At 41.2% G+C, this 71,517-nt stretch overlaps 1 protein-coding gene across 3 annotated transcripts; it reads left to right on the forward strand.

The window, feature by feature from the left end:
• Positions 1 to 17,343: 17,343 nt before the first annotated feature.
• Positions 17,344 to 48,917, forward strand: SLC9A6 (solute carrier family 9 member A6). 3 transcript variants are annotated; one of them, XM_044682486.1, is made up of 16 exons: positions 17,344 to 17,527; positions 21,209 to 21,408; positions 22,717 to 22,794; positions 23,159 to 23,235; positions 23,604 to 23,716; positions 26,103 to 26,208; positions 30,130 to 30,271; positions 32,046 to 32,151; positions 32,491 to 32,579; positions 34,747 to 34,860; positions 37,870 to 37,981; positions 38,937 to 39,090; positions 41,646 to 41,676; positions 42,748 to 42,827; positions 46,584 to 46,689; positions 48,199 to 48,917. In XM_044682486.1, exons 1-16 carry the CDS (start codon positions 17,359 to 17,361, stop codon positions 48,469 to 48,471), a joined length of 1,950 nt encoding a protein of 649 aa, XP_044538421.1. In that variant the 5' UTR covers positions 17,344 to 17,358; the 3' UTR covers positions 48,472 to 48,917. The 3 variants fall into 3 exon arrangements, with proteins under 3 accessions (XP_044538421.1, XP_044538424.1, XP_044538423.1); XM_044682489.1 differs by having other exon boundaries at positions 21,209 to 21,312; XM_044682488.1 differs by having other exon boundaries at positions 17,359 to 17,527; positions 48,205 to 48,917.
• Positions 48,918 to 71,517: the final 22,600 nt, after the last annotated feature.

A 71,517-nucleotide genomic window follows, 5' to 3' on the forward strand; every position in this document is an offset into this window, starting at 1 on the left:
GGCTGAGGCCGGGTTTGAACCTAGGACCTCCTGTCTCTAGGCCTGGCTCTCAATCCACTGAGCTACCCAGCTGCCCCCACTCTCCCTCCAGTTTTGGAAACATGAACTAGGAGTAAATCAACTCTGCCACTGTTCCTAGAGAGACTGGATTAATCTTCCCCTTATGGTGAAACTCACCATTCATTCTGGTACTTTCTAGACCAAAGGACTCTTCCCTACTCACGTGTTTTGCTTCCCCTGTTGAAATGGAAAGTCCAGCTGAGCTTGGAGATGTGTTCCTGTAATTTCTGCTACTGGGAAGTGAAGGCTGGTGGATCTGCTATGCTGAAGAGTTCTGAGCTACAGAGAGGTAAGCTCATCAGGTTTCTATAGCTAAGTTTTGTATTACTTTGGCGAACCACCAGAAGCCAGGGCTACCAGAAGGCTTAACAGAAGAAGGAGCAAGTCAAAGAATGGGACAAAGCCCCTCTTCCAGGCTGGGATAAAGTCAGTCTAAAACAATATCTATTTAGATGCTCCTTGAGGGCTGAGATTGTCTTTGCCTGTGTTTGTGTCACTAGCCTTAGCATACCTTTTGGCACATAGTAAGTGTTTTCCTTCATTCCAGAGTTTTGTTTGTCCGTGTCAGAGAGTAGAACTAGAAAGAGTAGATAGATATTGCAAAGACACAAATTTAGGCATTCCTTAATGATTAAATAAATGGAGGATGCTCATTTTTGGGGTGGTTAGTCAGTCTCATCTGGATCCTACCAAATGCTTAGACACAGGGTAGTCTCTGTAATGAGATCCTAAGAGACATTTTTAAGTACTTGTACTTAAAATATCGCTTCTGAGGAAAGAAAAAGAAAAGTCAAGTCAGGTACATAGTACCAAAGTAGGCTGTTCTGCTTCAGGTGGTAATAACTCTCCTCACCAGATGTCTTCTGGCAGAGGTTGGATGCCCACTTGTCTGGGATATTTGCCAGGGGGATTCGTAGTCAGGTTTGGGTTTGACTAGATCAATGGTGGGCAACCTTTTTGGCCGTGAGAGCCATAAAGGCCTGTGGAAGGAGGAGGATGGAGGCGGAAGGCGCTGGAATATGGGGCAGGGGCTGAAGGGCCCCCTGGGGCACATCCTGGGGCTCTGCCGGGACTGGCTGGTTGGGAGGTGGAGCCAGATACGGCTTGAGAGCCATACGTTGTCGATCCCTGGACTAGATGTTCATTGAGAGTCCTCACAACACTGAAATTCTAGGATTCTGTGAATTATCATGACCTGAAGTCATTTAAGAGTTTTAGAGGCTAAATTTGGGGATTGGTGAAAAACTATCATTATTGTAAATACCCTCAGTGATCTTAAACATAAAATACTGTCAGGGTAAGCCTGATAGGGAAAAGCAATATTTTTGGGCATTTAGCCTTAGCCTCAAATTAACTTAGCTACCTGCTCTTCTCACCCCTAAGTTTATACAAGCTGCCCCAGGCTAGGATAGCCATTCTTCTTTCCTCCACCTCTTAGAGCATTTACCTTTCTTTCAAGGTCTCAGCTCAGGTATCATCTACTCCAGGCCTTTCCTGACCCCTCAGGTGATGATGCCATGTAGGCCGAGCTTACTTTGCATTTATTTTTTATGTATTTTCTATTGGACTTCTTTGTGTAGCTATTGTTTTCCCTCTGTGTTAATGTGGGCTCTTTGAGGGTCAAGTCTGTTTGTTTCTTCATCTTTGAATATCATGGGAACCCATTATAGGGCTTTGCAGATATTGTTTGACCTTCATTTTTGAAAAGGACCAATGCCATCACAGAATGATGTCTTGATATGTGCATGAATTGGACTGAAATGAGGCAGAGTTGCACAAAGTTATCAGCTTCATTCTCTTCCAGATTCAATGAAGTCCAGTGGAAGGACAAAAGCCAGGATGACTGGCCTAGATGAAATGCCCTAGATGAAATGGGTGACCTTGGCATCTTTGATGTCTGACAAAGCTCTCAGCTCTCTATAGCACCTGTTTCAGACACCTTCATGGCCACTGGAACAAATTGTTTCCACTAACTCATTCCCCTGGGGGGGAAGTTTTAATATGCTTAGGGTCGTCGACATCTCCTTAATTCATCTCCAGGTTTGAGGCCTACCAGTTTCTAACCCTCACCTGGTTTAGCCCTTTGAGACAGTTTTGCCAGAGTGTGGTCCCTGTGCATGTTATAGCTTCTTGGAGCCACAGTTGAGAGTGGGTGAAAGGTGGACACCAGAGGTGGATGAGCAGCTCTGAAACGGGCTCAGCAATATAGTAGGTACTTAATAAATGTTTATTGAAGAAATTCATCCCAGGATGACTGGATGTTTGATTGTAGTACAGTGAGACTATAGAAGAAGATGTGAACTGACTAGGTTGGTGACAGCATGAAGGATCATAGATGTTGAGATGAAAGGGACCTTTGAGGTCATCTAGTTCAATCTTTCATTTTGAAGATGTGAAAACTGAGACCTAGAGCATCGTTACTCTTTGAATGTGGCCATAGTCACGTCTGTCTCCTCCTTCTTCTATTCTGTTACTAAGTGCTATGATTTGCTCCTTCAGTATGCCCCATCCTGTAGGCTTCAGAGACTATGGTGACCCCCAGAGAGGATATATGGGCCATCTGTGATATGAAGGCAGCAGGGTCCCTGACACAGGGAAGCACAGCTGAGATTCTGGGATTTTCTCCAGACAGTGTACCATCAGTGGAAGTCATATACAAAACTTTAAGCCAACTCTCCCTACCACCGCTGAACACGGACAAGTAGAGGTAAGCCCAGCTGCAGGATGCAGTTTTATGTTGAATAATAAATGCTTGTTCAGTGAATGAATGAGCAATAATACTGGCTAAGAGAGAACAGCACGATATCAAGAATCAAGGGGAATCAAGCGTAGCTCCCCTGAAGGCAAACCACTGTTTCAAGAATGACAGGAGTTGGAACTCCATCAAGAGAAATCCTACTGAATCCATAAGAAAGTAATGAAATGCTATGCAAAGCATATGGATTCAAGGCTGTGAAAGCCCTCTGTGATGATTTTGGACACCTGAACCAAGGAACAACTCTGCATCTGATGTAAAATAAATTCCATTGGCCATGAATAACAACAAATACATACATCAAGTGTGAGAACTGTGCCCAGAGGATTCCAAGGCAAGTACTGCCAACACAAACTGCTTATCCAGAGAGCAGAAGCAGTGGCAAAGCCTTGAAGCTCTGAATAAACTTGTATATTTCTTGATTTCTTTAAAAAATTATCTTTATTCTGAACTTAACGAATACCAAATAAGATGAGTGTTTCCATATATATACATAGTAGAACAGAAGAAGATAGTTGCACATGAAATCTCATGTCTCTAATGCTTGCAATTTGCTCTTCTTTATAATAAATTTAGCCCGCAGTATTCAGAACTGACCCATTTGTTGGTCCTTTTTTCTGACCTTCCATCTGTTTTCTCCGAATTTTTGAAAAAAGATGTCCCTCTTTTCCTTCTTTTCTGTTTTTTTTCCTACTCCATTCCTATATCCCTTCACACTTCTGACCCAACTCCCAACTGAGGGAGGAGAAAAGGAAAAACAAAGCCTTTGTAACAAATACAAAATCAAGCAAAACAAATTTCCACTTTGATGGTGTCTAAAAACGTACATCATATTCTGCACCCTAAATTCATTATCTCTCTGTTAAAAGGTAGGTAGCATGCTTTCTCATTGGTCCTCTGAAATTGTGGTTGATTATTGCATTGATCAGAGTTCTCAAGGCATTTCAAAGTAATTTTTCTCTGTAATAATGTTGTCATTGTATAAAATTATTCTCCTTCACTGCATTAATTCACATAGTTCTTTCCAGGTTTCTCTGAATTCATCTATTTTGTCATTCCTTCTGACATAATATTGTTGTTTAATTTGTGTTCAACTCTTTGCAATCCCATTTTGGGACTTTCTTGGTAAAGATACTGGAGTATCTTTCCTTCTCCAGGGAATTAAGTTGGAGGCTAAGTGGCTTGCCCAATGTCACACAGCTAGTGTCTGAGGCCAGATTTAAGCTCAGGTCTTCCTCACTTTGGGCCTGGTGCTCTATCCATTGAGCCATCTAGCTGCCTCCTATGACACAATAGTATTCATTATTTTCAGATACCATAATTTGTTCAACTGTTCTTCAATAGATGGATACTCCCTTAGTTTCCATTTGTTGTTTTTTGTCACCATGAAAAGATCTACTATAAATATATTTAGATATCTGAATCCTTTCTCTTTCTTTTATCGCTTTAAAATATTGGCCTAGTAGTGGAGTTGCTGGGTCAAAAAGTATGCATAGTTTAATTTAAGGTTTTCTTGACCTAGTATCTTTGACTTCCTCCTCCCATTCGACCAGATTGGTCTCAGCTTCCCTGATGCAGCTTCCTGACTGGAGGGCATAAAAGGACCACCTGCTCTCCACTCCTGTAAACCATTTTTAATAATTGCCATTTTCCTTTTTTTGTCATCTTTGCCAATCTAATGGATGTCAAATAGAACTTGAATTTGTCTAACCATTAATGATTTGGGATGTTTTTTTCATATGTTTATTGATAGTTTGAATTTTTTCTGTTGAAAACTGATCACATCTTTTAACCATTTTTCTGCTTGGGGAATGGTTCTTATTCTTACAAATTTTAATCAGTTCCTTGGGTATCTTGGATATGAGACTTTATCAGACTTAGTTGCTGTAAATATTTTTCTTTTTCCTCAGCTACTTGTTTTCCTTATAATTTTAACTGCATTTTTGTTTGTTCAAAACTTTTCAACTATGTACAATCAAATCAAATTTTTCCTTCAGTTATCCTTCCTGTTTCTTGTTTGATTATGAATTTTTCTCCCATCCATAGATTTAAAAGATAATTTCTTTCTTGCTCTTCTGACTTGTTTATGGTGTTCCTATCTATGTCTAAGTTGTTTTCAGCTTATCTTGATATAGAGTGTAGATGTATACCAAGTCCATATCTAATTTCTCTCAAAACTGCTTTCTAGTTCACCATTTTTTTTTGTTGAATGGCAAGTCCTTACCCAAGGAGCTGAGTTCTTTGAGCTTATTAAACGCTATTCTACAATGTTCCTTTGCTTCTGTATGTAATGTACCCAATCTGTTCCAATGAATGGTCTCATTTTTCTTTTTTCCTTTCTTTTTCTTAACCCTTACCTCGGTCTTAGAACTAATAAGGCAGAAGAGTGGTAAGGGCTAGGCAGTAGGAGTTAAGTGACTTGTGCAGGGTCACACAGCTAGGAAGTATCTGAGTCCAGATTTGAACTCAGGACCCCATGTCTCTGGACCTCAAATTCAATCTACTAAGCCACCTAGCTGTCTGTTCTTTTTATTTTTTAACCACTACAAAATCTTATCAAGTCTGTTTTTACTGTAGTCTTACCTAAAATCAGGCATATGCTTTTTTGCTGTTACTGCTTCTTTTTTGTTGTTGTTCACTTGAAGCCCAATACATTCTCTTCTGGTCCCTTATTTTAATTGTATGTAAATCTCAGTATTTCAGGTATATTTCTTGTAAACAACATATTGTTGGATTCTGCTTTCTCATCCATTCTGCTGTCCTCTTCTGTTTTATGGGTGAATTAATTTCATTCACATTTAATTATGTCTTTACCTTTATTATGGTTTTTTTTGGTGCCTTTTTTCTCTTTTTATCCTCATCTTCTTTGCAAAGATGATGGTAGAAAGAAAAAATTACCTAACATCTGTGTCTATAAATGATGTGATCTATTTCTTTTTTTTTTTGCCCTTCTCTTCCTCTTGCTGTATCCTGGTGATAAGTTTCTTTCTTTCTTTCTTTTAATTCCTCATTCATGCTCCCCTCTCTGATATTAGGGTTTATTTCACTGATGATTAGTCTCACTGCTCCCACCTATTCATTTGTTGAGTTTAACATATTTCTACAACCTAATCTTTTATATGCAGGTTTATGCATTCTACATTCCTTTGTCCAGTTCCTATGAAAGTGAGGTTCATGTGATGTCAATCCCCCTTTCCTCCTTTTTGCCTACTCTTTGTCTCATGTACCCTTATTATGTGAGACAGTGACTTACCTTCCCTATCCTCTTCCTTTCTTCACCAATCTAGTCCCGTATACTTTCCTAATACCATCAAAACAGAACAAAACTACCCCTAAACTCTCTGCCTAACCTATTTAACTTACCCTATGACCCTTAAAGACATTAGGGCTCCAAGAGGAAATTAGTTTCTTTTCCCCTATTAAAAACAAAAACAAAAATGGCAAAGAGAATTAATACCTTAGGTAAACCTTATCCAAGAATTGAACTCTCTGAAAATTCGAATGGGCCAAATACAAAGGACTCTATGAGACACTGAAAAATATTAAAATGAAATCAAAAGATAAAAAAAAGAAAATGTAAGGTATATATTATCAAAATATATACCTAGAAAACTGATCATAGAGAGAAAATCCAAGAATCATCAGACTCCCTGAAAACGAATGTCCCTCTAAAAGCTTGGATGCAATATTTCAATATGCAAATGTAAATTGCCTCCATCTCTTAGAATTAGAGGGCAAAGTAAACAGTTTGTCACCACCTAGTACCTTCCAACTGATTAAATTGTACATTTTTCTAAGTTTCTCTTGTCTCCTGAATTTCCATTTCAAAGTGTCTATTAGTTTCTGGCCTTTTCATTAGGAATTCCCAAGAGTCTTTCATTAAAGATCCATTTCCCCCCCTGTAGGATTACACTCCGTTTTTCTGAGTAGGTTATTCTTAGTTGTAAGCTATTATCTTTTACTTCTTTATGTATTGTATTCCAAGATCTCTTCTTTATACTGATAGTTTCCAAATCTTGTGTGATTTTGACTGTGGCTCCTCAGTACTTCTGTTATTTCTTTTTGACTGCTGATAGCATTTTCCCTTTGATCTGGAAGCTCAGGATTTGAGTTATGTTATTTCTGGGAGTTTTGGGTTTAGGGTTTCTTTTGTTCAGTAGATTATTTCTATTTTCATTGCTCTCGAATGCTAAGATATTGGGGCAGTTTACCTTTGTGTCTTGAAATGTTGCATCTAAGCATTTGGGAGGGCATTCATTTTCAAGGATTCTGATGATTCTTAGATTTTCTTTCTATGATCAATTTTCCAGGTTGGTTGTTTTTGATAATACATACCTTACGTTTTCTTGGGTTTTTAAAATCATTTTATTTCATTTTAATATTTTTTGTTGTCACAGAGTAATTTGTATTTGGCCCATTTTAATGATCAGTCCAATTCTTGGGTAAAGACCTCTGTCTTTTTCTAAGGTATTCATTCTCCTTGCCTTTTTTTCCCTCCCTAGTTATTCCACTTTGTATCTCTGTTCCATTTCTTCCAGGAACTCTTAAACTCCTTGTGGCCAGGCCATTCTTTTTTCTTTGGCTCTACTTTATCTCAACCCTCAGTTAAGGGCTTGTTTTGAGTCAAAATACTCATCCTTATTCGTGCATGGTGTGGGTAGGCTTTGTTTGATACTGAAATAGCCAACTAAGACTAGACCCTGCTTTCTGTAGGAATTGTCTTGGGGTCCAGCTTGCCTTAATCCTGATGTATCCCTTTCTCCTATCATGCATGGGGCTTCTAGGTTCCCCTATGTTGGGCACTCCTCTGGCCCTCTCTCCTGCTATGGATTTGATCCTGGTGTTAGACCAGGTCTGGTCCTATCTCCTGCTATGGGTGTGGGCAGCTCAAAACTTCACCTTAGGCCTCCCCTAGCTTTCTGTAGGATTCTGGCTGTTTTTTTTTGCATTATTTTTACTGGCTCATTTCTAGAGCTTTATTAGGGTGTTAGTTGCTGTAACTGGATCAGTTTTTAGCAGGAATTCCCCATCCCCCTGCAACATGGATTTAGATAGTTTTTTCCTGAAAGGCAATGGAATTCTTCAGGGACTAGTTGGCTCAGGGAGCCTCTGGCCTCATTGACTTAGCTTCCTGATCAAAAGACTCCAGGTGGCGGAAGGTAGTCCATGCCCAGCACAGGTGGTACTCACCCTGAGGTAATATGAGTCTCTGTACCTTGCTCTGCTGACCAGAAAACTGATTTCTTTAATGAGATAAGAGGGACTCCGACTACCCACGCTAAGTACTACTATATTCAGATTGAATATCATTCTTCTGTTAAGGCTATGTTAACCTCCTTTTTTGACTATCAGATTACTTCCTTGTATCTTATTTTGTGCTACCTGGGACCCTAAACCAGCAAGGTACAGGTCTGAGTCAGGTTCACTCCTAACAGTTCAGTATGTGGGCTTCTCTAAGTTCTGACATGCCGCTATCTTTTCATAATTCCCTGTCTTCTTGTCTACAGAGCAAGACCACTTCATCAGTCAGGTACCTAAATATTCCATATCCTATCCTGGCTTGTAGAAGATGTTAAAAACTTTTTTAGTTTCCTCAAAGTAGCATACTAGCCTTCTTAGGTGTTTTTCAAATTCTCCACTACAAAGCCCTACACAGACATATCAGAATGGGATGGTTGAAGAATTAGAACTAGCCATTTTGGTGCTTGGGGGGAGTGGTTCAAAGTGTGCCCAGGATAAATGACATGAAAGATGTCCTTAAATGCTCTTGGAGGGGCTACTGCATGGACTGGGACAGTGATGGTGAACTTATGGCACTCATGCCCCAAAGGGCACACAGAGCCCTCTCTGTGGGCATGTCTGTAGTCTTCCACCAGAGTTCATTACTAGAGAGCCAGAGGGACTCAGAATGGAGCTGTTCCTCTCCCCCTCTCCATGTGCCTGAAGACTTTCCTCATTTCCCCCACCCCTCTGCCCAGTAGTCCAATGGGAACCTCCTTCCTTCCCCTGCTGGGGTAAGAGGGGGTGGGGGTGACAATGGGGCAGGCACAGCACTCGTCTGGGGAGTGGGATCATCTCTAAAAAGGTTTTCTATCACTGAACTAGGATGTAGTTGAGCCTGCAACATACTTGCCTGAAGTGCAGTCATCAAGCTTTAATTAAGCATTTGCTACCTGGTAACCACTGTGCTAAGTGCTGGAGAGAAAGAAAAAGTGAAAACAGACTCTGCCCTCAAGAAGCTTACATTCTTTTTAAAAAACCCTTACCTTCCATCTTGGAGTCAATACTATGCATTGACTCCAAGGCAGAAGAGTGGTAAGGGTAGGCAATGGAAGTCAAGTGACTTGCCCAAGGTCACACAGCTGGGAAGTGTCTGAGGCTAGATTTGAACCTAGGACCTCCAGTCTCCAGGCCTGGCTCTCAATCTACTGAGCTACCCAGCTGCCCCCAAGAAGCTTACATTCTAATGGGGAAACATGCACATACAAAGGTACATACAAAATATATACAGAGAAGAAGGAAAGTAACTTTATTGGGGAGGACAGGAGCAGCTAGAGGAGCCTGGAAAAGTCTCCTGTAGAAGATGTAGTTTGAGCTACGTCTTGAAGGAAGCTGGAGATTCTTTGAAACAAAGGTGAGGAAGAGGGAGAGAGTGCTTTCATGGAGTAAAATGTAAGACGACTGGAAGGATAGGAAGAGGTTCTGTTGTGAAGTTTGAAATGCCAAACAGAAACATTTACAGTTGATCCTAGAGGAAATAGAGAGCTGTTTTAATTGAGTGTGTGTGTGTGTGTGTGTGTGTGTGTGTGTGTGTGTGTGTGTGTGTTTGTAGGGGGAAGCAGGTTGTGATATGGTTAGACCTACACTTTAGAAAAATCACCTTGGCTGATGAATGAAAGATGGATTGGATCAGGGAAAGACTTGCAGCAGAGAGACCAATTAGCAGGCTATTGCAGTAGTCTAGAGGTGATGTGGGCCCAAAATAGGGTGGTTGTTACGTGAGTGGAGAGGAGAGAGATGTATATGAGAGACAGAATGAAAGAATCAACAAGATTGGACAACTTATTGGATATGTGGGATGATGGAATAATCCAAAGATAAAACTAAGGTATCAAGCCTGAGAGATTGGGAAAATGCTGGTCCCCAGAACAGTAATAAGGAAGTTTTGAAGAGGGAAAATTTTGTGGGCAAGATAATGAGCCCTCATTTGGACATGGTGAGTTTGGGCTGCCTGTAGGACATCCAATTTGAAATGTACAATAGGCAATTGGTTGCAGCTGCCCAGGTACCATCTGGTAGCTTCCCATTAACTTAATTATTCTTGCTCAGTTGTTTCTATACTTTTGAGGGATTGTAAGTACAGCCAATGCCCTCTAAATTCTGGTGCCCTGAGGCATTGTGTTGCCACAGTTTAATTAAGGTATTGTGGGGGGGGGTGTTAAAATAACAATTTAGCAAGTTAAAATTTATATAAAAATTCTTTTGCAATTTCCTAAAAGCAACCCGGCCTGCTTTTCTCCTATTTGATTCTGGGCCCAATTCATTTTCCATTTGCAATGTATGTCTAGGACATATGTGTGTTTATAGTACATATAATATATCTATATATTTATACTGGTCTGTGAACCTGATGGTATGTCCATACAACTGCATATCATAGTCTGAGTGATATGCATTCTTCATTCATTCATTTCTTCCTATGTGGATAGAAAGTCTTTTGAGTGAATATAGATCTTACATAGGAGGCTCTTCAGCTTCCAAAGTCTTGATGTATTCACCATAATAATCATCCACAGTGACTCAAATCAATCCTTCCTTATCTTGGACTCCAGTGGATCTCTGTCCACTGGCGAGTATTTTTAATGAACATGGGCTCCCTCTTTTAGGCTTTGCTGGATGCTAATGATCAGAGGGTTGTCAAGCAAGGATAGCTCTATCATTTTGGTTTTCAAGGAATCATATGTAATTTTGGCATGTGCATAGGACCTTGCTGAAGGGCAGCCTAGAAAGCAGTGTTATGCTTTGCCAAATTAATATCTTTTTATTGCCACCAAGCAATAACCAAAACTGGATCTTGTATTCTCTCCATCTTTCAGTCAGTAATATTATAGAAAACATGTGATCTACTGTGGAGAATCCTTTGTGAATCCTGCTTGTTCCCTTCTGTAAGGCTGCCCTTGATGTGTGTGTAGATCATTCTCATAAAAATTTTATATGATGGCATATAGGCATCTATATATATATAGGCAGGCATATAGGTGGGTTGCTTTTTTCTTGGTAATAATAATATATGAGATTAAAAACACTTTTGGTATCTTTTCCCACTTCAGATATCTTGTGAGTTAATCCTGTAGCATCTTTGAAATTGGAAAAAATTTATTTTAGTGATCCCAAGTTTCTTTATGAAACAGACCTCTTTAAAAAAATACCAACATTCTTCTAGTGGTGTCATATGGCTTAGAGTCATGGAACATTCTAAATTCTAGAGAACTGAAGTTAAGGACCACCCAAAGGGCAGTAATTAGGCAGTAAGAGCAGTGTAAAGGATATCTTCAAAGAAATGTCTGATTTAAAAGGAAGATGGGCTGAGCATGTGGCAAGAGGGAGAGAGAACTGATAAACCATCTGAATGCTCCACTGGAAACATTGTAAAGGCCTTCAGAGTAGTAGATCAATGCAAACTTATGGCAGACATGCCAAGAACCTCACAAGATGGACAGATATGGATGGGTTACAATCTGTTTGGTTAAAGTGAACAGATTATAGAAAGGTATGGTGGAAGAAATATCTGACCCCGCCTCTCTGGAAAAAGACCCTTTTTTCATAAAAAAAAAGTATTGAATTCATCCTTGATTACCTGATTGATTGGCTCAGGAAGGTTACATCACTTCCTGGTCGCTTGAACAAAAGTAGCCAAAGGAGTTCCAGGTGTACTCTGATGCTTGGCTAGGGGAAAACAGTGGGTAACACAGGCAAGGGAACGTAGCTCAGCTACGTTCCTCGTGGTGTCTTCTGATTCTGCTAAGTAAATCTTCTTTTGTTAATTGCTGAATGACATCTGAGTGTTTCATTTTCAAATCTAGACTACCAGAGCACTAGCCTGAGTAAAGCCCAGTTTAGAATAGAAGTATCCCCTGACAGGGGTTATACTTTTCTCTGAATAAGGGGAGACTTCCTTCCTTTATATCTATTCTTGTATTATAATAATAATGCCAAAAGAGAGCTGACTTCAAATATTTAAAGAGCTATCAGGTGGAAAAGGTATTCCTTTTCTTTTTCTACATGCTCACTGGGATCAAGAAATACCTTATTAAGTTCTGCCTTCTCTAACTGTCCCCCAGCTTTAAAAAAAACCCCTCAATTTCATTGTATTTTCTCCCTCCTTTTCTCTGCCTCCACTACTCCTAACTGAAAATGCCCTAGGGGGCAGCTGGGTGGCTCAGTGGATTGAGAGTCAGGCCCAGAGATGGGAGGTCCTGGGTTCAAATATGGCCTCAGACACTTCCTAGCTGTGTGACCCCAGGCAAGTCACTTCACCCCCATTGCCTACCCTTACTGCTCTTCTGCCATAGAACCAATACCCAGTATTGATTCTAAGACAGAAGGTAAGGGTTAAAAAAAAAACCAATCCTAGATTGGCCATGTTTAAAAAATATGTCCCAGTCTGCAGCCTGAATCCATCACCTCTCATTGTCACATCAGGAGATGGGGAAATATGTTTCATCATCAGTACTTCTGACTCCCTCCTTTTATTCTTGCTCTCAGAGTTAATTTTCTGGAAGTTTTCCCAATTCTCTGTCCTGTCTCAAGCCAGTATATTTATTTTAGTAAATTCCTTCTAGAATTCATTTTATTCAACCCTTACCTCTAATTTTGGGAACCCTTTGACATATACTCCTTCTTCTCTGTTCCTTCTACTAGGTGAATTTTCTCTATCCCCTGACCATGACTTTATGTAAGGTCTGATTCTCCTCAAGGCTACATAATGATACCACTAATAAATAATAACAACTATAGCCAAAGCATCTGGGCACCCTGAAGGAGAAACAGGAGGCAGCATGTGCCAAGCAAGTCAAACTGCCTGCTAGAGAGAGCCATCCCAGGAGCCTGGCGATGTCCTTCTAATCTTAAGACTTGCTTTACAGCCATTATTGGAGGAAGAAATCATTAGAGAGAGCTCACCTTCCACTTCGATAGCGACAGGCAGATAGGCATAAGAGCTCTGGGAACAGCAGCACCCCCACTCCCCCCCCCCCATCACCACATGCCCCATCACTCTTGATTCTGATCCAACCCTCAATAATTATCCTGGGACACAACTCCTGTGAAGGGACCTCACAGTCATCCCCACTAACTGCCAACCAACTGCCCCACACAGTAGTGAGAAGCTAGTCCTAGCCAAAGCTGCAAGCCCCACTGGAGAGACAGAAGGCAGCCAGGCAGGTCAAATGTGCCATCACTCCTGGATCACTGTCTCCCCTCATACCCCAACAGGGACAACTTAGGACACAGAACCCAAGAGCCTTTGGAAAAGCAGTACTTCTAGCTTAGTACCCTGAGCTCTCATCCTGAGAACAATCCTTGTGGCAATGTAACCTGGCCAATTGGCCCTGCAGTGGCTACAAGCAGAACCAGCTACAGAAGACCCATAAAAGAAAGTTCTTGCCACCAAAGTCCTTGGCCCCATCAAATGGTTCAGCTGATGTTTTATCAGACTCAATGGCATTAAAGGAGTATTACTGTTTGCATTACTGCTGCATCTTAAGGACCATGAGACTTTTCCCTCTGACTTGCAGCTGACAATGTATTGTTTCCCTCAACTGGACTGTAAGCTCAAGAGCAGGGGCTGTCTTACTTTTTTCTGTATCCCCAGTGCTTTGCACATAGTAGGTACTCATTAAATCATAAAGCACTTTAAGATTTGCAAAGCCCTTTATAGATATTATCCTATTTGAGCCTCACAACAACTTTGGGAGTTAGATGCTAATATTAGCCCTACTTTACAGTTGTGGAATCTGAGACCAACAACTTTTATGTCACTTGCTTATGGTCATACAGCTAGGAAGGGCCTGAATCTGGATTTGGATTTAGGTCTTCCTGACTCTAGGCCTATTGATCCATCCAACCTAAGTGCTACCTAGCTGCTTATGCTTATAGTGGAAATTTCTTTCTTTTCTGGGTCCCTAGAATTCATTCTCATTTAACTATTCCCAGCTCACTTCTCATATAGAGAATTTGGACTGCATTAAATTTTTTTTTAATTTTAATAACACATTTCCACATAAGTTTCCCAAAGTTAAATGATCCATATTGTCTCCCTCCCTTCTTCTCTCCCCTCTCCAGGAGCTGACAAGCAATTCATTCTGGGTTATACATGTATTGTCACACAAAACATAGTTCCATATTATTCATTTTTGTAAGCGAATAATCTTATAAAACCAAAACCCCAAATCATATACCCAAATAAACAATAAACATCTGCATTCCTACTCCAACAGTTCTTTCTCAGGAAGTAGATGGCATTCTTTTTCATAAGTCATTCAGAATTATCCTGGATCATTGTATTGCTGTTAGTTGCAAAATCTATCATGTTTGATTGTCCCACAACGTTTCAGTTACTGTGTACAGTGTTCTCCTGGTTCTGCTTATTTCACTCTGCATCAGTTCATGAAGGTCATTCCAGCTCTTCCTGAAATCATCCTGTTCATCATTTCTTACAGCACAATAGTACTCCATCACCACCATATACATCTTAAACAATTTGTTCAGCCATTCCCCAATTGAGGGACCCCTTTTTAGTTTCTTGGACTGCATTTTGAAGGAAATTCTTCCTCTTTTGTGTGTGCTTGTACTCTCTGGCCTTGTTTTGAAATAATTCCTCTAGGCCAGTGATGGGCAAACTATTGCCCGTAGGCCAGATGCGACCCCCCACCCAAATGTTCTATTTGGCTGTGTGACATTATTCCAAATCTGACGAATACAACGAGTAGGATACAATACAATGAAACTTCCAAAGAGTTGCCTTAGAAACAGACTGACAGATGAGCATTTCCTTTCCTTTGGCCCCCTCTTTAAAAAGTTTGCCCAGGGGTAGCTGGGTAGCTCAGTGGATTGAGAGCCAGGCCTAGAGATGGGAGGTCCTAGGTTCAAATCTGATCTCAGATACTTTCCAGCTGTGTGACCCTGGGCAAGTCACTTGACCCCCATTGCCTACCCTTACCACTCTTCTGCCTTGGAGCCAATATACAGTATTGACTCCAAGACAGAAGGTAAGGGTTTAAAAAAAAAAGTTTGCCCATCACTGCTCTAGGCACTTACTAAGCTCTCAAAGTTGTAGCTTTTAGGTTGGTTTCGCTACTCTATGGCTTCAAACTGGCATTTTGGCTCCCTCTTTTAGTAGAGGACTCTTAAATCATGGAAAGAGTGTGAATATGTGGAAGTAGAAGCCTTTTTTGAATCCTATGTCTGCCACTTCCCATCAGTGTGACCTTGAGCAAATCCCAGAATCTTAGGGTTGCAAGGGTTCCTGAGGCCATCTAGTCCAGCCTGGGCCTAAACTAGATTCCACTATACTGCCCCCAATCATTGCTTATCCCATTTCTGCCTGATGACCTTCCATCAAATGAGATAATCTATGTAAAGTCCTACATAAATGTTGATGAGGCAGTGTGGGATGAGTAGGCAGTAGATATGGAATCTGGAATAACTAGGTTCAGCTATTCATTAGTTCTATGGCACTGGGCAGGTCATTTAACCTCTCCCTGTGCCTCAGTTGCCTCATCTATAAAATGAGGTTGTTTGACTCAGTGACCTTTAAGATACCTTCAAGCTCTAACTTGAGGATCCTAAATTAACTCTTATTGGTATTATTCCAATTCAGTTCTCATGGTTTGGAGAGTTCATAACTTGAACTTGAGTCTCCTAGGAGAATTCTTTTATTTTTAATTTTCTTTAATTTTTTTAGCCCTTATTTTCTTAGTAGCAACTAAGATAGAAGGGCAAGGGCTAGGCAGTGGGGGTTAAGTGACTTGCCCAGGGTCACACAGCTAGGAATTATCTGAGATCAAATTTGAACCCAGGTCCTCCCAACTCTGGACCTGGCACTTTCCCCACTGAGCCACTGAGCTGCCCCAGTAGCTAAATTATATAGCCCTCTCAGATGTTATTCTACTTGAGCCTCACAAAAACTTTGGGAAAGGTGCTATTATTATTCCTGTGTTACAGTTGGGGAAATTGAGGCAAACAACTATTATGTAAGTTATACAGCATGATTCTTTTAATGAGGGGAAGTATATTTGTGAATTTCCATGAAAAAATAATATTCATTGAATAGAATCAAAAGGGATCTTGGGGATGTGTAGTTGAAAGTGTGCTACATTTGGAGTTGGTGGGCATGTGCAGTAAGGGTATCTTTTTCATTTACTAAGTGTGACGTTGAGTGAGTAACTTTCCTTCTCCAGGCCTCAGTTTCCTCTCTTGTAAAATAAGGCAGTTGGATTAGATGACCTCTAAGCACTGACACTATGATCTTCCTCTTTGTCCTCATTTTGTAGAGAAGAGAATAGAGATCCAGAGATGGGAAGGGACTTGCCCAAGGTCATATGGGGTGTTGGAGGCTGGGCCAGAACTAGAACTGGTGTCTATTGGCCCACACTTGCCTCTTTTCCATATATGTGGGATATGTACGGGAAATGATATCACTGTGGCTCTTACCTGGCTGGTACCCAAATAGTGGGTGCTTAATCCATGGAGTAAGGGCATGGCGCCTATTGGCCAGATACTGCACATTCCAGAGGCAGAGGGCTGGATCACTTGACCTTCCTCTCACTTAACGGGAGGGGGCGGGAGCGGGGAGCGGGGGTGGGGGGGCATGTGGTAGCGGTCCCTTTAAGAGCTCTGTCCGCGAGGAGTGGGCGGTCGCTTGGCCAGCCTATGACGGGCCGAGTCTTCCGAGGCCACGCCCCCCTTCCCATGAGCCCTCGGGCGGGGCCGGGGACAACAAACGGCATCTGGTTTGGGGGGCGGATGCGGTGGCATTGGGGCTGGGGTAACCATGGCTCTGAGCGCCTGGCGGAGGGTTCCCGTGCGCGGCAGCGGCGGTTCGAACTCCCGCACCCCTGCGCGCGGGCGGCTTCTCTGGCTACTTTTGGCGGTTGGCGCTTGTGGCTGGGTGGGTGCCCAGGACGGTGGCGGAGCCAGAGTCGTCGGGGCCATGGAGGAGGAGATCGTGTCCGAGAAGCAGGCGGAGGCGAGCCACCGGCAAGACAGCGCCAACCTGCTCATCTTTATCTTGCTCCTCACCCTCACAATCCTCACCATATGGCTNACAACAAACGGCATCTGGTTTGGGGGGCGGATGCGGTGGCATTGGGGCTGGGGTAACCATGGCTCTGAGCGCCTGGCGGAGGGTTCCCGTGCGCGGCAGCGGCGGTTCGAACTCCCGCACCCCTGCGCGCGGGCGGCTTCTCTGGCTACTTTTGGCGGTTGGCGCTTGTGGCTGGGCGGGTGCCCAGGACGGTGGCGGAGCCAGAGTCGTCGGGGCCATGGAGGAGGAGATCGTGTCCGAGAAGCAGGCGGAGGCGAGCCACCGGCAAGACAGCGCCAACCTGCTCATCTTTATCTTGCTCCTCACCCTCACAATCCTCACCATATGGCTCTTCAAGCACCGAAGGGCCCGTTTCCTTCACGAGACTGGCCTGGCCATGATCTACGGCAAGTGACTCCCTCTTGCCCCCCATCCTGCCCTTTGCTCTCTCCTTCCTGCCTCACCTTCCGTGGGGAAGGAGACTCAACCCTTGTCCCGGGACTGTCCCAGGATCGCGGCTGCTTGGGGACCTCGGGGAAGATTGGGAGGGGGAGGCGCGGTGGACACGTCTCTTTCTTGGTTTATTTGAAATTGAATCGGGGAGCCCTGCCTAGGTAGAAATATGAGTTGGAGGCGCTCCCTTGGCAGTTTTGGGTGTTCTCGGAAAAATTGATTTGACTTCATACTTGTCTTCTCGTACCCACTCGGCTTTCTGCCCACGAGTGGACGAAGGGCATATCTTTTATCTCTCGCTGTGTGTGTGGTCAAACTTAAAACTAAGGGACCTTGGGGAGCCGATCCGCTGATCGATAGCAATAAGCCATGTTTCCTTAACAACCTGTTGGCCGCGATCTAGTGTGAATTTGTTAGAATGCCACGCGGGAGGTTCAGGTTGTCCCAAGTTAGCTAAGGAAAGAGTTAAAAGTTTTCCCAGGACGGTTGTTATTACATAGCGATCAAGGCGGTTAATCTAAAACTAATTATAAACACTTCACATCTGCATTATGGTGATTTTGGTTCCTGAGATTATTAACCCTTTGCCAGTGGGTTCAATGGCATTCTGGTCCGCTTTTTTGTTTTGTTTTGTTTTCGTTTCTTTTTGCTTTTTGGTTAACGGGTAAGCAGGGAAATAATGGCACATGGCCCCCTTGGTAGAAACAGGTCCATCTCATTCGCGAACCGGTGCCTCCAGAGAGGTGTTGCTGGCTGTCTTAATCAAAGATGACTGCACTGGGTGATTACTCTGTATGTGTGTCTTTGTTTGTGTTTGAAGAGATCGGTGTCGACAAATAATTCCTTCTACACAGCTTACAGGTGAAGAGTGTTTTTTTTCCTTCACTTGTGGCTGTGGCAGGGAGCCCGCCAATGTTTGCTCCTTTGCCTCAGACTCACAGTCAGTTAAAGACTTTGGCTCCCAAAGAGCCAATCCATTCATGAAATGTTTACCTCTGAGTATGTATCTCAAGGAGGATAAGAAAAGGTAGTTCTCTGAGTTTTCAGAAAAATGCACACCCTTAGACATTTTCACTTGTAAAATGATTTTCTTAGATTAGAGCTCATCATAGTTTTGGAAACTTGGCTAACTTTTTCATCTCCTTTTCTTTATAAAAACTCCTGAGGGCATAATCCTGTGCTATTTGATCCACGAAAGTCAAGTATAAAGCATTAGAAATTGTGCAGTCTAAGATTTTTTTTTAAGTCTCTGCTTGCCATGAGCCTTAGCTTTGAATGGAATCAGATGTTGCATATTTATCTCTTCACTTTTAATCTTCATCTTGCTATAATGCTCAATTTCTATGATCATTTCTAACATTTATTGGGTATCTTTCATGTTCTAGACACAGGAAGTAACCAAAAACTATAAGACCAAGTCAGTAGTCCAGTTAAGAAGATACAAAGAAGACATACACAAAAATATCACTGCCACAAGTAGTTTCAACATGCCAAATTCTTCCTTCCAAGGAAGACAAGCTTTTTCTAGGTTAGGCTGGAAGGAATGCTATAAATGTTCAGTTGTATATTGGAAGCATAAAAAGCTTCTCTGACCATTTTTTAAATGTTGCACTAAAAAAAATAAAGCTTAACCTTTGCTAAATAGATAAATGGTTAAGCTCACAAACCTAGAGAATTTCAGTTGAAAACATTAATTATTCTTCTAAAGATACAAAATCAGTCAGAAGCAAGGAAAGGACTTCTGTTCCTCTCTCTTTGGGTGAATGGGGAACGTTTTTTTTCTTCTGGTGTTGCCTAATGTAAGAACACTAATTCAATTCCATCAAGAGGCATTATTACTCAAAGCCAGAGGAGAGAAAAATGCTAGGTTTTTACCCTTTTAAAGTTTAGGGGGAATACAAGACAGGTAAAAAATATATCCTAATTTGTATTAAGTGCATTGGAGAGAATCAGAGTACTGTGAGAGTGTTGTGAGGGGGAACTCTGTTGGGAAGCTCAGGAAAGGCTTCTTGAAATGCCACCTAGATTGGGCCTTAAAAGATGGGGGTCAATTTTCCAATCTGGGCAAGGGACAGGAATACATTCCAAATGTGGTAGGGCTCTCTACTGACTCTTTCCCCTTTACAGTTCATTTTCTTTGATTTCTCTCTACCCTCTCAAGGTTTCTCAATTTGTAAAATGGGGATTCGTGATATTTGTCTACCTGCCTCTCTCAATGAGTTAGTGTGAGCCTAAATGAGAGGTTGAAAAATGCTTTCAGATTCTCAGTATTGTACAAAGTAAAGCTTGGTTTTGGGTTTTTCTTTTAATCCAATTGAGACACTTGCAGTTTTTTTCCTTGCTTCTTTCATAACATTTTAAGTATTGGCACTTTTATTTCCTTCTTGTCTACCCTTCAGCCTTTAAGATTGAGGCCCCTGATTCCCGGCTTCCCACAGTTTGAGTCAGGTTTTCTATTTGAATCCTAGAAATACTATTTAAGGGGAACTCATTAACCCTTTGATTTTCTCTTGAAAAAATAAGGACTTTTTGGTGAAAACTAGAGTTTATGTAAACTAATATGGTTAGTTGAGTGTCCAAATTGCACCCTAGAAATCATTTGATTATTTTATTCACCTAGCTAGCTTTCTTAAAAGAATTTAACATAGAAATTGTTAAGTTAAGCCTTAAGTTCTTATGATAAAGAATGTCAGTTTGCCTATAAATAATATTTTTAAAGGGTTCAGGGCAGGGGAAGAATATTTCCCTTTGTCTTAAGCTTCATGCAACCTAAGAGTCACTTAGTATGATTCATTAAAGATTGTTCAAAGGTCAACAAAATGAAGAATTGTGCCTCTTTTTCTGACTATTCTCTAGGTCTTATAAGACTATGAAGTCTTTTCCAACAGCCTTAACAGAAATGAGCAGATGAAGGGATTTCATGTGTGTGTGTATATGTGTATGTGTATGTATGTTTTTTAAAGACTCTAAAATGTAATCTTCTTTGGCTATGATTGATGTCAGAATAATAAGATATCTCATCATGGGCTTCCAAATCTTGATTTCTCCTTCTGCAGACTGGAACAATGAACTGAAACCAATAGAATGAAATTTAAGAGGGATAAATGTCAATTCCTACATTTTGGTTGGGAAAACACACACACACACACACACAAATGTACAAGTATAGGAAGGGGGTACCTGTCAAATGAATCATGGGGTGGAGGCGGAAAACTAATTTTTAATATGATTGCACTATGAAATGGGGAAGTCATGCAGTGGGTTCTATGAAAAGATGATTTGTAAGATATTTTCTCATTAGGTAATCTTCCTGCTCTATTACTTATATGCTGCTCTAGAAATATTGGGGTTAGTGATCTGTGATATTACACTGGGGAAAATTACCCATCTGTCCATCCCCTGCTTATGAGGATGTCAGGCTCTCCGACTTAGGAATTGAGCAGTAATTTCAAACATGTTTGTATTTCAGGCTGAGTACCGAATCTAAGAAGCTCAAGCTTGGCTAACATCATTGATATGTGTGTGTGTGTGTGTGTGTGTGTGTGTGTTGAAAAACAGCGAGGTTTTTTAGGGTATATAAGGGACCAATTGATGCCCACAAGGAGCTTACAGCACTCTCTTTTTTTAAATTCCAGGACTTTTGGTGGGCTTGGTGCTTCGCTATGGTGTTCACGTTCCCAGTGATGTTAATAATGTGACATTAAGCTGTCAAATGCAGACTAGTCCGGCTACCTTATTAGTGAATGTTAGTGGGAAATTTTATGAATATACACTGAAAGGAGAGATCAGTTCACATGAACTCAATAATGTTCAAGATAATGAAATGCTTAGGAAGGTAAGCTTTTAATCACTTGGTTTATTTTTTATTTTTTTAAAATTCTAGCAGCAAAATGATATAGAAGGGAAAAATGACAAATGTCTTTTACAAATTAGAAAAGATTCAATGGGCTTTTTAACATATACAGTAAAATGTCAATTATAGTAATGCTTTGGAAATTTCATTTTCTGATTAAGGTCTGACTCTTTAAGTTTTCTGTTTTGACCAGTGTTCCAAATATTTCTAACCAGCTTTGCTGCCTTAATCTTTCTTGGATTAGTTGTTGAAATGCTTCAGGGTGCTTAAAAATAATAACTTCTCTTGATATAGCACTTGACAATTTATCAAAGGACTCTCCTCCCAATATCCCTATAGGGTAGGTAGTATAATGAGTTTTAGTCCCATTTTTTAGATGAGGAAACTGAGGCTCAGATATGTTAAAAGAATGACTTGCCCAAGGTCACATAGCTAATAAGTGCCCCAAACCAGGCTTTAAATCCACTTCTCTTTAAAAAACCAAACCAACCATTTCCGAATATTTTTCTTCATTCCCTTTAACACTGAACCTTCCTATGGAACAAAGGAAAACTGTTTAGTATAACTGACTGGCAAAGCAATTAGTCTGGAAATGTATGCTACCTTCTGATGAAAGGAAAGGATGTACATTTCATCTTCCAAGCACTTATTTCACTCTATTTACTGCCATAGCAGTTCCCATGATAAGAGTATTGAGAGTATAGATTCTGTAGAGGATTGAGATGACTCTCTCCCGATGCTCCCTCCCCATCTTCAACAGCTCTCCCCACCCCCACCCCACTCCCACTCCCACCATGTACATAAACATAAGCATACATACATTCCTGAAGTTCCTTGCTTCTGTCTCTGTTTCCCATTTCCACCTTGGCCTACATATCCTTTTTCTCTAGCTTTTCTTTATCGCATTTGCTGGAGTTGTTACATTTTCCTTCCCACCCCCTATACCTCCTTTCCCTCTGTTTCCCTTGATTTTGCTCATCCTCTTTGGTCAGCAAAATAACCAAGTATCCATAAAAGAAGACTGAGTGCTTATCACAGTGTTCCTTTGAACTTAATGTCTTCTCAAGAGCCTTCTCCATGGGACACTAGCCAATGTTGTACCCTTAAGTTTCCCTCTGCTGAATTTTATTTCTTGTAGTAATGAAGTGACGATACAATAAGTTGCAATGATGTATAGTAGAAGCCTTTAATTTATCATTCTAATAATTTGAGACTAGTTTCGTGTGTGAGGTCTTGCCAAATATTTTCATTTCTAAGGACTCAAAACCTTTTTTTCCTCCCTTTAAACAGGTAACTTTTGATCCCGAAGTATTTTTCAATATATTACTTCCTCCAATTATATTTTATGCAGGATACAGTCTGAAACGGGTAGGTGCTTTTACATTTGCATGGCACATGGTGGATGTTTAATAAAGTACTTTTTGAATTCAGTTGACTTTCTTGTGCCCAGGTGCTTGGGAATCTCCTTAATTTGTAGGTAATATGTAATAATAATGTACCTCTCTAATATGTAATCTCCCTAATGATATAGCATTTTCCATGCCCCCTCCCATCTCTTTCTTTTACTTCGTCATCTTTTCCCATTTCCCAGTTGCCTTTTCACAGTTACCCCTTTTAACACAAACAATGCATAGAATATTAGCACCCGAATCCAGAGTTTTTAATGTCAGCCATTTGGTATGTATCCTACAAATGTTGGTGGAATCCAGTGACCTCGGACCTTGTTTTTCAGAGACACTTCTTCCGAAACCTTGGATCGATCCTAGCATATGCTTTTCTTGGGACAGCCATTTCTTGTTTCGTGATAGGGTAAGTATTCATAGCCCCGGGTATTTAACCTTGACATTTGGATTTCAGTATATATCTCTATATAATATATGCTTACATATGTATATGTTTGTGCCTGCATACATAAATGTCTTATATAACATCATATTTTCAAGCATGTCTAGAAATGTTTTCAATACAATGTTTTAAATTACACATTTGCTCATATTTCTCAAAAGACTGCCATATCCTAGCAATAACCTGCTTTCAGAGTTGAGATCACCTAGAAAATACTCAACTAGGTTTCACTCACACATACACACATCCACTTTTTCCACTCTTCTCTGAGTCTCATTGCTCTTTCACAGCAGTTTGTGTGTGTATGAATTGCAAATATTTTTACTGAACAGGTCAATTATGTATGGCTGTGTAACCCTGATGAAAGTAACAGGACAGCTTGGTGGCGACTTTTACTTCACTGACTGCTTGTTATTTGGTGCCATCGTGTCAGCAACTGATCCAGGTATGCCGTCTGTGCCTTACATGTTTCATTTGTTTCTCATAATTTTTCTCAGTCCAAGCAATAAAACCAGTCTGGGATGCTCTGTGGCTTAAGCACCTACATTGATTTACTTGTACTTTATTGACCATTCAATTAGATGCTATTTTAGACTCACAAAATATTTTTTTATCCAGTACCATTCATGGTGGTATGTGCCTTTCTGCCTGAAAGTGGGAACTGATTATAAATATGTTCATTAAGTCAGTGACATCTAAACAGTTCTTCCACATTTCCTAGGACCGCAGTTGCCTAAAATCTTTTCAGAGTCTGGCTTTAGAGTTTCCGAATGACAAAGGATGTGAACCGATGGCTGCAGGTCATTTGTACCAGGTATAGTTTTAACTCTAGTAGGTACAGTTTAATTGTGTTGTTAGGCTTTTGTTTGCCTGGCAGAAAATGCTTCTCGGAGATTGGATTTATGCTTACAAAGAGGTGTTTAATGCAAAGGGGATTGCTTCTCTTGTGCGTTTCGAGCCCACCCTTCTAAAAGTGAGTGTTGCTGGGCCAATTTAATTAGAGCAAGCTGGATTTTAGTTCTCCTCTTGCAGCCTCCATGTCGCAGACGGCTACATTCCATTGAGAGTTAGAGTTTTGAGGGATAAAGGAGTCAGGAAGCAAAGAGGCTAAGACTTTGGAACTTAGGGCAGAAGCTTGCTCTGTTGTACCTTTTGGTATCAGTTGGGAGAGGCTTGTTCTACTTTGCCTTTTGAATCTCTCTCTACCTTAAAACCTAAATATGTAGTCAATTCTAAGGTTCCCTCTGAGAAACTCTATGGACTTTATGGAAAAGGGAGGAAAATGTGTCCTTTTCCCTGTATAAGCTGACCTTGGATTAAAATGTATAGGATCTGTTTTTAGGATAGTAAGTTGGTATCATTTAGCAGTTAAAGATGAAGCGCAAAGGATTTTCTTGAAGACTTTCCTGGCTTTCTTCTTAATGCTCATATGGTTAGGTGTCAATACAAAGTTATCTTAGCCCAGGAGGCTCAAACCGTATGGCTTTCTACAGGCCCGCAGTTTGGTTTCTTGTTCTTCCCAGGAGCTGGCAAGCTATTATATTGCACAGCCTCCCTTACTGAAAGAGAATTGCCTGTACTTTTCAGATTCTCTAGGCAGTATGATTACTTATTCAAGTTGATCTCTTTGGCCTTGTTGTTTCAGCCTCCTCTTTTTTCACTTTGCTTGCAAAAGGTTAGCTAGTTGGATGATTCAAACAAAACCCTTTTCCCCCTTGAATCTTCCAGATAAGTAGCTTTATATTCTCTTGAATTAGACAGACATTCTCAATTTTTTCCTTGGACCATGAGGCTAGCCTTGTCATGTTGCAGCAGCAGCTCAGCTCAAGAGAGGAGAACCATAGGTTACTGTTTAATATTCTAGAAGCCACTCTTGTCTTGCTGTTATGATATCTGTATGTTCCAGTTGAAGTGCTTTACAAGGGAAATTGCATCTTTTCAAAATGCTGGCTTCTCAATTTTACTTGCCTTTGGAAGAAGCACTAGCATTTTCGGACTACATTAATCTTTCATGGTAGCCTTGGTTTATGCAGCAAGTGGGCCGTGTATGACTCAGCAGTGGAAGTTATAATATAGATGGCTTCAGTCTCTTCTAATTTCTCTTGGGTTTCCATATAACTAGTTTTTAAAATGTGGAGTGAGTTACTTCTTTCCTGCCTCCCCTCTCCTTGCCCCAAGACAACAACGAATCAGTATAGTTGACATCTTGTTATAGTAAATAGCCCACCTATTATTCTGACCAGAATCCTTGGTGAAAGATTTTGATACCAACCAAAAATCAGCCTTGTCCTTGTGTTCTTTACTGTCCATATAAAGCATTGTTCTTGATATATGGGTGCCCCATAGAGAAAACAAGCTACAAGGTCAAGTTCACAGTGGGGATTATCTAGCTATCTTTCCATATTTCTGCCTACATCTATACAAACAATATTCTACAACATAGAACAGAGATGATTACTTGGCATAGGACAAGCTGTAGATATAATCTTGATGGAAAAGAAAGTAAAGAAGAGATATTTTTGAAGCTCATGCTCTTTGTGTGGTCATACTCTGTCCTCCTGAGTATTAACAAAACCCAAGGCTTTTATTTTAACTGTTTTGTAGGTGGAAAAAGGAATTTTTGTGTGCATGCAATCCAGGGAATGTTGTTTTTGATGTCATAGCATAAAAGGAAATGTTGACACATATCTGAATTTATGTTATAAATTGTCTTGGAATTTTTTTAATGTAAGAATTGAATTTCTGAGAACACAAATCAAGTCCTTGTTATGATAAAGAAAATCAGTTATGGCCATTCTTAAAGTATGTCAAATTCTTGTTGTCTTTGCCAGTGACTGTTCTTGCCATATTCCATGAACTTCAAGTTGATGTTGAACTCTATGCGCTTCTCTTCGGGGAGAGTGTCCTTAACGATGCTGTTGCTATAGTGCTGTCTTCGTAAGTGTGTTGGGTTTTGGTTTCTTAAAACTTGGGTCCTACATGCAAAATATTACAACATAGAAGCCCAAAGTCACAAGTCTAAATGAATGTGATCCGAATAAAATACTTCTAATCTGCAGAATTAACTTGAATGTAATACAAACACGTAGGCATCACCTAACCTACCTCTTATTGCTATAATTTCTAGAATTGCAGTTGCTATGCCAATTGGTCTCTCCCCCTTCCCTTCATAGCAGATAGCTTAGGAACTCTATTGTCTTCTAATACACTAAGTTCCCTCTATCCCTGAGTAAGCACTCCCAAGGTCCTCTGGAACTGTTCTTTCCATAAGGGGGGAGATGAGGCAACGGAGTGGACAAAAGCCCCTTACATTTTTTCTTTCATTCCCTTCCTTCCTCAAGTTTCACCTTCTAGATATAACAGAAGAACTAATTTAACCATCGTAAATACTTTTTTTTTGCCTTGCTGCCAAATAGGAAATCATTCTTTGGGTATTGGCTCTCCTGTACTGGTTTCATTTCTTCCTCCTAAGTTTTGTCATTTAGGATTTGGCTTTACTTGGCAGGATGTCGGACCAATACATTTCAATGATTATAGTTGTGGAAAGCCTTTTCTCCATCTCACCTTCATCACTGAATTTTCACAGCTATTTTACAGCTCATTTATAGTTAATTCAGGAAATACAGCACAAGACTAATTTCTTATAGAGCAATGATGGTGAACCTTTTAGAGACAGAGTGCTGAGCCCGCCCTCCTCCAAGTGTCACACCCTTCCCCCGCCAGAGACTGAGTGTTGCCCCCCAACCCCCTTACCCCAGACAGGGGAGGGAGGAAGCACTCCCATTGGATTGCTAGGCAGAGGGTGGAGTGAAGTGAGGAATGGCTTCAGGTGGGTGGAGAGGAGGAGGGGAACAGCTCCATCCCAAGTCCCTCTGGCTTTCTAGTAACAAACCCTGGCGCACAACTACAGGTGTGCCCACAGAGAGGGCTCTGCATGCCCTTTTTTTGGCATGCCTGCTATAGGTTGGCCATCACTGTTATAGAGATTTAAATTTTTGTTCCTTCATCCAATCTAGATGCAGAGTCAAAACTATGCACTAATTAGGAGAAAGAAAAATGAAATATAAGGCTGCTAGCTGTGTTGTTTTATGACAAATGTTTATTAAAGGACTTGGGGTGGAGAACATGGTGCTAGTTTCTGGGGCAGATTCAAAGTTTAGATAAGCATCTAGCCTCTGTCCTCATGGAGCTTTTAGTCTCATTCAGATTCTAATTTTCTGGACCATTTGTACATCTCATCTCAGTAGTGCTGACTTCAAAGAGGTCAAGAGAACAGGAGAACACTAACTTCTTGGTTGTCTGTACTCCCACATAAGTCACTTTTTCATTGTCCTGATGGCTTGAGAATCGGGAGGAAAAAAAAATTCAATTCTGGCTCAAACATGTGCTCTTAGCTTTTTTTTCCTCTTTAAAGTTAGAAATAATATTTTATAAAATTGTATTTATTGTATTTATTTTCCATATTGTTCATTTAAAATTTGATTTAAAAGATCATTTGAAATGCTTTGGAGTTTGACTTGAAAGTAAATATTTGCAAAAATTAATTAAAAAATTTTTTTCATTTGCCATTATTTACTGGATTTATTTGAAGATTTAAAAACACAAGCTATGATAATGACTGAAATTTCTTCAACACTGAGGTTGAGACGGTGTTTCCTTCATCTGTCTCATCTCTCCTCCCTGGAGGTAATGCTAGTGCCCTTCCTATTTCATAGATGAGCAGAATCTGTGGCCACTTGTCCAATGAGGGATAGAAACTCAGACCTCCGTAGCCAGTGCTCTTTGCCTCACACCCCACTGCCTCTCAAGAGGCTGCATGATTATCTTAACCCAGTTGGGTAAATGAATTCCTGTCTCAAAGCAGGAGAGAAACAGATCGTGTCAGGGTTTCATTGGCCCCGGGGGATCACCAACTAGAGTGCTTGCTAAATGCCTTTAGCAGCACCCTTCATTTGCTTTTTTGGAAAGTTACAAAATGCCAAGTCTGGGGCAGTTAAGAGTAAAACAGGTTGTGCCAAGTAGTAGTTTAGATGGATCCGCCCCATATATTTTCAGCATTCTCTGCATTGGAGGAAGGGGAAGCCATTTAGAAAGATTTTGTTTCTGGGGGTGCCAAATTTAAGGCTTAGTTTCAAGTGGCTCACATTATGTCTCTGTAAGATAAGGTACTGGTTGATGGAGAAAACCTGAGCTAAAACTTCAGTCTGGAAGCTGCTTTTGTGAGGAAAAAAAAGCCCTCCATCTGCTTTTAACCCATGGTCAATCTTAATTTCCCATTAACATTTTGTTTTCAGTTCCTTGGAAATTAGTGTGTAGATGATCAGAATGTTTCATTCTCATCACCAATACTTTGACAAGCAGAAAGCTGAGGAAGAGCAACCTTTTCAAGCCAAATTATAGGTATTTTATCGGAGCCATTATTCTGAAAATAACCCTGGAGAAAGGAAGAAGGCCTTTCTTATCCCTGGTCTGCTGTCGTATATGCTGTTATCATGAGTGTGTCTCTTTGTAGTAGAGTGACCCAGGCTATTAAAGAAAATAACTGTCATTTGTAGAGGTTTGCAAAGCACTCTTCATACATTAGTTCATTAAAGGTTATTATGTAGTTACTTGAACAATATTATATCTAACCATCAAAGACTATTATATCACTTTGAGATGTTTCACCCAGATGTTTAAATTTTTAGTTTTGAGTCCAAGTATGAAATTTAATAGTGACTGCCATTTGCTTCAATTTTTGTATATTTTGTTTGGTTTTAAGCACATTTTATTGACTTGAACTGGTGGATATAAAGAGAATCTTGTGTATGTAATATACCAAGCATATTTTTACATTTGTAATCTGAAACATATTTCAGTTACCACAGGGAGAACCAACTTGCGTTTTGTCTGTTTAGAGGGTTTCCTGGCCACCCCCTCACCTACCTTTCACTGATATACCTTCTTTGATATGTGATCTGATGGGAATTTTTTTTATATACTTCTAATAACTAGTTAACTGAATTCAAACCTGATTTAGAAGTAGAGAGCATTTTCACCAGGGACCTAGTTTGCTTTTCAAATCTGTGTCTTTTTCAAAGGGTGAGTACTGCCAAAGTCCTATTCGGCCTAGATTTGAATTAGAAAGTTGAGGTAGGGAAGACTTCCTGCTAAATATGGGGCTTGACTATCACAGAGGTCAGGTTGTTAATATTCCGGTGGGGTGGGGAGAAATGGATTCACTGGAGATGCTGACAAGTGGATTGTTATAACCGCTTGAGCTCAGTGAGCAGTCTCCCTGGGTCCTCCTCTCTACAAAATGTTCATTCTGCTGTGTAGCTCTGGGGGTGGTTCTTCAGGCTGAAAAGTACTTCAGGCAAACCAGGTTTGCATCTCGAGCAGTGTTGATGTGTTGATGCCTCTGCTCAGAATAAGTGGGCCCAGTTTTCATTATCTTGGTCACATTAGTATGTAGGGTTGGGAGCCACTCAGATGCTAAGAGTGCTCGAACAGAACTTTCTTCCTGTTCCGTGTTCAGATAACTCACTCTAGAGGCTAGAGAGGGAGACAGAGACAGAGACAGTTAAAGGCCTAATCCAGTTTTCCTACAGATGAGATTTTTTAAAGAAATCTTTTCCTGCCTCCCAAAAGAAAAAAAAAAACACCCTGTTCCTGAAATTGACATTCAAGTTAAAAGCTGAGGTTTTCTTGTATGTACACGGCAGGTAGCCTTGGCCTTCATTTCATTAATTTGAAGTCTAATACCCCCTTTTTCTACCACCAACCTGCCTCCATCCTGAATGTTAGTTTTAACATGAGTTGCAAAGTCTCTTTCTCTGCTTCTTAAGAAATAAGTGAGGTCTCTTTCCCCTTTCTCAGTTCCATCGTGGCATACCAGCCAGCTGGAGACAATAGCCACACATTTGACGTGACAGCCATGTTTAAGTCTATTGGAATCTTCCTGGGGATATTCAGTGGTTCTTTTGCCATGGGAGCTGCCACTGGAGTGGTCACAGCTTTAATATCCTTTTAGTGCTCTGTGTCTAGGGCTTCTTAATCTCTGGGGTTGAAATTTTAGGCATTATGTAGGATTGTCTTGTGACAGCCGAATCTTGCCATTTGCTTTTTCCCCTCCAAAATACCAGATAACAACTTTGACCAATTATGCACAAGTGAAAGGTTTTTATAGTTTTCATATTGTATTGGTTTGACTTTTATAGCAAAAGATTTTGTTTGGTATGTTGCCACCCCCACTTTCTTTTCTAAGGTTACAGAACAAATTGTTGTGAATGTCTGTACAGTTACAGTATTTTCTGTCTTTAAATGCCTGTTGATTTTTTTCCCCATCAGAGTGAGATGTAACTCTTTGGTACTTTGGTTAATGAGAAAAGCCGGAAATGTTAGACCGTGGTGTCATAACAGGCCACATATATAGCTTGAGTAAGGAGAAGTCTAAATAGTTTCATCTTCTAGAATGTTTGACTGAGGGACAAGGGGCCAGGGGAGAAGGGGAGGGAATAAGTCTTTATTAAGTGACTGCATGTGCTAGGCACTGTGCTAGGTGCTTTACAAATATTATCACATCTGATCCTCACAACAACCTTGGGAGGTAAGTACTGTCATTATCCCCAGATTTACAGATAAGGAAATTGAGGCAGACAGAGGTTAAATAACTTGCCTAGGGTCACACAGTTATGAAGTGTCTGGGACTGAAATAGAACTTGGGTCTTCCTGACTCCAGGCCCAGTGCTCTGACCTTAAAGGTATCATCCAGTCCTCTCATTTCACATATAGGACTGAGATCCAGAGAAAGGAAAGAACCTGCCCAACTTCACCTAGTAAGTTATTAGTGTAGCTGGGATATCAGTTCTGTTAATAATTTAAACCTTTTGCTTAAGACTTCTCTTTTATGAAGGCAAAGATCTCCAAATGTACATTAATTTGCGTTTGAGGAAGAGGTGGCCTTCTTTGTCTCTTTGAAGTAAGTGAAATAAGCCATTCAAGCCCCTCATTGCATGGGTAACCAGCCAAAGGTAATCATTTTTTGAGGAAAGGCATTTCACCTGTGCCTTGGTTTCCCCATGCATACAGTGCTTTGACTACTCACTGGGTGGTTATACAAAAAAGTGAGCTGTGAAAATGCCTTGGAAAATCGAAAAGGCTAATACAGATACACAGTTTCATTTTGGAGATCATCTTGAAACATATTCATAAGAGAACTTAGTAGTAATTTACTCTGATCTACTCATACCTCTATTTTCTATCCTTTTATCCACATATTTGGGGAAGAACTGAGAAGCCTAAAAAGCACTTTGAGTGACTAGAAAGAGCATTGAAATGATAAGCTTCCTTTATGAAGGAGAGTCGGTCCCACTCTCAGTGAGGTTAAGGGCTTCCTCATTCTGTGACTGTCCTGCTCTATCTAATCCAGGGCTTTATTAACCTTCTTTGGGATCCTGGCCCCCTTGGGCAATTTTTCTGGAGAAGCCTTTGGAACTTTTCTCAGAATCCTGTTTTTAAATGCGTGAAAAAAAGGAAGGAACCACCAAGGAAACCAGTTACATTGAAATATAATGATCAAAAGATTAATCCAAAGTTAATAGCTTCCCAGGTAAAGAAGCCTTGATTGAGACCTACATATACCATTTTTCTTTTTCATTGCATTGTTTAGATTTTTAAAATAATATTGAGGGGGGATGGAGAAAATATATCAGCACTGAGTAGGAACTTGCCAGTTTTTCATGCTGAAATTGAATTGCATTTAATCATTTTGAGACCAACCTTAACAGTCTTACGTGACGAAGTTCACAAAACTCCGAGAGTTTCACTTGCTGGAAACGGGCCTGTTCTTCTTGATGTCCTGGAGTACTTTCCTTCTGGCCGAAGCATGGGGTTTCACTGGTAGGTCACATTGCCTTTGTGATTTTAAACATTGAAAGCTGGGCTTGCTGCTACTCGCGCACGCACGTGCACACACACACACACACACCACACGGATGTGGATGCACACACACACACAAAAGAAGATTAAGCCCCTTATCAAGTACACAAGTACATTTCTCAAGATTCTGGGATTTCCCCCAAAAATTTTGCTTTAGAAGTAAAATAGCTTTTCATATGAAACTGGAAGGATCGCAGAATTAAGGGAACTAATCATAGAAAAGTTGGTATCCTTTTTGCTGGTAAAGTGAATGATATTAAGGGTTTCTTAGTTAAATTTGACCTTTTTCCTCATTGCAGGTGTAGTCGCTGTCTTGTTTTGTGGCATCACACAAGCGCACTACACATACAATAACTTGTCTCCTGATTCTCAGCATAGAACAAAGCAGGTAAGAGAGACCTTGGAATTTGTCTCAAAATTGTTTGCTTCTTTACCAAGTAACAACCTTTGGATTTGATGGCCAAGCCACCTACATGTCCTGAGTATGATCCCTAAGTGTTACTCCATGGGGTGGGGGGAGTTAGGGTGGGCCTGCAAGGTAGCCGAGGACAGGACCATTAGCTTCCCTGGACCCTTTGGGATGTCCCCTGGCATTTTCCATCCGAAGCAGCTTTGAGGAAGCTAAAGGAGGCTGCTTCTGGGAGGTCCAGGAAGGAGGTGAACATACCTCCCCTCCCATTGCTATCTAGTCACTTGCATCTCCAAGGACACTACAGCATTAGGAGCCAGAGAGGGGTCCAGCAGTGGTGGAACTCCTACAAAGATGTCTTGACTGATTCCATGGGCAGGGTATCTGTGGGGATCAGGCATAGCCCAGACTCTTCAGATTTGTAGGCTAATGAGGAAGGGAGGACAATGGATGAAAAATGTGCCAGATACAAATTTGTGCTTGATTACAGCTGTATGGAGAGAGTAAGTGTTTTCTGGCTGCTGAAGTGATTAGGACCAGGAGGGATTAGTTAGAAAGGCTGTACTGTCTATTAGTGAAGCAGCAGTAAAGACATTTTTCTTGTTAACGAATTGAGTTTGTGGCTCCGAGAGACACTGTTTTTCCTTTCACCTGGGAGACAAAGTACTTTCAATCAAGTGTTTTGTTTTTTAAACTTGGATCGCTCCTTTTTAGAGCTGAATTCAGCTCAGCTCATTTTTCTAGGCACAGTGGATAGATGTGAAAAAGAGAGGGACAAAGAGGGAAGGAGGGAAATGGGGAAGAGCCAAAGAGAAGGGCAGAAACAGAGAGGAGCTAGAGATAGAGGGAAGGAGAGAGAGGGAAGGAGAGAGGGGGGGGGGGTAGGGGAGAGAGTGAGAGAGAGTCTTTTCCTTATAGCCCAGGTAGTGAGGAAAGACTCATACAGGTCAGACATTGTGCAAGGATCTCGATTGTCCAATAATGACATTAAGTGCAACAGTAGTAGACTTTCCTAGCAGACAGGGTTCATGGTAGTGTAGACATGTCAGGGTTTCATCATGGAAGTGACAGAACTTGAGCTGGACCTTGAAGAATGGTCAGATCTGATCTAGAGGGAGGGAGGGAATATTGGGAGAGTAGGGGGTGGTGAATGACAGGGCAGAAATGGCCATGATGTCTTTGGAAGAGTGATTATAACAGAGGGCCCATGCTAGGGAGAAGTGATTGAAAAGGTGTCAGACTAGCCCTTTCCATTCAGTGACTTATCAGAGAAGGGTGGAGATGGAACCCTTCATGGAACTTCTATGAAACCCCTACTATATACACAGCACCATTAGCCACTGTGGAGTTTACAAAGAAGCCTAAGCTGTGATTCCCCTTCTTCCCACCTTTCAGGGACATAGCCTAGGAAAGAAGAGACATATCTGAGTTTAAATTCCACCTTTGACATTTAGTAACTATAAAATCAGGGACAAATCCCTTAACTTCTTGGAGATTCAAATTTTTCATCTCTAAGATGAGGATTCTCCTGCTTACACTACCCAGCTACCAGGTTTGTGAAAAACCAGAATACAATACAATACAAGATGGCAGTGAGGAGCCACTGAAGTATTTTGAGCAGGATTGTAGATTGAGAAGAATGGTGGGTTAGGAAAATCCATTTGGTTGGAAAAGTATAAAGTAAGGGTTGTATGGTGATGGAGGAAAATCCTTTTAAGAAATCCTTTTGGAAACTTAACTAATTAATCAAGGTGGGAGCTGATAATAATTTAGACTCAGATGATAGCAGCAATTATGAGATAGGGTCCAAGAAACATTTCCAAGAAAGAAGTATAAAACTCCTCTCCTTCCATCTCCTGTGCCCAGCCAAGTTCTGTAATGATGATCCAAAGATGACTAGGAGAATGGTGATGCCATTGGTTGGCAGAAATAGGGAAGTCAGAAAGAGGAAAGCTTGTTTTTTGATTGTCAGAATTGATTCCTGGAAATTTGTGGGGGACTGGAGTGGACAGCTACACACACTCATCTATCTGCTGTCAGTTTCTAGGAGGTGTGAATGTGTCCTACGTTTATATGATTCAAGCATGGTTTAAGATAATGTAACTTTTTATCTTTACTAAAAACATTTTTTTAAACTTTTTTTTAGTTGTTTGAGCTTCTCAATTTCTTGGCGGAAAATTTTATCTTCTCATACATGGGATTGACACTCTTCACTTTCCAGAACCATGTCTTTAACCCGACCTTCGTGGTGGGTGCTTTTGTATCCTTGTTTGACTGGTGGTTTTGGAGGAATATTTTGCAATCGCCCTGATTTGGGACAAGAATGCATTTACAACATATGTCGATATAGCTTCCTCAGGTAAAAAATACCAGGAATTTCCTTTTTTTCCTTCTCTTGTTCTCAAATTTGTTCAAAAAGATATTGATTTGTAAAGCATACCCCAGAATCACATTTCAACAAGTAGCCAAAAAAGACATACACATTGCCAGTTAGTTGACAAATTTGGATGAGGGACAGGGGCTACAGGGATGGGAAACAGAATCAGCTTGATACTCCCTTTACTTCACTCTTCATTCCTTTATCCTAAAAGATTGTGAGTGAGCAGTGGTGAAGACGAAAATATTGGCAACCAGATGGGTCAAGCAAGAAGTGGCCGCTGCAGCAGTCCTGTGGAGATGATAGGAGTAGGGTGGGGTATTTATTGCCAACACAGTGCCTGGCACATGTCCTTATTGTTTCCCAGCCTACTTCTTTCCTTAGCTCTCTCCCTTCCCTCTCTCCCTCTTCTCTTCCCTTAGAGGGCACTAGGTGAGACAGGGGTATGAGGCATCTCTCTGAAGATAGCAGGGTATGCAGGTGTAAGGTTGTATACAAAGGTTTGCATAAAGAGGGGCTTCCCCAACAGCAGTGGGACTCAAAGGAATGTTCTGGGCCAGTTATGTAGAGAAGGAGGTAAAGAAGGGATAGCTCATGTTACAGAAATGCTGGTCCATAAACTTAGTCTGGTGATGAGAGACAGGCATAGTTCATAAAAGAAGTGGTTGATTAATAAGGAAGAGGAAAAATCAGACAATGTCTACTAAATATGTGTCTAGTCCTTGAGAGAAGCAGGTTAAAAAGCTGGAAAAAAAGAGCATTTGAAGGAAATTCACTCTGTTCCGAGGTGCAGTTTGTCTTTTGCTCATCCTCAGAGCACACTTGGACATTCTTGTTGGCACCTCAAGGCTCAGGGCTTTTTCTTTTCCCTTGGCCCCTTCGACTTTTCTCTGTGTTTCTTTTCCTGCATAGCAGAGTGACAAAGACAATTCTCTAATTAATCTGTGGAAACAAGGTGTAATTGTGAAATACCATTTCCTCTTACTTGAGCCTTATGCTTTCAGAAAACATAGTTAAATATGCTTCTAGCTAAACTTCATCTGCTTTGCACGGTAAGTCCTTTCTTACCAGCCAGCTAGGAGAGCCACTCAAAATCTTAAAAGGGCAGGGTAATTAAGGTTCCCGTTCTGCATCCCTGAGCAAGAGGAGAGTTCAAAGGGAATGCAAGTCAGTGCCTAACAAATGGGACAAAGAAACGCTTTCATTCTGCCAAAAATATCAAGTCAAATGAGTCTATTTTGATATTCCTTTAGGATTTTTTTAGTGTAATTCTTTTAAAATAGACCTTCATTCATGTTCTAGTGATTTTTCAGTAGGTGCTTGGCAGTCAAAAAGTTTATAGTTAGAATTTTAACATTAGAAGGGGCCTCAGAGGCCTCCTTAGCTAGACCATCCCATTCCCAACCCATGAATCCCATCTACAGTATCCTCAGTAGGTGGACATCCAGCCTCCAGGGAAAGGGAGTTTGCTGGCCTATCCCCAACAGCAACCCTTCCAGCTGTGATTGCTGGGAAGTTTTTTTCCCCTGTGTTGATGCAAAATCTACTTCCACCCATTGGTCCTAGTTCTCCTTTCTAGGGACAAGCAAAACAAGTCTCATACGCAAAAAGGATCAGAGCTCTTCATGTATTTGAAGGCTGTCATCATAGTCTAGCTTCTCCAGGCAATCATCCAGAGTTCTTTTATCTGATCTCCTCACTCTTCTGGTCCACCTCCTTTGGATACACAGCCTGTCGATGCCCCACTTAAAACATGGGGGTACCTGGAACTGGACATGTGATTCACAGCTGTGGGCCAACTAGGGCAGCAGGCTTGTTCTGAATTCCATATTTTTAGAGACATTGTAGTATAGTAGTATAGTAGAAACATAGTAGTATAGTAGAAAGATAGAGCAGCCTTGGAGTCAGACAACCAACAAGGTTCAGTCCTAGCACTGTTCTGTGTCAGCTGCATGACCATTGCCAAGTCACTCCTAAGCCCTCTGAACTTCATTTTCCTCATCTGCAAAATGGAGACAAGAGTACTTGTGCCATTGTCTTACAGGTGACAAGAAAAGGATTTTTAAGCCATATAATTTGTAAACTGCTATTATCCTTATTAAGTAATTTAATTAAAAATGACAGTATAGCCCAAGATCTCATGAACTCTTCTCATCTGTCATATCACATCTCTAGCTCATATTGAGCTTTCAGTCCAGAACTCCCAGAACTGCCTTCCAGGCATGCTTTTCCCATCTTATTTTTGTACAATTTGTACAATTTTATACAATTTGGTTTTTCTTTTAACCCAAGTGTAGAACTGTTTAAATCTTCTTAGCTTCAGTCAGCCTATGATTCCAGCCTGTTGATCTTTTTGGATCCCAGTGTATTAACTTTCCCAGCTTTGCATCATCATCTACAAATTTGATAAAGATGCCATTTTTGCCTTTTATCCCAATCATTGATGATGTTGAACAGAACAGAGCCCCAGACTGAGATTTCCCTCCAGTTATCAGAAAGAATTCTTGGTTCCAGTCAGCCAGCCAGTTCTGAACCCACCTAACTGTACTGTCACTCGGGCCACATTTGTCCATTTTCTCCATGAGGATATCATAAAAGATCTCATCCATTGCCTTGCTGAAATTCAGCCGTAGCTACAGCTTTCCCTTAGTCTAATAATCCTGTCAAAAAAGGAAATTAGGTTCGTCTAGTGTGATTTGTTCCCGATGTAACCATGCTGGGGTTTAGTGATTACCTGCTTCCAGGTGTTCACAAACTGTCCCTTTTAATAATTTATCTTGCTTTAGAATTTGAGTTCAGTCTCAGACTTTCTCCCATCACCATTAGCATCATTTTAACAAATACATTTAAACATGTGAAAGAAATCGATCCTTAACGTGTTAATGTGTTTAGCTTGCCATTTTCTTGGGAAGAGCTGCCAATATTTATCCCCTGTCCTTTTTACTCAATTTGGGTAGAAGAAATAAGATTGGATCCAATTTCCAACATATGATGATGTTTGCTGGTAAGTATGTGACTCTCTTCTCTTTTTCCTCCCCAAGCCACCACACAGAATAGGAAATGATCATCTAAATGGAAATGGTTGCAGGTGACATAAAATCTTTTTAATTATTAAAGTGACAGTGGAGGCAGCTGTGGTATAGAGGATAAAAGTGCTGGGCTCAGAGTCAGGGAGCCCTGCATTCCAATCTTGCCTCAGATGTGTTGCTATCTGTAGTTGTTGGAGGCTGCAGTGTGAAGAATTCCTCACACTAATGAAGTCAAAGCTCCTTCATGTATTTTGGGTATTGACATTAGAATTTTATGGTAAAATGTCTGTTAGAAGGTAAATTCCTTGAGGGCAGGTACTTTTTTTTGCCTCTGTATCCCCAGAGCTTAGCCCAGTGCCTGGCATATAGTAGGTGCTTAATAAATGTTAATTAATTGATTTCATTTCATGGTGAATTATGCTCCATTCTCTACTGTTGTTATTTTTCCTCATTTTAGCTCTCAATTCCAAGTTTAGTTGGATCCCATTCAGCAAGCATTCATTAAATACCTACTTTGGGTAAAGCATGGGGTTAGGGGTATGGAGACAAAGACAAAAATGAAGTTCCTGTCTACAAAGGGCTTTCACTCTGCAGGGTTTGGGGGAGTGGAAATACAGCACACCCCACGAGTGTGATTTTGCAGCAAAGTCACCAACCTCTTGTAACTGAACTCCGCCACACTTGGGCACTGACTTGCCCCTTGTAATGTTTTGCTCGATATTGTTGTTTTGAAGTGGGAGAAGAGGACTTAGGAGGTGAGGTGGGGAAGATGGAAATGATTGATTGTCAGCAGTGGGTACCAGACTTTAGAAAAAAAAGGTTATTTCCAGTCGTTTGCCATTTCTCAGAAGTCCTTTTGCTTCTATGGATTTCTGTAGTTCCCATTGTCGGTGGGTTAATAGAATAAAACCACATCTCGTTTCCTTTCAGGCCTTCGTGGCGCGATGGCCTTTGCCTTGGCCATTCGAGACACTGCCACCTATGCCAGGCAGATGATGTTCAGCACGACCCTCCTGATTGTGTTTTTTACCGTGTGGGTGTTTGGTGGGGGCACCACAGCCATGTTGTCTTGTCTGAACATCCGGTAAGTGCAAACTACATACCTTGGTGATGGAATGTTAAATTATAATTCAGACACCTTTTTTGATTGTGAGTTTACAGAAGAATTTTAGGCTTTATCCAAAGAGTAGCATTGTTTGCCACCAAGCCCTCCAAGGCTAAAGTTGGGAGACTTTTGTTTTTAATATTTGAAAATGTCCTTACTTTGAAAGCTCTCTCTCATCTCCCCAGCCCCACATCTGTTTCTATGGAAACAGCAGCCTGGGTTGTTAAAGCCTTTGTAGATTTTAACTATGTGTACTAGCTGAGACTTCATTCGCCCGAGGAACCCACTGAGCTCCCTGAATCTACAACGTTGGCTAGAGAAAACAATATAGTACATTTTTTTAAAAGTCCTTTTTCATTCCCTCTTTGTCTCTCTTTCTCTTCCTTTCTGGGAAAGGATCTAAAAGTCAACTTTCCAATCTGCCCATACCTGTCTAATCCTGGCAAATTATTTTCTTAATCTAGATCAGTCACTGAGATATCGGCTTTTTACTGTGTTCCAGAGGATCATTTGTATCTATGTGCAAATGGGCACTACCCTCGGGGTTGCTTCAGGTGACAGTGTTTTAGAAATTAGCAGCCTTAAGCTCTTCTCTTTCCCTCCAAAGCTATATAGAGTAAACCACTAATACTTAAAGAGTTATCGCTAAAGGGATGATTAGAGTTTCTTAAATTATCTTAAGCGAATTCCTCGACAAGATTATTTGCTTTTTAAAAAATTTTAAGGCAATGCAAACAGCCCCCAAAATGGGTTGAAAGTCCTACCTGCCTTTAAGCCGGCCCCAACCTACCCCTGGTCCTACAGCATACAGTTGCATTGACGTGATCTTGTATTTTCCCCTTCACGGGCAAGAGTTTTGTCTCTCCCAAAAAAGATCTCTGAGGCAAATCTGAAGCCATTTCTGTCCCCTCCAGCGGGCCAGCCCAGTACTGTGTCCAGGAGAGGTATTTGCTAAGCGTTGGGGCTGGTTGGAGACATGGGCCCTTGTGTGATGACTCGCCAAGACCACTAGATGTCACTTGACTTTCATGGATCTGCTTAGCATTTCCTATTAACGTGCAGATTGTGGCCTCCCAGCCTTTTGACATTTTCAAACCCCACTGAGCTGCTGACCACACCTTTGTTAGAATCTCAGCCTAGACAAGGTCGAGGAGCTTTGTCTTCCCTCCAGGCTTTGCTTTAGTCCTACAATGGCACTTAGAAGAGTCATTTTTCTGTGGTGTTGGCCTTCATTTTGAAAGTCAGAAATGAACCCCGTGGCCAGGCCTGGCTTGTCTATTAGCCTTTGACAGAGACCTTGGCATTTCTCTGTTGTAGCATTTGATGCTGGTGGAAGGGATCTTGAGAGGCTCGAGAGAAACCTACTTTCCCAAATGCTTTTCTTTGTTGTTATTTTCCCCACCTTGTCTTTAGAAAAGCACCATAAAAGTACTCTCTTTTAAGGAGGAAACAGCAACATCCCTTATCCCAAACTGGGGCTGTTAATACTGTAATTTCTAAGGAAGAAATGTCATTTTTATAATAGTCGTTTAAGGGATTGAGGAGCATAATGGGATACTATTTGTAGAGCACTTAACCCAGTGCCTGGCACCATAGTAGCCACCTAACAAAAGCTCATTCCCTTCTTTCCCCTAGTAAGATTGGCAATTGCCAAATTTGGAATCCAAGCTATTTTTATCAATGATGACTTCATAAGAAGGGCTAACATTTTCACATTTTTTCATTTCGAACCCACAAAACCCTTTTGAAATCAGTAAGGCATGTATGACTCTTGGTATTTTGGCTTTGGAGTCAGGAAGCTTTGGGTCCAAGGACTGCCTCTGACACATCCTGACTGTGTGACCCTGGGCAAGTCATTTAACCTCTCAATAGCCTGTGGAACTCTGAGACAAACTTACAGACAAGCTACTGAGCTTCTTCAGTGAAGGGAGTTTCCACACCAGGAGTTCTCAGTGCCAGGCAAATCAGAGGTAGATCGAAAAAGAAAACAAGATAATAAAGCTCAATAAAATCGCCACCTGCATCGTTGGAAAGGGTTTCTACCGTGAGAGTTCCCTGCACTGATGAAATAAATTGTATTGGGCACCGACTTGGGAGGTGGGGAGAGGGTTCACAAAGGTAAAGGGGGGAAAAAACCATCCTAGCCCTTGACGTGTTACTATTTTACTGGAAGATAAAACACATGGACAGATGCTTAAATAGAAGACAGTTTGAAAACACATGGACAGATGCTTAAATAGAAGACAGTTTGAGGAGACAAAGAGTACCAATAGCTGAAAGAGGTAAATTAGGTAAGGATAATCAGAGATCCAGGCAAACCCCCAAATTTACAGATTAGAAAACCAATGCCTACAAAGGTTATGACTTCCAGGTGCCAACGGTAGCAAGCAGGGGGACAGAGCTGGGACTACAGCCCATTCTGTCCCATTCCAAACCTAGTACTCTCTCCACTCTAGACCATCACATTGCCTGGGTTAAAAAAAATGAGTTTAAAAGGCCAAATTCTCATCTGACATTTGTGTTTCCTCCTTTAGTGTTGGAGTTGATTCAGATCAGGACCATCTGGTAAGTACACTTAGATGGTTTTGTCTGATGTGAAGTTGCTTGTGATGAAAGCGACTGACTATAGCCTTCATCACACCGATGCTTGGTTTCTTGGCTCCTTTCATCAACATTTAAATGATGCTATTCCTTGCTTTTCCTTCTGCCTGGTATTGACCAAAGCAGAGCATAGCTGGGGTCACGGTATCCAGGGTGATTGGCTCTCCTATTGCTAGTCCTCCCTTCAAAGAGGAGAGTAGTTCATAAGGGCTCCTGCATTTTCAAGTGACTGCTCTGGCAAAGGGGAGCCTTTTTTCACTTGGGTTTGTATACAAAGACTTGATTCTGATTGAAGCCTCTCTTTGGCAACCGAGCAGTAGCCCTTCAGAATTACCCAGAAATCTTTGAGCCTACCTGTTTAAGGGCCTCTGGGATCTCTTGGTCCTATGTCCCTCCCTTTCCTGATGCCATGCTCGTTTCTGAGTGCTGTTTGCATCTTTTTCAGTTAAAACCCTGGTGATTGTGTTCTTCATCTTTCCCAAGCCCTGTTGCCCAGTACAGAGTTACATATCTCCTTTCATTTAAGGGCTGCTTGAATGTCTGGATGTCAGGTGCAAATTACGTTGTATTTGTAAAAGCTCGGGTGGTTTGTGTGGTATTTAGTTTCAAAACACACTTCTTCTAGTCTAAACCAAGCTTTGGCTTCTTTACCTCCATGATAAGGTGAAAAAAATCAACTGATTAACTTCACCTTGCTAATTGATAAATGTTGCCAGCTATTGAGGGGACTTTGTGTTCTCCAGGCTTGGCATAGCTCCCTAGAGCAGGCTGGGCAATCCTCATGGCAGGCTGAAAATGGACACATTTTCAATGGGGTTGATAGATCAGAGCTTCTATCATGGTGGAGAGACTTCGAAGACTGCAACCTAGCTGGTGGCAATGGGAATAGAAAAGAGGAATGCCCAGAGACATCCAAATGACTGTTCAAAGTAGCACAGAATAGGGGACTTCCCCCACTCCCCGAATCTTTGAGAGGGGCTAAGTATCAATTAGCAATTGTTCCACTGTCCTAATCTCTTTTTCCTGTGGTCCCAGGGCTTCCCAGAGAGTGAAAGGAGGAACACCAAAGCCGAGAGCGCTTGGCTCTTCAGGATGTGGTACAACTTTGACCATAAGTATCCTTAATTGGAAGAGGACAAGGAGGGTGGGCAATGAAAAGGCCAAATTGGCTGTTCTCAGCTTTTCACCTCCCCCATTAAAGGGAGAGGGCAGGACTTAGCTTCAGCTCTTCTGCTGGGAGAGGGTCTTCAGACATTAAAACTCAAAGTTATAAGCAGCATGAAGGTGATTTTCCTTTCTCTTCATAAGCATTCTCATTTGGTAATTGACAACGGTGCCATGAGGTAGGTAATGCCACTGTTGTCATTCCCCACTTTACAGATGAGATAAGGTTCCTTGAGAAGAAATGACTTCCTCATCACCACACAAGGAGTCAAGGGCAGAGCTAAGACTCCCAGCTTATTTGACCCTGCATCTACCAGTCTTTCCACTGCAACATACTGCTATTGGGATTGCTTGTTACTTTGAATCTCCTGAGATCAGGCTGTTCCATGACTTATAAACAAGTAGCTTCACATATTGATGTTAAAAGAGATGGGATTGGGGGCAGCTAGGTGGCACAGTGGATAGAGCACTAGCTCTACTTCCTAGCTTTGTGACCCTGGGCAAGTTACTTAACCCCGATTGCCTAGCCTTTGCCCTTCTGTGTTAGAGTTGTTACTAAGACAGAAAGTAAGGATTTTAAAAAGAGAGAGATGAGATTTTTGTGGCAGTGAGTAGTTTAGGATCATCAAAAACACTGTGTCATGGCACTCGATTGTGCCTGGCCCCTATCATGGGGGTGTGTGTGTGCGCGCGCGCGCGTGCACGTGCATGCGTAGGTGTAGGTGTAGATGTAGACAGACACATAATATGTTATCAGGGAGTGTGCATTTTCATCCACTTTTTTCACTGTGGGTATCATTTAAGAGACTATTGGTTAGGGCTCAAAAGTAAAGGATGTTGAAAAAACCTTTAAGAATTTGGTTTATCAGCAGCATAAATGCCTTTATTGACTTTTCCCCAAAGGTAATATACTAGAATAGCAGTATAAAGTAACAGAAAGTCCTGGATTTGTGGTTTGACACCCAGGGTTGGAATTTCACCCCTTGTCTATTATTAGTTTTGTGATTCTGGGTCAGTCTTTGGACCTTTGTTTTCTTTTCTGCAAAATGAGGGGATTGAATTCCACAATTTCTAAGAATCCTTCCACCTCTAATTCTATGGTCCATGTAAACCTTCTTCCCAGCTAGTATAGTCCCCACAATGACCATTTTAATTATTGTTTCTAACCTGTGCCACCACCCCCTTCCCCACTACAGTCCTTCTTAGATACTCTTTGGACAGTGTTGCTTCTTCATGGGTTGCTTAAACCATATGTTTCTTGAATGAGTCCTTTATTAATATTTATTAAAATTCATTTCCTGTAGATTAAGCAGACAATTGAACAGAGGGAAGGATCATAAAATTCACTTTAATAATTGAGTTTCTCAAATGTTGTTTACCATCGGTATTACCATTGGTATAATACTTGGTATTATCTAGCATTCAGACATTCCTAGGATATATGTAAACTCATAAAGTGTCCCTCATCCTTTCTATGAGTGAGGAGTCATCTAGTCCAACCCCTTCTTCTTACAAATGAGGAAGCAGTCCCAGAAAGGTAAGATAAATTTCCAAGGTCTTACAGGTAGCAAGTAGCAAGACTGGGATTTGAACTAAGTTCCCACGGCTTGGCATCTAGCATCCTTAGATTAGAATCATAGTTCTTCCCCTTTTTTGATCCTTGGACCCCATGGGCAGTCTGGTGAAACCTATGGGTCATTTCTTGGAATCACATTTGTAAATGTATAAGATAACATACAAAGGACTACAGAAGAAACCAAAGACTAGTAAAAATCAAGATGTCATGAAGCAGCTAGATAGCATAGTAGATAGAGTGCCAGGCCTGGAGTTGAGAGAGCTTGAGTTCAAATCTGGCTTCATACACTTCCTAGCCGGGCGACTCTTGTCCAAGTCATGTAACCCCATTGCTTAGCCATTGATGCTCCTCTGTACTAAGACAGAAGGTAAGAGTTAAAATAAATTAAGATGTTATTTTTTTCCCCATCCAAGTTTATGGATCCCCCTGAATTCCCTCCAAGGGTCTCCCCTTGGAAGTCTGCCAGCCCCAAGTTAAGAACCCCTGCATTAAACAAGGAAAGCTTTAAGAGAGAATGAGCACTCATCTTTTCTCCTTGCCCATTTGGCCAAAAGCCTGCAAAATGTTGTAACATAATGGACTCTTGCTTCTAAAACTAATCACTACAAGAAACAAGAATATAACCAGTTCTCGTGGTACATTAAGGCTTCCATTAGAGAAAGAGAGAGCGAGCCCTGGTTTTGCAAAATTGCTTAATGTTAATTAAATCAGAAGCAGCAATTTTACCAGCATTTGGGACATAGGCCCTTCTGAATCCTTGATGTTTTTTATCCATTTTACTTCATTGAACAAATATTTGAGTGCCTTCTGTGTAAATCTTATTTTTTAACCAAAGAGTACACTCTGGGTAATGTATGATATGAAGTAACAGAATCATCCTCATGCAAGACATGTAGGACAATGGAAGGACAGCATGTTTTTCCATATTGGGCACCAAAACTCAAGTTATCTCAGTAATACAAAATAGGGTAGTGAGAATTGCAGATTGCTTTGTGCAGCCCTCCATTCTTTTCTTTCTTTAAATTGAATGGCCCCCGAAATGTCCATCAGCAACTCCCTCATCCCTCCTCCTTGTGGCAAAGTTAGTAGAGAACCTGGATAAGCATCCCACAAGATGGGCACAGTGGGTGGTGTGTGATCTTCATCCTTGGTGGAGATACCCTAGCTGATGAGAACAGAGATCTATTGGAGTAAAGAGATATTTGGATAAATGGATAAATCTTAACAAAATTTGACAGTCTCTATCTCAGGTTTAGAAACATAGTAGTCATGAAATCTTCAGTTGCAACAGTTGATTCCACCAGCATTTATTAAGATAATTTGTTAAGATACATTTATTAAGATGCTTTCCCAGGGCCTGAGGGCCTTATGCTAGGCACTACAAAAACTAGGGACATGGGCTCTGCCCGAAAAACTTGACTTTTTTGTTCTGAAAAGTAGGTTGTAGATCATCTCATTTAGTTTGCTGTGGAGGGAAAGGGGGTCCAGTATTCACGATGTGAATTTCAGAAATTTCAAAGATGGCTTACTGTCTCAAGCTGTTGCATTTTCATGCAAGAACTAATAAGTATTAGTAAAGTGGTCATGATAAAGGCTTGTATAAAGACTGATTTTTTTCTGAATGCTGGGTCCTTGAAAAGTGATACAGAGGGGGTGGGGTTGAGGGAATGCTATTTCTTTCTATTTTGTACTGTAATTTCCTCCTCTGAGTTGTTCATTGTCTCGTGATAATTTGGTATTCTTTTTGAGGGGAACTAATGAATACTGAATCGAGGCTAGTGATGGAAGTATATAAAAACGAACAATTTCGAGAGGTCTTTGGAATAGGCTTGATTGCCCTTTGACAGCTTTTTTGAGTAATAATTAGAAGGATTCCACTTGTAGAGTTTGATCGAGAACTTGTTTTTGCCGCTACTAATCAGATTCATAGGTCACATGATTAAAGCGACTGTCTTTCTCCAGAGGATAAATTGATTATCAGAACCTTTCCTTTTCTCTTCCTTAGTTAATTTGGTGGTAACTTGAAAATGATTCAAGCTCTCTTTCTTGGTATTGATTGCTTCCATTAAATAAGTTGGGCATTTTAGCATGATGAATAAGGACATTTGAAGTTCTCTCTTAACAAGCACAGCTATCTGAAGCCTCTCCTGACCCACAGCGGACCTCCTCTTACTTCGACACTCCCTAGTTTCTGTGGACCCCTGGCGAGATGTCTGACGAGCCCCCAGGCTTATGAAGTAAGTAGTTCTAGTCCGACAGCTCCACTTGACTTAACCTCATCTTGTCTGGTCTGTGGACTACTTCTTTGTTTTGTTTTGTTTTTCCTTTAAGCCACCAAAGCATGCATGGGCTTTAAGGAAGTGAGCACCTTTTTTTTTTTTAACTTAGCAAATGGGCCATTTGAGCATGCCCAGAAACCTTTGTGTGTGATTCAGACTGAAATTTTGATTGGCAGTAGGAATAAAGCTGTACTGAGTACTGTTTTTGGAGCCAGTTTTCTAGTGGCACCTGGGTTGGTTCCCTGGTTTGCAGAATGTGGCCCAGGCTAGGTCTTTTTTCCATCCTCATCCACAAAATGGCAGAAGGATCTCAGTTCCTATTGGTGAAGCTCCTGTGAGTAACAGATGATGTGTGGTGGTGTGCGCTTTTATTCTTGTGGCTCTCTGACACAACTTCTCTTCCCTCTTGTTGGAGCCATGAGCATGTCAAGGCATCATCTCGACTCCTCTTTCTTTCTTTAGCTTCCAGTTTATGGTTTGTGAGTCCTTGCATTCTGTTCTAAGCATTAGAGCTTAGGTGACACGACTGATGCATGGGCCAGACTTAGGAAAAAAGTCTGATTTTTAAATAGTTTTTTTTTCACATCTGAAACCCAACCTTCTAATCCCAGACCTACCCTCTAAAAAGAATCCACGGAATAGCATATTTATCCCAGCTGTTTCGGGACAAGAAATTCCAAACTGTTGAAGAAACGGAGGGTATCATCTCAGACAAGATGGATGTGGTCAAATATTAATGGTAATAACTCACACCCGGGCTTGCAAAGTATCTTTCTTCCCCTCCCTCTACCCCAACCATGTAAACTTGGTAGGTAGTGAGTGATGAGGCGTTGTATGCCTTATAGAGGATCATGTTCAGTTCTTACTGCCACATTTTAGGGGGACATTGTGTCCAGAGGATGGTGGCCAGGATGGCAAGATGGCTGACAACCATGGCATATGAAAATCAGTTGAAAGAACTGGGGTTGCTTAGCCTGTGGGGAAGATTAGAGGATGGAGGGTGACACAGTTAGTTGGTTTCAAGTATTTGAAGACTGTCATAAGGGGGAGGGCTTAGTCTTGTTTTGCTTGGCCCTTGGGAGCAGAACCAAGAACAGTGGTGGGGAAGGTACAGGGTGGCAACTGATTTTTAGCCCCATGAATTTTTATCTTTATTTTTTACTCTTTTTAAAAAAACATTTTTTTCTACAATGAGGGACTTATTCATTGCGAAGAGATTTACAATTAAAGAGAGTTCTCATTAGAACCTTCACTCGTTGATCTGGGAGATCGATAGTCTGGTGCTGAGGCTGTTCTTTATCTTATCTTCAGAATTGAGTCTGTTAAGGGGGTAACTTATTTCTAGGCATTGCTTATATAACAATAAATAAGTCTTTCATGGACTTAGTTCACCTGTGACTCTTATGTTTTGGTCTTCTGCTAAGAAAATTGTCTGGAAAGTAATATTTGTTTTATCTCTTTGTTTAGAATCAGGAACAACTGAAAGATGATGATTCTGACCTTATCTTGAACGATGGTGACATTAGCTTGACATATGGTGATTCTACTGTTAGCACTGACTCCATGGCGGCCAGCGCTCCTAGGAGGCTTATGGGAAATACCTCTGAAGATGTCCTGGATCGAGAGCTGGCATTTGGAGACCACGAACTTGTGATTCGTGGGACCCGCCTGGTTCTTCCCATGGATGATTCCGAGCCCCCATTAAATATGTTAGATACTACAAGGCATGGGCCAGCTTAACTTGTCTGTTGCTCACTAACCTGACTGTAAAATTTGCATACGCAATTGTGAAGAAATGTGTACTACCTACCAAGTCCAATGCATGTATCTGACCGTTTCAGCTGTATGAATTGTTTATATGGCATAGCAAGAATATATGTATTTTGTACAGAGCAAATTGTGAACAAGCAGTTCTTTGATTTAAAAAAAAAAATCCCCTGTTACCTGCACTTTGTGGAGTGGCGTTGTTTCCAGCCTCCTGCCTAGTGATAGCGTGGGTCCTGCCACCTTTTTCAACTCAGTACAAAAAGAGGCCAGGTTCCTTATTCTTCTAGTTACTTGACACTTTATCAAAATACCAAATTATCAGGGTGTAGTTTTAGTTTGAGTTGGGGGGGAGAGGGTGATCTTTTTTCCCAGAGGAGTCCAATGGCAGAGTCTAGTTGAGATATGGGATTTCAGTGACATTCCATGTGGCCTGTTCTGGCTCAGAGCATGATGGCAAAACTGTGCTGGCTGGCTGGCTTCAGCTCTGGTCATGCTTCTTCATCTGGAGGAGGGAGACGTCACATGTTTCCTTGGGCCAGGAAGAGCCAGACTGATGATAAGCATGGGTGCTAGTGAGTACCTTTTGTAAAGTAAGTGGGAAGGAAGGACTTTGAAATCATATTTGAAAATTCCTCCTGGCCAGTAAGGGTCTTGGAGGGTATTGTACTTTATGGTACTGAAAGGCACAACACATCCCCTGGCCGAGGGGGTGCTGGCTGAGGGTGGGAGGGTAGTCGTAATAGAATGGGGATTTCAGAGGCCTCTCAAAATACCTAAATATTCTGCCTCCAGTCTGATTACCTTTAGATGCTAAATTGCTGCTTAAGTTTTGGTCATGTATGTGATGCAGAAAGCAAGCTTGGCGGTTGTGTGGCCCTTTCTCTTTCAGGCATTATTGAAGCAGCTTTTCTTGCTGTAAGCAGTAGACATAGCGCCCTGAAACTGACCACATCCCAGTGTCATTTGTGTAATACTGTAGTTGATACGGAAAATTAATTTATAGCTCTATTATAATCACCCTCGTGCCCGCTCCCAGCATCCAACAGAAAGGAAATGAGACCCTTGTTGGGTAAACTGGAACTTGGCTTCCCCAAACTGATTATTGCAAGCTGAAAGGGAGAAGAATGTTGCCTTTTCAGTAGTTAAAAGTTGTTGCACTTTGAGAACTCCTTAGCATGCTTTGTGTCTAGTTGTCTTTGTTTGTCTATTCCTTTGTAATATGAAATACTTGAGCTGCCGTGTGTATTTTAAAGTTTTTGGTTTTTTCTGAGGCTGAGCACTGAACAAATTTACAATTTCCCATTAAGTTTATTATAATGGAAATTATTTGAAGTGCAGTGAATACTGAGGAGAACTCTTTTTTATTTCCTTTTTTCAAATGCAAACACTGACTACTTATGTTTCAGGAAAAAACAATTCAATGGTTTGGTTTTTGGGGGGTTGGGGGGTTTGGGGGGACATCTGAGTGGCTTTGCCTTAAATTGTTTTCCCCTAGGCTAGGACTGATCTCTCTGGTGTTCTGGTGGCCCCTAGCTAGTTTGCTCCCAGTAAGCGGGAGTGCTTGCTGTGGCCTAGAGAATCCCCTTTGCCCTTTTGTGTAGTACAGGTTTGCACCTAGTAATGGCAGTTGTAGCTTGTGACGTAGCCTTCTGTACCTCGTGCTAGTGACCTTCCTGCCATGAAGGAATTCTCTGATGTTTTCAATTCTTCTGATGTATGCTGCTTCATGTAGTCAAAGATTTTGTCCTTGTGTGTTTTGAGGTGCTGCTGTATCACTTCCCCATACTATTATACATGTTTCAAAAAGATATTCAATAAAGATCTACAGTTTTTTATGCTGTCAGGTGGCTGAGTTCAGTTTCTGAAAATTGTTAGAATGTCATCACTAAACTGTATCCTGCCTGGTTTGGGGGGGGGTTTCAGGGGGACACTGAGATGGATTTAATGAACGCATCACTTTTTAGTCGGGCAGCTCTATATGCCAACCTGTATCAAGGGGGACGAGTGAAGCCTGCTATTCCGGGCTTACCCCATGGACGGTTTGACTGTACACCAGCCCCACCTAAGCTTAAGAAGAGACAGGATGGATGACCTCTTCCAAAACTGGGAGACGGATGATGTTGGACTTCCCTTTGGAGTAGTCTGACCATATGCTTTTAGACTGTTCTTTCTGCTGAATGTGGGACACATTTCCCTCTCGGAAAGGATTGTTTAAGAGCCATTGGGGTTCTCGCCTTAGTTTGTGTTTGCCCAAGGGTGGGAGGGTGATTGGTTCTTGATATTCCTACTCCCTTAATTTTTCCTCAGAGAACTTGTGTTGGAAGTGTTCTAGGAGCTTCTCTTAGAAAAGGCTATTATTTCAGAGGGGAAAAGCCGTGCAAAGCCATTTTGTTGTAGGGAGAAGGAACAAGTACTACCTACCTTTCAAGCTTTCTGCCATTCTTTATTTGTGTACCTTTGGGAAGAGGGGCGATTAAGCTGACAAAAACAAGAAGATGAAACTCATGAACCGGCAAATGTCTGATATGTATTTGTACATCAGGGAGTGTCTGCTTCTGCACACAGTGGAGCCCTTTAAGGAATAAGACTCCAAGCGATTGACAGATTGGTTTGGGGGCTAGCTCGACCCACTGAAAAGAACTGCAAGCACTTTGATTTTAATTTCAGGAGAAATGAAATTCTGTACCCAGGCAGGTACAAAAGAGACTTTTTAAAGCATGACTGAGATAACAAATATATTTCTTTCTCTTTGCATATATAAAAATGTTGGTATAATTAACATTTTAGTAGTGTGTTTGTCTAGTCCAATAGAAACTTGTAAACTGTGCTGTGGTTTGTGGTGTTTTCCATTGTTGCAACCGTGTTCACACTGACCATTTCATTGCACTGTAAAAGGACTCTAGGCCTTGAATAACAAGCTCATTTCTTGAATAAAGCCTGTATCGTTTGCTGATTAATCCAAAATAAAAGCCTGAAACTGATTTCAGAAACTAAATGATTCCTTTGCTGTAAAAGGAAAAGGTTGGAGCCCAATATAGTTGTTGGAAAGGACAACTCTGGTAGCATTAGGCAAAAATGCTCAGCGCCAGTGGTAATAACAAAGTTATCTACCACGTAGGCAGTGCTGGCATCTTTTGTGGTTTTCGGGTTTTCGTTTTAGACAGTTGTCATTTTAGTAGAGAATGTACTTGAGGGTGCTTTTGTTTTGAAATCAGTCATTTCTGGAAAGACCGTTCCTAACCCTCATGGAATTTAACTCTCCCATGTCACAAGAAAAATAATTAAGCAAAAATGTCCTATGACAGGCCCAATGTATAGCATATTCTGTACCCCTCCCCCCAGGGCTGGTATCACTTCTGATCATTCTTGGTTTTTCTGTCATCTGAGAATTGACTCCCCTTTTCCTGGTTTCTTTGACTTCGTTCCCCCTTGGGATTTGGCAAGTAGGGCTTACAGCAGAGAGCCCAGGTCACTCTCTGTCCATGAATCCAGGGTAGGTCCTGAGAGGAATCAGGAGACCATAGCTCAAGAACTCTGTCATTTGACAGAGAAGAAAAGCTGTGGCCCAGGGAGATGGGTGGTAATGGTTGGTGGGGGTGAGTATGGATGTTTAGGGCAGCAGGGATGGGTTGGCACAATTTGAACCCAGGTTCTCTGATACCAGATTCAGTCCTTTTCTCCTATTATACCATTGCCTTGCTCAAGAGATCTAGTTATGGGGGCAGCTGGGTGACTCAGTAGATTGAGAGCCAGGCCTAGAGATGGGAGGTCCTGGGTTCAAACCTGGCCTCAGATACTTCCTAGCTGTGTGACCCTGGGCAAGTCACTTAACCCCCATTGCCTCACCCTTGCCACTCTTCTGCCTTGGAGCCAATACACATTATTGACTACAAGATGGAAGGTGAGGGTTTAAAAAAAAAAGATCTAGTTATGTGGACCAGATTCAAACAAGCATTTGTTACAGCACCTACTATGTGCCAAGTGCCAGGAATACAAATCTAAAACAGAAAAATTCTACTTTCCTGGAGTTTATACACACACACACACACACACACACACACACACACACACACACACACACAAAAGATAAATAGGTCATTTGGGAGGGAGGCCACAGCAGATGAGGACATCAGGAAAGGGTTCCTGAAGAAGACTGTGCTTAAACTGCATCTTGAAAAAAGCGAGGGATTCTGTACAGCAGAGGTGAGAAGGGCATACATTCCAGACACAGGGTAAAGTTATTTTGTGGCTATGAGCTGTGCTGTGACCATTTCCAGGGATGGAATGTTCTTTGTCAGTAACACCCATACCCATGAGGCCTCCAGTTAGGATTCGCAAAACAAGCCAAGGTCAAATACTTTAGAGCAATTTTGTGAGATTGCTAATACATAGAGAAAGCATGTCTTTGGAGTCAGGAAGGCCAAGGTCAAGCCATGGCCTCTGCCATACGTTATCCATGGGACTCTTGGCAAGGAGACTTTTTAGTGTACCAGTCAGCTCTCCAAGACTAAATTATGAGGCAGCGAGATGGTATAATGGATAGAGAGCCAAGCCTGGACCTGGGTGATTTGGGGTTCAAGTTTGGCCTCAGACTTCCTAGTTGTATGACCCTGGGCAAGTCACTTAACCCCCATTGCCTAGCCCTCACTGCTTTTCTGCCTTGGAACCAATATACAGTATTGATTCTAAGACAAAAAGTGAGGGTTTAAAAAAAATTCTACCTTGTACTAAGGGTTGAATGTATCTGCTTATCCGTACATAAGAACGTGATATCCCCGAGGGCAATCCAAGTCTTACCCATCTCTGGTAGGGATCACCGGGTAAAAGAAAACATTCTCTTCACATCCTCCCTCCCAATAAAAAAAAGAATCAAGCAGGTAAGTACTAACCATATCTGATAGCATAGGAAACATTTCCTACCCACAATTCCCTTTGTCTCCTAGAATAAGAGGAAGATGTGTTTCTCTATCCCTTTTACAGGACCAAGACTGGCCATCAAGATTTCAAATATATCCAGTTTTGTTTTATTATTCCTTTCATGAAAGGCATCGTATATATTGTTTTCTTGTTTCTACTCACTTCATTCTACAACAGTCCATATGAGTCTTCCCGTGTTTCTGTGGTACAGGTATTATCCCCATTTTACAGAAACTGAGGCCCAGAGAAGGAAGTGATTTGGCCAAGGCCACAGAGCTAGGCCTTCAGTCTAGGTCTGATTTGAGACTCAGTGCTCTTTCCGCTTCACTGTATCTTGGGTTCCCCTGGCCTTCCTTTGGGAAATTCTGGGTTACTTCACCCTGATGAGTCATTAGAGGAAGACCTTAGTGGAGGAGACTTAGAGTAGCCATGATGGAAGTTTGCTCAGATCTCTGAGTACCTTTAAAAAGGGAGACTCAATTTCTCTATATGCATCTTAAGAAACATACTTTACTCTGTGTTTACTTAATCCTTTAGACATAAGAGGACAGGAACCAGACTTGGGATTTCTTTGATTTAGAGAACCGAGGCAGGAGAAAACTCCCTCTCCCAATGTTGTTTGGTTCCTACGCTGCTCCTTGCCAACTCAAAGAGTTTTCTGGGAATGCTAAAAGATGAAATGACTCGCTCATGGTGATAGTTAATATTTATTAAAAAAGAAAAGACCTGAAATAATCTTTTTGGCTCTGAGCTAGGCTCTGAAAGGCATAAGTCTGCATGGTACCTTTCTTTCCTGGAGGCGTCATAGCTTAGTGTGGTATAAAGTACCCACCTAGAAAGCAGGAGATGCTGGGTTCAAATCCCAATTGGGCCTTGTTTTCTACTTCTAGCCACTTTTTTCCACTCTCCAAATTTAATTTTTCCCCGTCTACTCGGATGTCTGTTATACACCCTGTTTATTTTTTCATTTGACTCTCCCTTATGTCTGTGTTTTTATGAAATTTAGGCAGAACATTCAGACTACTTTTGTCTTAAAAGGCCAGAAGATCCCTGTTTAAATAAGAGAAAGAGCTCATTTTTGGAACCATGGAGATGATCTAACAGAAGAAGGTCAGAGACTGTCTGTACCCCAGTGTTCTGGTGTGAAATTTACCCTGTAAACATTTCACAGGTAATAATCCCATCTGCAATAAAAGCTCACTTATCTGTCATGTTGGAGTGTACTAATTAAAAAAAATAAATTCCACTGCACTGAGTTATATTAGCATGGGCTTATACGTGACATTTGGAAAATCTCTTTTGGAGTCATGAGGCTTAGGAGAGGCAGTGATAGAAACATAAATCTCCACTTGCTTTTGGGTCCCTATCAGGAAGGTGAGAGCAGGGCCAGACCCAGAACAAAGGGATGGAATGAAGGATCCAAAGACAGACGTTCAGGGACGTGATAAAGAGAAGTAAGAAAATGGTTCAAGCTTTTAACCACAGACTTTGCTTTGGTCTGGTTCTGGGCCACAGTAGGAAGGAAAAGAACTGGGGTATGGGGAAGGGAGAGGTCCTAGAGCACAGAGTGGGGTCTGGGATTTGTGAGAAGGAAGGACAAGGCCTCCAGCAGAAGGGACTAGTTTGGCCACATCAGAGTAATAACTGGTATTGCCCTAAGGTTGGTGAAGCACTTTCTGTCATTTAGAGGCTCACTACCGAAGCCATAAATAACTTAGGGATTTGGGGGCCTGTGGCAAGTACCACAAACCCAGCTGAGAATAAGTGATGGCAAGTAGTCTGTCTGCTGGGGGTGGGGGAAGATGGCACAGAAGGAACTTCCCCAGCCCACCCCAATTGGTAGCTTCTTATTTTTAAACTCATCAATATGGCTAGCTAGATATTAAGATCTCCTGCTTCTACCTCGTAGTATGACTTATGAGTGTTGTCGTCCCCCTAACGGCCACCCTCCTCATTTTACAAATGCAAAAATGAAGCTCTGGAGAAGGGAGAGACTTGTCCAGGGTCACACAGCTAAGTAAGTGGGATTTAAATGCAGGTCTTTGTATAAATGGAGATTTTTGAACTTTGGGGTGCATCCCCCATAAGTCCCTTAGTATTTCCCAAAATCCCCTTTAATCTCTCCTGTGCCTCCACGTTTGCGTGGTCACGTTATTGTTTTATGAGTTCCCTCTTCCTCTTTTTTGGTCTTGGGTGTGGGCTGGTTAGTACCTTTTTAGTTAGTTTATTATTAATAAAACTTTATAAAAATATAATATTTAGCTATTAAATGTTAAATTTAAAATCCACATCTTCCAGACTCTGCAATTCATCACTCTTTCCACTAGGCCATATTCAAAAGACAGTTAAAGCCACTTTGAGATGAGTTCAAACCTGACTTCAGGGCCTGCCTGAAGTTTTCCTTTTGTGAAAGTCTTTTCTTTTTTTGCAAAAAATGCTTTGGTTGGTAGCCTTTGTTTTTATTTCACCTTCATTTCCAGAACTAACCAGTAAACTTATCTTTTAACAAAAGATAAAAAAAAAAGAAAGAAGAAAAAAAGAGACAGTTCCGTGAAGCCATTCACCACGTTGCAGTCTGTATGATATTCTACATGCCTAGTTCTCCCCACCCTCTGCCAAGAGGGAAGAGGGGGGCGTTTGTCAAAATGATGTCTTTCCACTGGAGATGTCTCGGCAGATTATCCAGCCACTGTTTCCAAAATGAAGATTTCCTTGCCTCTAAAGCAAAAAACCAAACCAAAACAAAAGACATTTTGCCTGTCTACCTCAAAAGAGTGACAAATTTCAATTGAAAACACGCTTCGGCCACTTAGCTGTGTGACTTTGGGCAAGTCCCTGGACCTCATTTTCCTTATCTGTAAAATGAGGCCTCCTGAAATGGTCCCTGAGATCCTTTCCAGCTCTAGATCGGAGCCTGAATCTATGATCTCTCCTGGATTGCCTGCTTCTGGTTTGGGGCTCTCCTCCTCCCCTCCCCAAGCCAAATAGTTCTTTGGCTTACCTTTTAGTAACCATCAGTGTTCCAGAATCACTGCGGGGAGGTGTGGAGAGAAGGGCCGCTGCCTGCTTAAATGACCATCCATTGTGAGCTACCTTGCTATGGCTCAGACTCATTTGTCATCTTGGGGAGATGTGACAAGGTTTTGCTGTCACTGGGACTGAACTAAACTGCTTGGTTAGAGTGGCGGAGAAAGGGAGCCTGTCTGGAGCCTGGGCCCTGTTGCTAGGCCCCCATCAAATGCTTAGAAACGGCAGCTCTTTCCCCTGCCTGCCTGCCTTGTGTCAGGAGTTTGACAGGTTTTAAAAGACCCTGCGGAGCTGGAGGGAAAAAAAGAAGGACATGGTTGGTTGGGAGGAAGTCAACAGCAACAACTGATATTTATTTATATAACTGCCTTCAAGTTTGCAAAGTGATTTCCACAAGTCTCTTCCTAGAGACTCCCAACAACCCTGGGAATAGGGAGGGAGGTATTACAGGCATTCTTACCCCTGTCCTACAGAAAAAGAAACTGAGGCTCACCATGGTTCATAGAATTGTATATTTAATGTTGGAAGGGACCTTAGAGATGATTTAATTTTCTTTTTTTTAACCCTCACCTTCCATCTTAGAATCAATACTGTGTACTGGTTCCAAGGCAGAAGAGTGGTAAGGGCTAGGCAATGGGGGGTCAAGTGACTTGTCCAGGGTCACACAGCTGGGAAGTACCCGAGGTCAAATTTGAACCCAGGACCTCCCGTCTCTAGGCCTGGCTCTCAATCCACTGAGCTACCCAGCTGCCCCCTGATTTAATTTTCAAAAATCATCATTTTTACAGATGAAGAAACTGAGACCCACAGAGGTGAAGTGACTTGATCAAGGTCAAACATTGGATCATAGAAATAAAACTGGCAGAATCCTCAGAGGCTATCTAGAACAACCGCTTTCTTTTCCAGAGGAGGAATCTAAGGCCCAAGGAAGAGAAATTAATTGCTCAGGATGACACAGGTAACAGGTAGCAGAATCAGAATTTGATTCTGATTCTAAATCCAGCATTCTTTAATCAAGTCTAATAATTTTGGTTTTAAAAAAGAAGGAAATATACAATAGCTAGAAAGAGATCTAAGTGGGATTTGAATACAGGTCTTTTGGACTCAAAGTCTCGTGTTCCACTCTGCTCTTTTTCAGGCTGAATCTTATTTCCTCCACTTCTTAGCTGTGTGGCCTTGGGTGAGACCTGTCCCTCTCTGAGCCTCTGTTTCTTCATTTATAAACCAGAGATAAAGACCCTAATTACTTCTCTCACAAAGCCGTTAGAAAGACTGAAGGAGAACCTGCTCAGAAAGTATTTGTAAATCTGAGTTATAGAAATGTCAGCTGCCAACATTATTTATCAGTGTGTGAAAACTACATGTTCCTAATGTTACTCTTTTCTGCAGTGAGATAGTATAGAGAAGGGTCCACAGTCCAGAGACTGGACTCTATGAACTCATCGCCCATTACAGCTAATGTTATCTACACAGCAGTCATTTCAGGAAATGAGAAAATGGCTGAGGGCTTTGAGAACACTCTTGAAAGCACACACAAAAGAGTCGCCTTGAAAAATCAATGAAAAAATCTTTGCAGAAAATATCTCTGATAAAGACCAAATTGGCAAGCTATATGGCGAATTCATACAAGTATATAAGACCGAGAGGCGTTCCTTGATAGATAAGTGGTTGAAGGATATGAATGGCCAGTTGTCAAATAAGGAAATAGAAGTTATCAGTGACCAGCTGAAAGATCGCTCCCAATCACTAATAATCAGAAAAATGCAAATCGGAGCAACACTGAGATCCCATCTCATACCAGCAAATTGACAAAGATAACAAAGGATGAAAATGACGATGTTGGGGTTTGGGATGAGGGGACAGTCACACTGTGCGTGGAGCTGCGAATTGGCCCAAACATTCTATAATGCAATTTGGAACCATCCCCAGAGGTCACTAAACTGTGCATTCCCTTTGAAGCAATCAATTCTCACTCCTCAGTGTATATACCGAAGAGATCAGGGCAGAGGGAAAAGACCACCATAAAACAAATATTTGTAGCAGCTCTTTTTGTGGTGGCAAATATTTACAGACAAAGTGTGTATCCATCTATCCAGAATGGCGCTGAGATATCAGTGCAATGGTATGTTACCGCACCCTAAGCAATGTAGAAAAATGTGAAGGATTCAAAGGAACTTAAGAAGGCCCGCATGAAAAATCAGGAATGAATTAAGTAGAACCAGCAGAACCAATTTACATGATGAGCCACAAAAAAGTAAAGGCAAACCATTTGAGAGACTTCCAAAAGACTGTGGGAAGATGGTGGATTAAGACAGAAAAGAAACTACCTGGCTCTCCCAAATTCCACCCCCCCCAAATAATTTAAAATAAGACCTCCACTTGAACTTTAAAGCTACAGAAACCATTAAAACTCAGAGTAAAGCAGTGGTCCAGCCTAGAAGGTGTGTGTGTGTGTGTGGGGGGGGGGTTCTGTCCTGAAGTGCAAACACTGAGTGAACAAACAATAAGCCCTTGGTGCAGTTAGGGAGACTTTCACCCCACAGATTGGGAGTGTATTGGGGTGGGGACACTGATCAGGAGAAGACTGGGGGCCCTCTGCTAGCATTGGACAGGAGGGTCAGGAGGCTGTGGCTGTGAATGAAGAGAGGAACACATCCAGATGAGTGCAGCCAGCTGCAGAGGATGGGGCCCTGTTGCTTCTGGTCACTCACAGGAGAGCAGAAAAGGCCCTGTTTTAGGTTCTGGTTCTGGGGCATAGGGTGAGTTGATGCATCTGGCCACTGAATGTTTGATGGTAGCTGTGTTGTGAGCTCAGGGGCACTCATAGACCCAAGACCACTTTGAGGAGCAGTAACTGCATCTGTTCGCCCTGCCCCAGAATAGAACACTGAGATCCAAGAGATCAAAGACCCCCCCAGATAGAGGTAAGAAAACAGCATCAGAAAAAAACCTGACGCCTGAAATATCCCTATCTACTCATCAGAAACTTAACACTCAAGAAATAAGCCATTTAAAAATAAGTAAACATCTGTATAAGCAAAACCAATGCAACCAAAATTAGAGAAGCAACAAATTGGGGAAAAAAATCTTTATAACAAAAACCTCTGACAAAAGTCTAATTTCTCAAATCTATAAGGAGCTATATTAATTGTACAAAAAAATCAAGCAATTCCTCAATTGATAAATGGGCAAGGTACATGAATAGGCAGTTTTCAGATAAAGAACTCAAAATTATCAATAAGCACATGAAAAAGTTCTAAATTTCTCATAATTAGAGAAATGCAAATCAAAACAACTCTGAGGTACCACCTCACACCTAGCAGATTGGCCAATATGACAGCAAAGGAAAGTAATAAATGTTGAAGGGGATGTGGTAAAATTGGGACACTAATTCACTGCTGGTGGAGTTGTGAATTGGTCCAACCATTCTGGAAGGCAATTTAGACTTATGCCCAAAGGGCTTTAAAAGAATGCATACCCTTTGATCCAGGAATACCACTGCTAGGTTCATACCCCAAAGAGATAATAAGGAAAAATGTTTGTACAAAATTATTCATAGTCGTACTCTTTGTGGTGGCAAAAAACTGGAAAATGAGGGGATGCCCTTTAATTGGGGAAAGGCTGAACAAATTGTGGTATATGCTGGTGATGGAATACTATTGTGCTCAAAGGAATAATTAACTGGAGGAATTCCATGTGAACTGGAAAGACCTCCAGGAATTGATGCAGAGTGAAAGGAGCAGAACCAGGAGAACATTGTACACAGAGACTGATATACTGTGGTACAATTGAATGTAACGGACTTCTCTACTAGCAGCAATGCAATGACCCAGGACAATTCTGAGGGACTTATGAGAAAGAACGCTATCCACATCCAGAGAAAGAACTATGGGAGCAGAAATGCAGAAGAAAAACTTATGATTGATCATGTAGTTTGAAAGGGAAATGATTGGGGATGTAGACTTTAAATGATCACTCTATTACAAATATGAATATTATGGAAATAGGTTTTGAACAATGATTCATGCAAAACTCAGTGGAATTGCTCATCAGCTCTGGGAGGGAGGAGGGAAGGGAAAGAACATGAATCTTGTAACCATGGAAAAATATTCTAAATTAATTCATTAAATAAAAGAAATTTTAAAAAATAAGTAAACAAGGGGAAGCTAGGTGGCTCAGTGGATAGAGCACCAGGCTTGGAATCAGAAAGACCTGGGTTCAAATTTGGCCTGACATTTCCTAGCTGTGGTACTCTCTGGGCAATCACTTAACCTCATTTATCCTAGCCCTTCCGTTTTTGAGTTCTTACTAAGACAGAAAGGAAGGCTTTAAAAAAGAAAGAAAGAAAGAAAGATTATACATAGAACATTTGGGGATAAGTTCATTTTGATTAGATGGTCTTAAATAAAATTGAGTAGGGAGAGATAAAATGGAGCAATTATGGGAGAATTATTACAGTGAGGGAGTATAGGGTAGTAAGGGTTAAAGAAGGGATAACACATCTAGAAGGGTACAAAAGTCTTCTTAACTTACAGAGAAACAGGAGGGTGAGGGAAGAGGATAAGGGAGGGACTTATAAGGGTGTGAGGAATAGGGAGGCAGCGGACTTTCGAGGAGGAATAGGGTAAAAAGAGGAGAGAAGGATAGACAGTGAGGAAAGATAGGATGGAGGGCAAAACACAACTAGTAATTATAACTGTGAATGGAATGAACTTACTTATAAAATGAAAACAGCAGAATGTATCAAAAAACAGAACCCAACAATGTTGTTTATAAGAAACACATATAAAACTGAGAGACACAGAGTAGGAATAAAGGGCTGAGGTAGAATCTGTGATGCTTTGATACAAAAAAGCAGGGGTAGCAGTCATGCTCTCAGATCAAGTTAAAGCTAAAGTAGATTTCATTGAAAGCAATAGATAGGAAAACTATATTACATTAAAAGGTACCATAGATAACAAATTAATATTAATACTAAGCTTATATACATAAATGCTATAGCGTTCCAAATTGCTAAAGGAAATAGGTGAAAATAGCAAAACTGGAATATTGGGGGGCTTCAACTCTCCCATCTGTGAGCTAGGATCTAGGCATCACTTTTTTTAATTAAAAGTTTTCTTTAATTCTGAGCCATTTTCTTGATTGTATTTTTCTCTTGGAAGTATCTGTATCACAGTAGGTTACAACAACTTTGGGTTAAAAGGCAACCATTAAACTGTCCAATATATATCTTCAAATAACAGTTCTGACTGAACCCAGTGTATTAATTAACATAGAAGTCAATCCTTAGATTGTAATAAAATTTATTAAGATTATATGGATATGGGGGCAGCTGGGTGTCTCAGTGGGTTGAGAGACAGGAGGTCCTAGGTTCAAATCTGACCTCAGACACTTCCTAGCTGTGTTACCCTGGGCAAGTCACTTACCCCCCATTGCCTACCCCTTACTGCTCTTCTGCCTTGGAACCAATACACAAAATTGATTCTAAGATGGAAGGTGAGGGTTTTAAAAAAAGATTATATGGATAGTTAGAAGATGAGAGAGAGAGATAAAAAGGGCCCTAATCTAACTTTTCCATGTGACTCTTCTGGCAGACCCCAGCATGGAAGTTTGTAGAGAGAAAGCCACAGACAGAGAGAACACAAACCTCCTGCTTAACCCCAACCCCCTTGCATTCACATTCATGTTGACACCAAGTATACTGGTAGTCAACAAGAGATGATGTCACCTGTGCAACCCCAGAAGAGGGGTAAATTTCCTTCATACACCAGATAAAGGATATAGACACTCTTTGGGGAGAAGTTGTAGGGTTCTTGAGTAGTCTGCAGTGGGGACTTAGAGACCCCTGGAAAAGGGGAGGATATCTGAGTAGTAGGTGGTAAAGACAGTGATTCCTGGGGTGGAGGGGTTGGGGAATCTTTGAGAAGTTAAGAAGGGGGAAGCCATTGTGACCATTGACCACTGAGAGGAGATGGGGTCCTTCGATGCTCAGCAGGAGGTAGGTAAAGAGATTCCCTGAAGGGATGTTATGGTGTTCTTGCAGAGTCATGAGAAGGGACTCAGAGACCCCTGAATGCACATAGGCGGTGTCATAGGGCTCATCAGGGAGTAGACAAAGATCCTCACGGTGGGAGAATAAATTTGGAATTTTGTGGCATCAGGAGCAGGAAGATACTATCGTTGTTCAGTTATTTCAGTTGTGTCCAACTCTTCATAACCCCTTGGGCGGGGGTTGTCAAAGATACTAGAGTGGTTTGCCATTTCCTTCTCTAACTCATTTTTAAAAATTTGTTTTTAAACCCTTACTTTCTCAGTAACAACTTTAAGACAAAAGAACAAGAGCTAGGCAAATAGGGTTAAATGACTTGCCCAGGAAAACATATCTAGGAAATGTCTGGGGTCGTATTTTAACCTAGGACTTCCCAGCTCCAGGCCTGTCTCTTTATCCATTGAGCCACCTAGTTGTCCTTCTGCAGTTCATTTTATAGATGGTGAAACTGAGGAAGACAGGGTTAAGTCACCCAGGATCACATTAGGTAACTACTAAGGCCAGATATGAACTCAGAATGATAAATCTTCCTGACTGGGCCCAGAACTCACTCTTCCTTCCTTTCTTCTTTCCTTTTTTGCTTCCCTCCCTTCCTCCCTCCTTCCTTCCTTTATCTCTTTCTTTCTTTTCTTTTCTTTTTAAAAATTCCAAATTTTACAAAACCAAAATTTCTATATACAAAGAAAAAGAAGATAGTACACAAATAAAATCACAAATCTCCTATATGTTTAGCTTACTCTTCTTCATGTCCACATCATAAAACCTATCTACAAGTGTCCCAGTCCCTCCATACCCTCCCCACACCACAGAAGATATCGTCAGGAAGATTAACGTGTGTGTGTGTGTGTGTGTGTGTGTGTGTGTGTGTGTGTGTATGTATATATATATAATACATATATATGTATTATATATTTATATATATGTATATGCATATATATAATTTTTTCATATTTCATCTTTCTGTTTACTTTCTGGAGGCAACATTCGCAGTTTATTCTTCCAGCATTGATTCTGTGGCTGTGTACAATGTTCTTGTTCTACTCATTTCCCTATTCATTATCCCAAGTAGTTCTTTCCAAGTTTTGAAAAAATCAGTCTGTTCATCATCTTTTATGGTACTCCATCACAATTTGTTCACTCATTCCTCAATTGATGGGCATCACCACAGTTTCCAGTTCTTTGCCACCAGAAAGAGTATGGCGATAAAGATTTTTGTACACGTCTTTTTCCATATGATCTCTTTGGGGTATAAACCCAGCAGTGGTATGGCTGGATCAAAGGGCAGACAGTTCCAAATTGCCATCCAGAATGGTTGGATCAATTCACAACTCCACCAGCAATGCATTAATGTCTCAGTTTTGCCACATCCCCTCCAACTTATTACTTTCCTTTGTTGTCATGTTAGCTAATCTGCTAGGTGTGAGGTGGTACCTCAGAGTTCTTTTGATTTGCATTTCTCTAATTATGAGAGATTTAGAACACTTTTTCATGTGCTTATTGATAGTTTTGATTTCTTTATCTGAAAACTGCCTATTCATGTCCCTTGCCCATCTAGCAATTGGGGAATGACTTGATTTTTTTTGTACAATTGCTTTAGCTCCTTATAAATTTGAGAAATTAGACTTCTGTAATAGGTTTTTGTTTTAAAGATTTTTTTTCCCTCAATTTGTCACTTCCCTTCTAATTTTGGTTTCATTGGTTTTGTTTGTACGAAACCTTTTTAATTTAATGCAATCAAAATTATTCATTTTACATTTTGTGATATTCTTTATCTCTTGCTTGGTCTTAATTTCTTTCCTTTCCCATAGATCTGACAGGTATGATATTCTATGTTCACCAAATTATAATTTCCTTTTTTATATTCAAGTCATTCACCCATTCTGAATTTATCATGGTATAGGGTGTGAGATGTTGATCTAAACCTAATCTCTCTCATACTGTTTTCCAATTTTCCCAGCAGTTTTTGTCAAATAGTGAGTTCTTGTCCCAAAATCTGGGATCTTTGGGTTTCTCATATACTATCTTGCTGAGGATATTTACCCTGAGTTCCATTCCATCGATCCTCTCTTCTTCTCTTAGCCAATACCGTATTGTTTTGGTGACCATTGCTTTATAGCAGTGATTTCCAAAGTGGGCGCCACCACTCCCTGGTGGGTGCTGCAGCAATCCAGGGGAGTGGTGATGGCCACAGGTTCATATATCTTTCCCATTAATTGCTATTAAAATAAAAAAATTAATTTCCAGGGGGATAAGTAATATTTTTTCTCGAAAGGGGGTGTAGGCCAAAAAAGTTTGGGTACCACTGCTTTATAAGTATATTTTGGGGTGTAGTACTGCTAGGCCCCCAATCCTTCACATTTTTTTTTCATTATTTCCCTTGATATTCTTGATTTTTTGTTCTTCCAGATGAACTTTGTTATAATTTTTTCTATCTCTTAATGAGATCTATTTTTGCTTTAGCTTTGTCTGAGATCATAATTGCTATTCCTGCCTTCTTTATCTCAGTTGCAGCCCAGTAAATTTTGTTCTACCCTCTTACCTTTACCCTATGTATGTCTACCTGCCTCAAGTGTGTTTCTTGTAGACATCATATGGTAGGATTCTGGTTTTTGATCCACTCTGCTATCCACTTCCTTTTTATTGGTGAGTTCATCCCATTCACATTCATAGTTATTACTGTCTGTGTATTTCCCTCCATTTTGACTTCCTCCTTAGATTCTGCCTTTTCTCTTATCTCTCCCCTCCAACTTTTCACTTTTAGTCAGTCCCTCTCTTTTCCCCTCCCTAATGTTACTTCCTTTCACAGCACCTCCCCTATTATTGATTCCCCTTTTACTATAGAGTCTTTTAAACGACCCCCTATCCTCTCCCTTCCATGTATTGGTCCCCTCCCCACCAGCCCTTTTATTACCCTTCTATTTCTCTATAGGACATGATGCAATTCTCTGCCCCAATGGATCTCACTGTTCTACCCTCCATGAGATAATTCCAATAAGCATAAGATTTAAGTATTACCTGTTACCAACCTCTTCCTCCCTTCCATTGTATTGGTCTTCTTCCCCCCCCCCCATGCACTTCTTTATGAAATATAAATTTAACCCATTTTATCTCTTTTCCCATTTCTCTTAGTATTATCCTCTTTTTTTACCCCAGTTTTTTTTGACATTTTATTCCACACTTTGTTACTATTACCTCTAAGTATACTTCTTCTAGCTACTATGATGATAATAATAATTTTTAAGAGTTACTAATATCATCTTTTCTTATAGGAATACAAATCATTTGAACTTATTGGATCACTTTAAAAAGTTATTTTTCCCCTTTCTTAATTACCTTTTCATGATTCTCTTGTGTTCTGTGTTTGGGTGTCAAATTTTCTGTTTAAGTCAGGTCTTTTCTTTATAAATGCTTGGAAGTCTTCTATTTTATTAAATGACCATACTTTCCCCTGCAAGAATATAGTCAATTTTGCTGGGTACTTGATTCTTGGCTGTAGATCCAGTTCCCTTGCTTTCTGGAATATCATATTCCATGCCTTCCAGTCCTTCAGTGTGGATGCAGCCAGGTCCTGTGTTATCCTAACTGTGGTTCCATGATATCTGAATGGTTTCTTCTTAGCAGTTGTAGTAGTTTTTCCTTGATCTGGTAGTTCTTGAACTTGACTATAACATTCCTGGGCATTGTCAATTGAGATTAAATGCAGGAAGTGATCTGTGGATTCTTTCAATCTCTACTTTTCCCTCTTGTTCAAGAATGTTGGGGTAGTTTTCTCAGAAAATTTCCTGTAGAATGATGTCCAGGCTTTTTCTTTTTCATGATTTTCCAGTAGACCAATAATTCTTAAATTGTCTCTCCTGGATCTATTTTCCAGGTCTATAATTTTATAAATGAGGTGCTTCATATTTTACTCAATTTTTTCATTCTTTTGATTTTGTTTTATAGACTCGCTGCCTTGTTAAGTCATTTGCTTCTAGTTGTTGGATTCTAATTTTTAAAGACTGAATTTTTGGTCATTCTTCTTCTGATCTGTTTTACTTTGTAAGTCATCTTTCACTTTCTTTGCCTAGTTTTCAAGCTGGTCACTTCTGGCTTTTAAGATACTATTTTCTTGTTTTAGTTCATGTGCCTCTGTTTCCAGATGACTTTTTTAAAGTTCTTTTCCCAATTGTCTTCAGCCTCTCTTAATTGTTTTTTGAATTGTGTTTTGAGTTCTTCTAAAGCCTGTGTCCAATTCACTGGAGTTTTTGCTTGGTGTTCCGTGGTCCTCTTCTGTTCCATTTGTTCTTTGTTCATTACCTGGATAGAAGCCGCTGATTGTAACTTATTTTTCTGTTGTTTACTCATATTTTTTCCTCCCCCCTGCTCTGTCATTGTCTGTAATCTTGGTCCTCTGTTTATTTGCTGGATCTGTGGGTTTGGGCTATTCTGTCCTGAAGGGACTTCTCTGCTCTGCTGATTGACTAGATTAGGCTGATGGAGTATTAATGAGCCTTGAGACCAGATCTTCCCCAGCTGCCAGCAGAAGCTGAAGGTGTAGGTGAAAGTGTGGAGGCTAAAGATAGTTACCCTCTTCCTCCTTCTTCCTTTCTGCCTTCTGCCTCCCTGCCAGCTGCAGGGTCAGAGCCTTGAGATTCCCACCATGGTGCCAAGGTATTCTGTTGTAGTTGCAGCCTTCACCCTGGGATCCTAGTCAGCTGGATTCTTATCGAGACTTTCAGTGCAGTCAGTGGAGATTGAACTTCCCTGCCCTCTGAAGGCTTCTTATCTGCACTATTGATAGATAGGATTAAGCTTGGCTGAGCTGATTTGCAGAGCTGATGTGCCCTAAGGCCAAAACCTTGAGAGGCAGAGACTCAAGATGGAGAGTGGTGGCTGATGACTGAGACCAGGCTGCCCTCCTCTCTGCCTCTCTCCTCCAGCTGCCTTCCTACCAGCTGTGGTCAGAGCCCTGAGTCTCAGGTAACTGTGGTAGCAAGGCACTCCCTCTGGGCTGGAGCCCTAGCCCTGAGATCCCAATGGCCATCCAAGTCTCAGCACAGTAGGTGGGGAAGGGGTCCTGGGACCTTCCTTCTTTCTTTTCCTTAAACCTGAGAATTAATCCTTCTCTGCATACCTTTTAAGTTGAATTGAACAGTAGGGTCCCCAGATCTGTCCTTTTGTTAGCTTTGGTTTTCTGTCCCCCTCAAAGCACTTTGTTTTTGATTGGTTTGGAAGGGTTTTCACAGAGGATTTGACTTTTGCTGCTTCTAAGTGGCTATATTGACTAGTGTCCCCACTTTTTGACAACTCCTCCAACATTTGTCCTTTTCCCCTTCTTGTCATTTTAGCCAGTCTAAGTGGTACGAGGTGGTATCCAAGTTGTTTCATTTTGAAATTTTCTAATTGTAGGGATTAAATTTATGGTTGGGCTAAATATAAGAGAATGTGGTCTCCAATTAAAAAATAATTAATACAGCTCAAGTCAAAATGACTTTTTAGCAGCTTTATTTACAAAAAGAGGGAAAAGAGTGAAAATAGAGAAATGAGAAAGAGGGTAGAGAAGATATCTATCCTATCACACTAAATATTTGCTCTGACCCTGCTCAAACCAGGCAGGGCTCATTAACCCTCCACCAGAGGACCCTCAGCTGGAGGATCTGGTGGTGAATAAAGTAAGGGTTTCACCCACAAGGCCTCCTCCAAGGTGGGGAGGCCTCTCTGGAAACTAATCTCTCCAGAAACCAGGAAGAGAGTCAGCTTTTCACTCACCCAAGTAGAGGCTTCGAAGGGAGGATGCAAGAGAAGTCTTACCAGAAGCAGTCCAAGAGTTAGAATCCAAACCGAGGTCCCAAGCCAGGGCTCCTCCAAGGCCAAGTCCAAAGGAGAAAGTGAGTTTGGAGAGGAAATTCAGGGCTTTTATAGTGCTTTTTCCATGTCCCTTCCTGTCCCTTCCTCCACTTTACAGGGACCAATTGCAGCCTTTAAATTTGCTTAGCACGCAGTCAGTAGCTTCTGGAGGTGTAAACCACTTTAGTAAGTGGTTTTTGGACTTCCCCTTCTTAAATGTTAAGTAGAAGTATCTTCAATTTTTGTTGATTAAATTTAAAAGTAGACAGGAGAAATTTAATCCTATCTTCACATAATCAGTAGTGATTAGGGCATTTTTATCTATCTGTATCTGGCTTTGATTTCTTTATCCCAAAACTGTCAGTTCACATCTTTTGCTCATTATCAGTTGGAGTATGACTCTTATTCTTATAAATTTGACAAAATTATATATTTTAGATACGAGATCTCTATCTGAGAGGCTGTCCATAAAGATTTCCCCAAAATTTCTCCTTTCCTTCTTTCTAATCTTGATAGCATTTGTTTTATTTGTACAAAATTTTCTAATTTAATGTACCCAGAATTATCTATTTTTACATTTCACAATGTTCTCTGTCTCTTGTTGACTCATAAATTCTTCTCCCCAGCCCTCTTTCCATTGTGCCAACTAGCTGCCTGCTATGGGAAAGATTCAGAGACTCCCTTAAGGGTAATGATAATGTGTGAAGTATTATAGGGGTTAGCAGGAGGTAGATATAGAGATTCCTGGAGGGGGAAGTTGTTAGGGGTCTGAGGAGAGTTCAGGGGGAGGGAATTATGAGGATCCCTGAACAAGGAGAAGATATGGGAGGTGTCATAGGTGTTCAGCCCAGGAGCTGATACAGAACCTCCTTGGCAGAGGCTGTAGGGGTTGTAAAAGGGAATTCTTGGTTCTCTTTGAGTTCCCACTTGTGAAAAGGGAATCCTTTGTTCTCTTTGCTTAGTTAACATTTTTGTTGGCAATAACTTTGAATCAACAAAGGTTTGAACTAGGTGGGAGAAGCTTGAAAACCACTTACAGAGTTCACACCTTACTTGATGCTAGGTGAGAACAAGCCAGAAATTTAAGAGTTCACACACTCAGAAAGGTGTGATTCCAAAGGTGAGAAATCAGACAATTTGGAAGCTGTGATTGGCCCTTGTGAAAAAGGGCAGGGACAGGAAACCACCATAATAGCCATGAAGGGGGCTGGTGAAGGAGGCTAGTAAAGAGTGGACTCCAAGAAGAGAGTCACTCCAAGGAGTAGAGAGTGAACTCTGAGAAGAGAGTCACTCCAAGAAGAAAGTCGGCTCAAAGAAGAAAGTAGGCCTCAGGAGTCACCTTCATCTCCAGTCCTTGTCTTGGATGAGTGGATAGCTGGTTTTCCCTTCCTGTCTTCTGGAGATAGTTTAATTCTGATTGAAGGTTAACAAGTCCTGGCTGAGCACTGGAACAATATTTAGTTAGTCAGGTTAATGTCTTTTTCTATCCTTTTGTATTTCTCTACTTTCACCTCTTTTGTAAATAAAAGATTTATAATTTTCATATATGTAGCCAAACCATTAATTTTACCACTTACAGGGTCTTATCTAGTGAGTGGGGAAGGTATCCAGATCTCTGCTCCAAGAGACTATGGGGGTCTCAGGAACTCAACAGAAGGAAGATATAGAGATTCCTTGGACAATAAGAGCATGGGGTTTACAGACACCTGAATAGAAGGAAGACATATATGTCATAATGGCTCAGCAGAGGAAAAGACCTTGGTAGAAGCTATAGAGTTATTGTCTAGTTAGGGGGAGTTATCAAGATCCCTGAAGAGGGAGAAGATATGGGGGTCATAGGTGTGCAGCAGGGGATAGATACAAAGACTCCTTATTTCTAGGTTGTGGGTTTGTTGGAGAGCAGCTGTGCAGGGTTATAGATATCCCTGAACAGGGAAGGAACATGGAGTGAAGTTCCTTGTCACTCAGCAGGGGGTAAATAACACTATTCCTTGGGGGGAGTTTTTAGGGTCCTTGGAGAGGGAGGAGGAGGGAGATCTATAGAGACCTCTAAGAGGAGAAATTATATGGAAAACTTTTTGGGGCTCAGCAGGTGGTGAATACAGACTCCTGGAGGGAAATTTTTAGGGTGTGAGGGGGTCAGTTGGGGAGAGTTACAGAGACCCCCAAACATAAAGAAGATATAGGGATTATAGGTCCTCAACAAGAGAAAGATATTTATGCTCTTTGGTGGAAGTTTTATCATTCTTGGGGAGTCAGGGAGAGAAATTATAGATCCCACCATGGGTACTCAGTAGGGGTAGATACAGAGCCTCCTTGAGGGAAGTTATGGTATTCTTGGAGTTAGAGAGGTAGTTACAGTGACCCTTGTACTGTGGAATGATATCAGGAATCGTAGGATCTCAGCAAGGGTTAGCTACAGATTCTGGGGGTAAGGTTTTTAAGGGTCTTAGGGAATGCAGGGAGGCACTGTTACAGAGATTTCTGAATTAGATGTTTCTAGGTTCTCAGCAGTGCATGGGGTAAATGCTTAAATTTGTGGAGCTAGGTTTTGGGATGTCGGGAGTGGCAAGTTACAGAGACCCCTGAATAAAAGAGAGGATATCTGGGTAGTGGGTAGTAGGTGCTCAGCAGGGGGTAAATACAATGATGTGAGGGAGGCAGAGTTGTGGAATCCTTGTGATCTCAAGAAGGGGAAGCCACTGTAACAACTGACCACTGAGAGGAGATGGGGTTTAGAGGTGCTAAGCAGGGAGTGGGTACAAAGACTCTTTGAAGGGAGATAGTGGGGCTCTTGGGGAATAAGGACTCACAGAGATTCCTGAACAGGGGGAAGATGTTGGGGATCATCAGTTCCCAGCAGTGGAGCTGATACAGAGATACTAAGGGGGAGGGTTTTCATGGTCTTGGAGAGTGGGGGAAGAATAGTTAGACACCTGAATAGGGAAAATATATAGGGAGGGACATAGTTGCTCAGCAGGGGTATATAGAGATACTCTTTTTGGGGAGACGTTGTGAGGTTCTGGAGGGGGAATATATAGAGACCCCTGAACAAGGGGACCTTATGGGGAAAGAGAATCTAAGCAGGGGGGTTGAAACACAAACTACTTGGGGGATGATTTTGGGGTTCATATAGAGTCAGGAATGGAGTTACAGACACCTTTGAACAGAGAGACTTTGCTGGGGTGCCCAGCAAGGGA

This window comes from Gracilinanus agilis, chromosome X, assembly GCF_016433145.1.
Source record: "Gracilinanus agilis isolate LMUSP501 chromosome X, AgileGrace, whole genome shotgun sequence".
NCBI classification, from domain to species: domain Eukaryota; kingdom Metazoa; phylum Chordata; class Mammalia; order Didelphimorphia; family Didelphidae; genus Gracilinanus; species Gracilinanus agilis.

Bases quoted from the DNA above. Each gene is read 5' to 3' on its own strand.
- SLC9A6 (XM_044682486.1), top strand. From the start codon at position 17,359: ATGGAGGAGGAGATCGTGTCCGAGAAGCAGGCGGAGGCGAGCCACCGG. The intron at 17,528-21,208 runs GCAAGTGACTCC...TTTAAATTCCAG, and splicing joins TGGCCTGGCCATGATCTACG to GACTTTTGGTGGGCTTGGTG. The intron at 39,091-41,645 runs GTAAGTGCAAAC...TTCCTCCTTTAG, and splicing joins TTGTCTTGTCTGAACATCCG to TGTTGGAGTTGATTCAGATC.